The following is a 72,089-nucleotide window of genomic DNA, read 5'->3' as shown; positions in this document are numbered from 1 at the left end:
GTACTGCCTGCAAGTGTCTTAAATGGGTTTGGTTTGCACAGACTATTTTGATCATCTGCTGATTATTTCCCTGGAATTTCATGTGACATTTTTTATGCCAACTAGTCATTAGAACATTCACACAGAGAACTGTTTTTGTCATGGTATCACATTCCACTGACTTTCATCTAGACAAGACATCATGCAGGACAGAAGCCACCAATTGTCTAAAGCCAACACTTCCCTTCTAGAACAACTGGTTGTTAAGGGGCCAAAAGAGCAACACTAAGGCACATAAATCTGCTGATAATGTGGATCATGCTGAGTGATGCCAGCCAACTCATTTATATTCAATGCCATTAATCTCCTGGACATGACAAATCTTACCAGCAGAAGTGAATACATTCCAGATAATACACTTCTGAAGTAATGAATAACCTTCCCTGTGAAGTACTTTAATGGGTCTTCTTGTCAGATTTAAGATTTTATTATTAACATTAGAAAATGGAAGCCCAAAAAGATAAAGTTGCAAATCAATTTCACTGTTCCTTCATAATGAGTCCCTAATTGACCTCAATTTCTAATATAGTTATATATTTCCTTCCTTACTTAATTTTACTGACAGGTATAGGAGAATTTAGAAACTGAGCATAAAGACATTCGTTTCAACACTTTATTTTATGTAGTTTAATGGAACTATTAATCACCTCCATAGTCATATATAGAGTATTTATGACTTTTTACAGTTTAGATGATGATCATTTTATAAAGTTAGTGCTTCATTTATTAAAAATACATAAGAATAAGTATCAATACTAATTCCCATTATGTATGAATCCATCCCAGAAGATTTATATTTTATATTTAATGACCAAGATATGACACTTATTTTGCTTTGTCAAACAAGCTACTTGGTTGGCATATTAGAAAAATGTGAATTAGAAAGACTGTTGACTACTCAAATTGGTAGAACCTGAGTAAATGTCATTTGACATTTAAAAAATAAAGTATTTTCATCAATAACCACATGTTGGTATCATAAACATGAAACATTTTTAGGGCTAGGGAGATAGCTTAGTAGGAAAAGTGCAAGCATGACATACTGACTTCACATCCTAGGAGCATGTCAAAGCAAGCCATAGTGGCACACATCTGTGGTATCAGTCCTTAGGGCTGGAGGCAGAGAAAACCCAGGAGCTTGCTGGAGCCAGCCTAGTCAAAATTTTAGAAGCCAGGTTCAGTGCCTGACTCTAACTCAATGAGTTAGATGAGGAAGTTATTGAAGAAGTGGAAGAAGACCTCCAAACATCAATCTCTTCCACATGCACCAGCACTGGCAAACAGCCAATAGACTTACCTACTGACCAATCAATCCATCAAAATGTAGCAGTTTTAACTGTGTTGGAATAAATTTAGAACACTGAAGATTGAGTACATCATGGCAACCTGAGTCTTGTGTATCTGAAAGGTAGACCATGCTGTACTTACACTAATATATATCTACCTTGTTCACTGTCAACTATAACTTTCTCAAAGAACAAATGCTTTCAGACAATTGGAATATAATATATTGCTTATTTTTTCTAGCATCATTTAGTAGAAATTATAATAGGCATTTTGACTGAGTGAACCTCCACTGCTCAACAAACTCTCAACTCTCCAATGGCCAACCTTAAGTTCTTTGAACTTCCTAAACACCATTTTCTTTCTCTGAAAATGGGAGCTGTATTATGCAAACAGTCATGAATATAACTTTAGAGAATTCATGCAAACCATGTACAGTAGTGCCTACTGCCTGAAGTACATAGAAAATTCACTAATTACTGTTCATGTGAAATTTTAATTAATTATTCTATTGTATATTATATTTCTTTGTGTACATGTATATGTGATGATAGATATATATGTAGTAAGAGGACAACATGTAGAATTGGCTCATTCCTTCTTTATGTGGATTTTGAATGTTAAACTCAGGTCCTCGGGCTTTGTGACAAATAATTTTACTTGCTACCTCACAAGCTCCACAGTATTCTTTTGCATGCAAAAATCAAATGAATCAAGGGAATGCACTGGTTTTTACTATTATTGGTACTTCTAATAGTGTTGTATCATCTTTCTGGTGCTTTCTAGTGTTGCCTATGTGGGACTGATGATAAGTTGTGTATTTCCTGTCTCATAGGATGTTCCAGAGGAAGAAACAATCTGTAAACATCCCTTTCATACCAGGAACCCTAAAGGGGAATTCCTGTAATATGTTTCAAAAAGCTTTCTAGCATCTCAGCACAAAATGATAAAAATCAATTTTGTGCATTTGATGGAGATTTCAGAATCAATCTTTTCCTTGTCATGGAACACTTTCTTAATAATATAAAACTATTTATTCTTGATGAGGAATTTAAAGCACTGGTGACTGAGCATGAAACCAACACACAGAGATGCCTGAGGCTGGGGTTTTGACTAAGTAGATTTAGCAAACCTTGATAGAACGTAAAATCAAATACAGGGGAGAAGTCTGGTGTCTGTTATCTTTCCTGTGGGCCTGAGGCTTGAATTAATACTGACTGTTTTGAATTAAATTTGGCAATGGACTAGAGACATGAAGAGCCTGTTTTATTATTTTATTTTACTTTTATTATTGTTATTGGGAGAAACAGAAGAATTATGAATGTTTGCCTGCAGTTAAGAATCCTGAGAGAGCAAAGACCTGACACTTTAAAAATGACCCAACTGGTTTTGTGAAACTGCTCTCATCTTTCACTGCAGCAAGTATGAAACAGAGTTCCTGGAGGTTGGAAATGCCTTTTTCTTATCTTCTGTACAATGGCAAAGCACTGTGTCACATATGCGGAGAAATGGTTAAAGGGGCCATCTTGGTATACTACTCAAAGGAGGCTGTGCACCAGGGTGGTGGAAGGACTTTTCTACAAATGCCAATTTTATTTATTTTTTTATCTTTCTCGTACATTATAAGAGTTTTCTAGGAATAGAACTGGAAAAGTGAGGTAAAGCCAGAGGAAAGGCTAGTCTTCAAAAATGACAAAACAAATTAAAAGCACATGTATAATCAGTCCCCCAAGAAAACAAATTGCCAACTCTAATATAATATGGTCTACTCAAAAGGGAGCACAAAACCTGATGTGGTGCATTTCCTAAAAAAGAACATTTGACATGTTTCCTGACAATACACTGTGCATATGTGTGTTTGTGTGTATATATATATTTTTTAAGTTAATAATTTTATCTGGATTCAAAATGAAAATGAGATCCCACCAGTGGGCTTACAACTATATGTCTTATTTTTCTCAAAAGAGAAGGATCAAAAGTCTCATCAAGAATTATGTTATTGTAATCATGGTTGAATGTTTATCCTTTTTATTTCACTTTATGTCTTTATTATGTTCAACATTGTATAAGTTCTACATGTAATCTCTAGCAGATATAACTGTTAGTTCAAACTCTGCAGCAAAAGTCTTCTCAAGCCGGAGTTTCATGCTCCTCCTGGTGTCTGTCAACTGAGAAGACTCATTTTCTGCTGTTAGAAACAGGGCCATATCATAGGAAATACCCTGAAAGAACATTCGTTCTATTCACAGTTTAAATACTTCTTGGATTCACAGTTTTATGATAATCATCTAATTGTTTTCCATTTCACTTCTACTTGTGTGCAATTATTTTACACAGAGTTCCTATGAAAACTGATGAAATAACTAAATAATGGTTTAGGACTAAAATATAATAAGCAGTAGAAATATTGGTTTTTATTTTCCCCTTTCTAAAATTTAGTATTACCATTATGCTTGCTTTATAACGAATATTTGCTAGATGACAAAAAGCCTGTAAAAACTTGGCATCATACTATTGGTTAAAATACTAATATGTGAGGACTAGACAACCATATCTGTTTTGCATCAAGTATTCAGGAACTAGAACCAAATTGCTTGAGTATTTTCACTTCCTGGTCTATCTCTTAGATAAGTAAGTTATACAATTTAATGATTAGTTGGTCAAATCATGGTCATATCAACTAGTAGTCTACTTTTATCACAAGAATATACATCCTAGATATACCAGATAGATATGATTCTATAGAAAGATAAGGCAAAATATATAAGTTCTTAAAAAGCCTCAGAGACATATAGAATATAGCATTTAAAATGCTTTTATTATTTTAAAGATTCATTGACAATTAGACAGGTTAACTCCTAGAAACACGAAGCCTACCTCAAAGATGATGATGAGCACTAAAGAACCTCCTTATGGAGATGGAAAAATGTCCTCCTTTCTACCACAGACAGAATTTTGCCTAAAAATGGGAAGCTTGGATGCAGGCAGAATTGACCACCAATTCTGACAAGGCAGGGTAAGCAAGTTCTCAATAGTTCCTGTCTTACAATTATATCTGACAGATATATTGAGCCAGAAGGCTGACAATGATGCTCCAACACTATAGAGAGTTTGGGGTGACTATTGAAGCAACAAACTGTGTCTGTCATCTTCTCATATTGGAAGTTGCTTACCTGCACTTCCTGTATACTGAAGTAATTAATTTTCTTCCTTCTTGGGTCTCTTATGGGGTTGAAGACCAGATAGTTTAGTTTTAAAATTAAGCTTCACTGTTTTAGAGTTAAGGTGCTTTTAGGTCTAGATAGATGTTTTAAGTTGATAATGACAAGATGTGATAGATATTGATTTACATTCAGAATTTTAGACCTACCAAGATAAGAAAAATATTTTCTTCATGGCTACCAAATACAAATAGCCAAAACACTAAGAATGTAACATTTATATAATTCCTGACTGTTTCATGGTTCTTTTTGTTGTAGGCAGTTTACTGTATATATGTGTAATAGTATAAAGGTATATGTAATATATAAAAGAATTAATTAAAAATATTTACAGACCTTTACATAACTACAAAACACCTCTAAAGCTCTATATGTTAAACTCTTCTGTTTGTGAAACAAGTTGCAGACATAGAAGTTCAACATTACAAATGGTCCTGATACTGAGAGTATTAATGATTTAACTGGATTAGGAGTACACTGCCGATAACCAAAGGACTCTAACTTTAAAACCTGCCACACGAGAGGGAAACCATTCCTAGAACAGGGAACCTAGTTTAACTTTTCAGTGCTAGTGAAGTCACAGGTATTGGAAGGGAACCTATAACCACTGCTTTACTAAAAGAATAGCATAATCCCTAAGAACAATATCAGCATTTGTTCTTCTACCCACGGATCAGTTTAGACTTCACTCCTTGGCAAGGAAACTCCTCTTTGCAACAGAAAAAGATAAAAGAAAACCATACCCAGTCAAATGCAGAGCTCTTAGTGCCCAGTCCCAATGGATGCATCTGTAAAACACTCACACACCTACGGTTCATGGAACTTTGCAAAAAAGAGGGCAAAAAAGATTGTAATAGCTTGCTGTGAGATTGTCTGAAGCTATATCCATAAAGTCTCACACCAATATGACTGCTTAAATAGGATCTGACAGGAACAATGCCTCAACCCTACACAGAGAACTATAGGCAACTAAGGAATGCTGGGAACAGAAGATATAGTCTTGCCAGGGAAAAGCTCACTAAAGCAGGTGATAGAATATGAATATATATGAATTCATATATCTATCTGTCTATCTATCTATCCGAATGTGTGTTGGTGTGTGTGTACATGAAATAACATTTAATGAAAAAGAGGCCATGAAAGGGAAGGAATAATATTTATAATTATATTATAGTCTCCAAAACAAAACAAAGATTACTGCCCACTTTGTAGTCAGTGTGAACAGTGCTAGCAATGCTATTACCAAAGTAAGAGAATCATCAAAGCACCTAAGACCCTCCTCACTCGATTTTGAAATTAGCATATTCTCTATTTAAGTATCGGTATCACTAAATGGCATAGCCATGGTAGTGGTTTCTTTCTTCAGATTTTTTGTATATACACTTATATTATTACATGTATATACAATAAACTACCTACAGCAAGAAGAACAATGAAACAATCAGGAATTATATAAATGTTACATTCATAGTATTTTGGCTATTTATATTTGGCAGCCTTGAAGAAAACATCTTTCCTGTCTTGGTGAGTCTAAAATTCTGAATGTAAATCAGTATCTATCATATCTCATCATTATCAACTTAAAACATCTATCTAGACCTAAAAACATCTTAACTCCTAAGCAACTAAGCTTAATGTTAAAACTAAACTATCTGGTCTTCAACCTTATCAGAGACTTGAGAAGGAATACAATTGAAATTGTATTAAATACTCGTTAAAGAACTTAACAGCTGTCCCCTATCAGGAACAGAGTTAGCGTTTCCATACCCCATTACACATCACAGTACCTTCTTCAAGCTCATATTGTAGCCATTTCTGCTTCTCAGAGGTAAACCCCTCAGGGCAAGGGCAGTAGCTTTTAATTGGCTTAGGAAGTGCTGCAAGGTCTTCCCTTTTGGCAAGAGCTCTCTGGAAATTGAAGAGGTGAGTGTAAGTAATTTAGACAAAGCATTTTTAAAAATCCATTCAGAAACTATTTAAGGAAGTCTGAGTTTCTGAGTTTGCAGTGATAGTTGAAGCTGAGACATCCTATGAAGCTGAAGAGAGGAAACCACAATCAATAATGGTAGTCAAGTCCAGAATATCTTAGGCTTCTCTGAGTATTTTCATACTATTTTGTAGGAGTTCAAATGTAAATAGCAGAAGATGAAGGATTTCAGGTAGCATCAGGGCAGAAAGGAACTTTAAAGCTCTTCTGCTGGAGAGATGTTCTAGGGGTTAAGAGCACTGGCTTCTCTCACAGGTGACCTGGGTTCAGTTACCAATACCCACAGGACAATTCACAGCTCTTTGTAACTGAAAGAGGGGGGGGGAGAGAGAGAGAGAGAGAGAGAGAGAGAGAGAGAGAGAACTTGCATCATATAATCTAATTGCAGTAGATTCAATGGTCTTCATGCATAACAGGCATATCAGCATTTCAGTTTCATGCACTCTAATTTATTAATTGTTGACTTAGAGCCTGAGCTGTTGGTGTTCTGTTCAGGAAGGTGTCACCTGTGCCATTGAGTTCAATGCTCTTCCCCACTTTCTCTTCTAATAGATTTAATGTATCTGGTTTTATGCTGAGGTCTTTGATCTACTTGGACTTGAATTTTGTGCAGTGTTATAATACAATCCATTTGCATACTTCTGCACACACATACATTATTTATATAATTAGTATTTGTTTTGATTAATAAGTTTATAGCTCAAAAGCTGATATTTTTTTATTTGTCTTGTATTGTCTTGTTTTGTTTTGCTTTTTGAGACAGGGTTTCTCTACGTAGCCCTGGCTGTCCTCAAACTCATAGTGATCAGCCTGCCTCTGTCTCCTGAATACTAGGAATAAAGGAGTGCACTACCATGCCCGGCCTGCTACTATTTTCTAAAATCCCCATTCATTCTTTGACTATCCAAAGTATTCATTAATTTGAAACTTGCCATTTCCTATTGTTTTCTTTAAATTATCTGGTGTTCACTATAAAAAGTCTGTCAACAAGTCTCTGTTCTAATCTTGAATTTTAAAAATATCTATATTTTGTCACTAATTTTAGTTATATAATTTCTACATCTTGTAGAATAAAATAACTATTTGGTAAGGAAAGGCATTTGGGACATTTTTTTTAACTTTATATTTTAATTGCTAGAAAAATCTAAGGCTGGAAATTTCCATGTACTTACTTTGTGACCTCTTTTTAATAAAAATGATTGCTATCAGACACAAGAGTTTTCATCACTAAAATACATTATACATAAAGAACATTGTCTAGCACCATTATGTAAGCCATGCTTAGCCTGATATTTAGACCATGCTAATGACTTAAAAGGAATTTAATAAACAAACATATAACAACGCGTGGTAGAAGTACAATTCCACACTTGTACTTGATGGGCTTTAATTAGATTCACAGTTATAGAAAAAAAATAAAAACACTAAGTTCTATCATAGTATAAATTGCAGCCTGCCACCTGTATATCACAACACTACCATGCCATTAATGGTAGTGTTACAAGGTACTTTCCCATGAAAACATAGGCAAAGTCATCACTGTCAAATGTACTTGAACTAAGTGCTTGCTGATAGTTCAGTATAGCAGGGATACATCAAGGAATATATATAAAAAAAACAGCATGTGCAAGCTAATTATCTGTATTAATTAGGATAGGAATTGCTGTGATGAAACATACTGACCAAAAGAAACATGGGGAAAATGGGTTTATTTCATTCAAACTTCCACACAACCGTTCGTTATCAAAGTAGTTAAGGTCAGAGCTTCAAGTAGGGCAAACGCCTGGAGTCAGAAGCTGATTAAGTCCATGGAGGAGTGCTGGTAACTGGATTGCTCCTTATGGCTTTCTCAGCCTGCTTTCTTTTATACACTAAGACCACCAGTACGTGGATTGCAACCTCCCAACAATCACTAAATACTAAAATACCTTACAGGCCTGCCTACAGAATTTTTTTTAAAAAGAATTTTTGTTTTATGTTTGTTGATATTTTGCCTGTGTGCGTGTCTGTGTCAGGGTATTAGAAGCCTTGCAACTGGACTTCCAGAAACATGTGAACTAACATGTAGGTGTTGGAATTGAACCTGGGTCATCTGAAGGAAGAGCCAGTTCTCCTAAGTTCTGAGCCCAAAGACTTTATTTATGGGGCTATTTTCTCGACTGCCATGTCCTTCTCTCAGATGACTCTTAACTTGTGTCAAGATGACTTAAAATGAGCAAGCAAGACTGAGCCCTTTCCAACTTGGCAACAAACACGCCTTTCAAACACTCCCTTTATGGAATGGAGCCTCAGTTTCTCTTTATTGACTCCTTCCATCCTGGGGCTTCAACTGCCACCGGGGCTGGACTTTCACCAATGACCTCTCCTGGCTTCTCATAGTACCAAGCCCCAGGTGCTATCCATAACCCTTTCATCCCTTTGAAACTAGCAACTCCTGGGAGACTCTTACAAATGACTAAAATCAGCTGTCAGCATGAATCACAGTTTTACCACCTCTGGAAAACATATTCTGCCTATTGACCCTGGGGAAGGAAAATGTCACTTCAGTGATGCTGGTGTCATTTATTTGTTTGTTTGTTTTTTGGGGGGGTGTTCTAGACAGGGTTTCTGTGTGTAGCTTTGGTTGTCCTGGACTCTCTTTGTAGACCAGGCTTCTTAGAACTCACAGAGATCTGCCTGCTTTTGCCTCCCAGAAATTAAACCATGCTGGATGATAGTATCTTCTTAATCATTGCTAATTTCTCAGCGTCAGTGACCAATATCAAATATCGAAGCAAAACAAAAGTTCCATTTTTCACGGTTCTCATAACTTGCTAATCACAGACGTTCTCCTTAGCACCAGCTAACCAGAACCGCAGATTCTTATTCCAATACAAGCAACGCCACTGAAAAAATCCTTAAGGGATGTTCAAACCTCCCTCTGGAACCTCACAAGCCAGGCCATCCTCTCGTGCATCTGTTTCAGTGCCCTGGTTTTCGAAGCTCCCACAGAACAGCACACAAAACGTTGAACACTTATTGTCTTTTCTACCCCAAAGTTTCAAGACTCTTCCTATGTCCCACTATCCTGCTACCAGTTTCTGCCTTAGAGTTAATATTTCTGTGATGAAACACAATGGTCCAAAGTAACTTGCCGAGTAGAAGGTTTGTTTCACTCACACTTCCATGTAACAGGGTCATCATCAAAAACAGTGAGGACCAGAACTCAGGTAGGGCAGGAGTTGGAGTCAGAAGATGATTCAGAGGCCACAGAGAAGTGGCTTACTGGATTTCTTACCAAAAATGCATGGGGGCCTTCCAATCAAGCACTAATTAAGAAAATGTGCCACAGGGCAAGTTAGAGCTGCTTCTTATGGAGGCATTTTCTCAGTTGATGTTGCTTCTTTCAAATGACTTTACCTTGTGTTAAGTTGACATAAAACTAACAAACACATTAATCATTTACTCAGGACCTACTGAATGTCTGCAAGTACTCAAATTCTGTGCCAGGATACAATAAACAGAACACACTGCATTTCTTATATCCAGAAGATGCTCCACCACACAACAAGGACATATGATCAACCATGTTCATAGCAGCCTTATTCATAATAGCCAGAACATGGAAACAGCCTAAGTGTCTCTCAGTTGAAGATTGGATAAAGAACTTGCGGTACATTTAAACCATGGAATACTACTCAGCTATTAAAAACAAGGAAATCCCAAAATTTGTGGACAAATGGATGGAACTTGAAATGATCATACTGAGTGAGTTAACCCAGAAGCAGAAAGATTCACATGGTATATACTCACTTATAATTGGACACTAGCCCAAAGGCATGTCCCATGAAACTCTTCACTTAACAGGAGATTGGGATAGATGTGAGGACATCCTATTGGGACTCTACATGAGAGAAACATAGGAGAACGGGGAAATAGAAGAGCATCATGACAGGTGGATCTGGGCCCAAGGGAGTCTGCTCAAACTACTGCATTAACCAAGGACAATACAAGCAATAAACATCAAACCCATACTTAGATCTAGCCAACAGATAGGACATTCTCCACAGTTGTGTGGAGAGTAGGGACTGACTCTGACAGGAACTCTGATGCCTCATATTTGACCACTTCCCCTTGGTGGGGAGGCCTGGTGGCACTCAGAGAAAGAATAAGCGGGCTACCAAGATGAGACTTGATGGCCTATGACCATATAGTAGGGGAAGAGGCCCCATTAGTCACAGATCTAGGGGAGCAGAATAGGGTGAAAGCAGGAGGGATGGAGGAATAGGAGGATATAAGTGATGGCATAACAATTGAGATGTAATCTGAATAAATGAATTAAATTAAAATAAAACAGAGTTTACAATAAAAAATAAACTGCATTTCTTATTAAAGTACTTCACCAATTTCTATAAGAAAATAAATATATCGATAAATTAAGGGTTCAAAGTAAATGAAATCAGGAATTTGATCACAGAAATGATTGATGCGCACATTTATGAGAACGAGAACTTTCGGCCAATAAACAAACACAAAAAAGTATTAAACTGACATATGTCATCTCATTCAAAAATTGCAATTAAACATAAAAATGCAAAACTTTGGAAAACATTGTATGCTATATTTGATGTCTAATAACTTATTTCAAACCAAAAATATATGTACATTAAAGAACCTTTGTGTCTTGCTACTATTCTATGGCTGCAAACACACATAATGACCAAGGCACCCCGTACAAAAGAAAACATTTAATTTGGGGCTCTCAGTTCCAGAGGATGGAAGAGTCCATGGGGAAAGGCAAATAGCCTTGGTGATGGACCAGTAACTGAGAGCTGTACATCCTGGTCTGCAGGCAGCACCAGAAAAAGACACAGGTCCAGCACAGGATTTCGAAACCTCAAAGTTCACCCGAGTTGACTTCCTGAAACAAGGCTACACACTTATGCCAACAAGGCCACCATTCCTTATTCTTCAAGACCTTCTCGAACATTTCCACTTCCCAGTAACTAAGAATTCAAATATATAAGCCTATGGAGTCATTCTCACTCAAACCACCACATTCCGTTCTCTGGTGCCCAATGGCTTGTAACCATGTCGTAACGCAAAACGCACTGAATCCAACTTCAAAAGTCCCTGTAGTCTCTAATGCCATCAATATTGTGTAATGGTCCAACGTATAAAACTCTTTTTAAAAATTTATTAATTTATTCATATTACATCTCAATGGTTATCCCATCCCTTGTATCCTCCCATTCTTCCCTCCATCCCGTTTTCCCCTTACTCCCCTCCCCTATGACTGTGACTGAGGGGGACCTCCTCCCCATTTATATGCTCATAGGGTATCAAGTCTCTTCTTGGTAGCCTGCTATCCTTCCTCTGAGTGGGCTGGAGAGATGGCTCAGCCGTTAAAGGCTAGGATCACAACCTTAAATATAAAACTCTTTTTTAAAGACAACCTCTTAAATGTAACCCTCTGTAAAATAAAAAAAAAAAAAAAAGATCACATACTGGGACATACAACAGACATTACCTGTAGGTTTCCACCTTTTAAAACCCACCTTTATTTGAGGTTCTTTAATGCTTACATCTCCCTTCCATCTCACTTATGCTAGATAGGAGTGAAAAGAGGTTAATGAGAAGAGGAAACATAGACCTTTTTTGGAGTCAGTTCCTGGGAGCCATTCCCCTGGCATAGTCTGCAGGATTTCAGCAGACCAGCAATTCAACCAAAGTTGCTGCTGGAACCTGGAACAGCAGCTGGAACCCAGAGTCCCGAAGCGTTCTCTGGCGTAGTTATCTCTAGGAGCATCTTGAAGTGCAGCGATGAACAGCGAAACAATAGCAAGACTGCCCCCCCCCAAAAAAAAAACCCGCCTCCTGTTTTGGCCTCATTTATATATCGCTCCTCTCAGAGTCTGCACTAAGATATGTTTCAGCTGAGAAAAACCAAGCCCCTGCACGAGGTGGTTCGTCTTCCAGTGGATAAATATCACCTGATCTCTCACAAGCCTGTCCCTCATCCCACTCATGTGATCGAAACAAAAACATGTGTGCATCCACTACAATTACCTTTCCAAAAGGGAGGATACAGAGCATAGCGAGGAAATTCTGGAGCAAAGCGAGCGTGAAAAGGCGCAGGGCAAACCCCAAATCTTCAATCTCTGTGTCTGATGGCAAAGACCTTAAATGAGTCTTCCCTTCCAGATTTGCTGACCGCAACAAACCTCAGCCTCGTGAGCTGAGTTCAACACTGGGCTCTGCTCCCTTTGGCAGGTGTCTTACAGCTCTGACATCTCCAACGCTTCAGAGTCTCCAGGGCAATCCAGCCGTTCCCTTCACAGCTTCATGCAACGGCCTTTCCAGGCCTTCATGCAGCTACTCTCCTGCCAAATCCCTGTCCTTGGAGGCTTTCTTTAACAGACAAGGAATACTCCATAACCCTTTCTTTTCTATGGCCTTACTGACTCTAGAGCCAGAATGAGATGACGAAAGCTGCCATGCTCTTCAGCTTTATGGGGGTAGAATCTGGCCCCCTCCTGGAATTACATTTACATAAGCTTTCCTTCTGTGTTTAGGCCTAGGTCACAATAATACCCCAATCCCTGCCACTAACTTCTGCCTTAGTCACCATTCTATTGATGTGAGGAGACACCATGACCAAAAGCAAGTTAGAGAGATAAGGATTTTTTTCTTCCTCTGTGCTTTAACACTGAGGCATGCTCATCACTGAAGGAAATCAAACAGGGAACTAAGCATGTCCGGAACCTGGAGGCAGGAGCTGATTTAAAGACCATTCAGGAGTGCTGATTATTGGCTTAGCCCTGTGGCTTATTTAGCCTGGTTTATTATAGAATTCAGAACCATCATCCCAGAGTGGTACCACCCACAGTGAACTGGGCTCTCTTCTATCAATATTTTAAAAATATTGCCAAAGAGGCTTACCTATAGGCCAGTCGTGTAGAGAGATTCTCTCAACTGAGGATACTAAGTTGACATAAAAGCCAGCCACACAGCCTGCCTTTAAGAATTTAGAGTGTCATGGAGCACAAAACAACAAAATAACAGTTTGTTTTTTTTTTAAAGATACTAATGTACCACTGATATCACAGGAAAACTATTCCGGCAGAGTCCTCATGAAATGTAGGCAAAAAATTACTTTGAAACAGAAGAGTTGAACTCATCTTTGTGAGAAAATGGAATACAATCAGAAGGTAGGCTCTCTAGATAGTGATAAGGAAACAGCCAGGCTCATTGTTAAGGTTGCAGAGATCTTTCATTTTTCAAGTGTGCACAGAACTAGCATATAGAGGAAATGACACGGTAACAACAAAATTGTCAAAATTGATATGGCTTTGTATGTAAATATTATCAATTACTAAGATTGAAGATAAGACAAGAGCAGACTAAGTCTATGCTCTAGTTATGCGCTCCTTATTCTGAAGGTTCCTAGCAGTGTCATTCAATGTATGTAACACTCTGCTTCTTCAAAGCTCAGAAATGGTGTAATGTAAAAGACCATAATTAAATGAAGGTGAAGATTCATGGACATAAACACGTGATTATGGGAAGAGTAGAACAAGGGCTCTCTCTTGTCCTCATTTAGGTTGATAAAGGGTCATTATGGGCTGTATATTACTAATTTTTGAACATCTCGTTGTGTTAAAGGATTAAGAGCCCATTCTGGACTTTATGGAGACTAGACAGAACAGAGGACAAAATGCCTGTCAGAGAAGTCCATAGGTGTGATAACAGGGTGTAAATTTGATTTTTAAAAGACCCAAAATCTGAGAGATAATAATGGAGGAGATATGATAAATACTCTAGGAATAAAGTCGATACTCATATCTCACCTCTTACTAGTTTGTATTTGGCCAATACACTGCGTGCCAAGGAGATCAGGGTCAATGATATTCATAAGCATCTATCACAATTATCACAAATCAGAACCAAATTACAAATAGCGAAAGATCTGGTAAGCTGAGTGAGTCAGAATCTTCATGCAAATACATACAACAAATCAAACGATTGATATTCTTACTTTTAATATACTTTAACTTGTCTTAGAAGAACTGTTGGCTAAATCATAACCCACTTCCAAATTCCTTACTCTGACTTTATTTAACCGGGAGACAGTTTGTTGATTACCTGTTCACTTGGATGTTTTCAGATGGCCAGTGATGAATATAAGAACGTGCCACTCTGGGAAGGACTTACGAGAGTAATGGGCTCTGGAGAACAAGATGAGTTGTTCTCAGCTTAGGTTTTGCCCATTTTAAATCTTAGGTTCCATAACTGTACTGATGCATGGGCTTTTTCTTCAGCCTCTCTGAAATTTCTTAGTTGTTGAGAACATACTGAAAGTGGGGAAAGGCAATGCTGCAAGCTGTTTCATGTGTGAGATGTGGGGCTCGTCTCTCCATGCCATGTTGCATTTAATATATCTTTAGGCCATCTCAAGAGACAGTTAGCAAGAATTTTACACGGTGATATAGCGTCCTTGTCAATAAAGCTTAAACTTTACTGACACACATCCCAATTTAATCTTGTTTCCTCTTACTGGAGAGAATTAGATTTTTTTCCCCTCTTGGCAAGAGCAATATCCCTCAAGATATATTATTTATCCAGGAGAAAAATAGAAAAAAAAAAAAAGAAAAAAATTGGATATGCTTCATTATCTGCTTTTGTATAAAACAATTCATAAAGAGAAATAAAATATAAACTATATATCTATGTAGAATGTAATAAAACAAAAAGCATGGAGTAAAGACCTTGTCTCTATGAGTCTAGTCCATATGAGGATCTTTGCAACCTAACGCTGATTCGATAACACAAAAGATATAATTCAGCTTCTATTGAAGTGTATGAAAGGACAACTTGTAACAATACTCCGCTGGCAAAGAAGACAGACATAGTGCTTTACCAGCATCAGTGGAGCATACTCAGTACCTGCTGCTGGTGATAACTCTTAGTTGTTTTCCTAAATATGAACAAACTGTGTTCCCTGATTTTTCTCCATATTATAAATAAAGATAGGACCGCTGGGGAGTGACAGAGTCAGCCTACTGGCACTTTCACACTGACAAGTCTCATAAAGTATCAAAAAAAGTCTATGGAGTGGAACAATAATTTTTTTTAATATACATTGCTTCTTGAAGGACACAATGAGCTAGAAGAAGCACGGGCCATAGCTGGTTATTGCCACAAACGAATATTTTAAAATGGCAAGACTCCACCCAGCAAGGGATAGAAGCAGATGTTGAGACTGAGCCAAACTTTGGGCAGAGTCTTATGGAAGAGTGGGGGATAGACAAACACAGATGAGACAGGAACTCTACAAGGAGACCAACAGAACCAATAAATCTGGGCCCGGGGTTGGGGTGGAGCTACAGAGACTGATGCACCAACCAAGGACCATGCAAGGAGAGGACCGAGATGCCCTGCGGATCAGTCTCCATATGGGTCCCATTCTATGGGGAGCAGGGAATGTTTCTGATATGGACTCTGTTGCCCACACATTGATCACTTCCCTCTGATGGGGAAGCTTTGCCAGGTCACAGAGGAAGAGGATGCCAGTTTTAGCAAGCTTTCCTTCATTCAGCTGCTTTTTCAAATTCAATGTAAGGGAAGCCTTGATTAATACAGTTCCTGTTTTTTGCTTCATACTTACTACTACTACATTTGTTATTTATCTGCATTTATCTGTTTTCTGTCATGTTTTATCAGAATAAAATGATATTATGGGCTTTGGATCACAGCTATCTGTAAATACTCCCAGAGTCAGATGTGCTAGCAAACTCCAATTTACCCACTTTCTTAGGAGATTGAGGCAAAAGGATTCTGCAACTGAGGGGAACCTGGGCAAAGCCACAAGTTGCTTTTTCAAATAATTAATTAGATGGTTAGCTAGTAAATGAGGTAACTAAAAGATTTAATTAAAAGGAACGAATGAATCAATCAATCAATAGATAAGTAAATCTTATAGGACCACAACAATATTTAATAAAATTATCAAAAACTTATGTTGAATATTACAAGAAAAAAGAAGTTATATCTTCATCATTTGATATTGCGTCTATGGGAAAATGTGTTTGAAGGGAATATAAAGTTTGGCTAAGTTGCATAATTGGACATCTAGTCATGGGTAGAGGAAAGCTTTGTGAAACTATCTTCCAAGCTGTGTGAGAATGCCTGGATAGCATCTCCTATACCCCCACACATCTTTTTATGTATGTCTCTAATAAAAGCTTACACACTTGACACTGCTTTGCCCTTTTCCTATATGTATGAAATACTTGCAATGATTTTTTTCTACACAATAATAATAACTCAAGCTCACAGGGAGGAGCAGTGGACCTGGGAGTGGCTGATGAATTTTAATGTATTGCTTGTTTGAAGATCTGAAGTAACATTTGGTCCTCCACAGTTGCATAAAGGTATAGGCCAGGTGGGTGTATTTTTATGAGCTGCTGCACAGAAGTTATTCTGGTCCATTTCTTCTAAATAACCCAGATCAAATTGTTTCCATTCTCTTCCTTTTCTCAAGTAATTTTTATGACTTTCTAAATCTTTTCACATTGCTGCCACAGGGTTGAGACAGATAATACGTTTTCTTCCCTTTTCTCTTTCCTGATCTAAATGACCAGGCTGCAGGAAACAATAAAACACACTATGAATTCCTAAGCTGGTTTCTATTCACAGGCCACATTAAGCTCTACAAGACTAATCAAATTTCATATCAGCAATCCCAGAAGTCCTGGCTGTGACACAGACAATTACTTAATTTATGGCAGTAAATCACATTTGAATCATAAAATTCAGTTAAATGAGTGCATGGAGCAAACATGTAATTAAGATTAGAGTAACCATGAAGAAGGAGACAATTGTATATAATCGCCACTGTTCTGATTGTGTAGAATAGTTTGAGGCGTTAGAATTCTTGAGATGTTGAAAATTCTTAACACAATTTCATCAGTGAACCTAAGGAAGTTAGTAAAAATTGACACTGATTATAAAACTGTAAATTAGGAAATACGCTTATAACATATTTAGATTAGATTGACAATGTGAAGACAAACATCATGATTGCTTATTAGTAAAGTGTACTTACAGTGTCATATCAACTGATAGAATTTTACAGCATGATGCATCTTTGTTTCTCTTTTGTATTTTCATCCCACCCAGCAGTGATATCAGTCTTAACACAGTGTCAAGCTAAGAAAATAATTAACTAAACTCATTAAACTATCATTCCCAGCAGATCAGCAACCATACTTTAAAGAGAAATGCACTTTAAAGAGAAAGAGAAAGAAGCTGGGCATGAAATACTTCTTTCATGCCCAGAATCCCAGCACCTGTGAGGCTGAGACAGGAGGATTACTGCAAATACAAGACCAGCATGAGCTACATAGTGAGTTCCAACCTAGACTGATCTACAGAGTAAAACTGCCTCAAAAACTCGAAAGCAATAAGTGAATGGTGTTATTTGATGATCACAAATAATCAAATTCTTATTATATATTACTTGTTATAATTATAAATGACACAGATTGTGTAACTTATGTATAAAATTCCACTGTGGACACAACCAGATTTTCTTTACCTATTCATCTTTGATGGACTTCAGAATCATTCCTTATCCTGACACTTGGACAATGAATATAGACAGCTATATAGACAGCTTTGTTATATTCTGAGATATTCTTTTATATAAATACAAGGATATGCAGTAACTATTTCAATCATACAATAATTCTATACTTAGCTTGTTGGGGATTACACATACCAATTCTCACATGGTCTGTATTAATTTACATCCCTAATAGCAATAGACAATGGATCTTATTTCCACACATCTTCATTAGCATCTGTTGTCCATGTTCTTCATGATAGTCATTATTTTAGGATGATATGGACCCTCAGCATAGTTTTTTTTTTACATTTCCCACTGGGGAAATAGATATTCTTATCCATCAAATTGTTTCTACCCCTTTATGAAAAGCAATTAGCACATAACTATGATAATACCAAAACAGAAATGGGCACTCATACCAAACAAATTAATATAAACTTTTAGAAATGATTTTTCAGTCAGTTAAAATAATTTGTTATTTTCATGATAATATATTTTCATTTACTAGACAGAATATTAAAATATATGCATGAAAATAGTATCATCTGGTAATGAGATAATACCATCTGAATTGAAAATATATTTAATATTAAAACAGTGTATTATAAAATCATATTTGTTATTTCTAAGAGTAATCTTTCCATAGCAGTGATTCCTGGCTCTAGTCATTCAGATCAATTTGTAGCTAGCTTATGTAGCTCATTGAATTAATCATCATGTGTAATTTACATTTGACTTGACTTTTTCCTTCTCCAACATTTTCCCTACCTTACTAGTCTAATGTAGATGCCTTTGCTTCGTTCTACATAGGAGTGCTTTATATTTACATTGAATATTAGGTCAGAGGGATTTCTTAGAGCATATCTCTCAGAAACTTTCAGGTTTTGTTTACCCTTACAAATATCACTACAGCTTAGCAGACACATGGGTTCATAAACACAATAGACTCGCTCTCAGTGAATAAATAACCTGAAAGACTTGTTTAATATGTAATGTAGTTCATCACCAGCTGGGACTTAAAAAAATTATTGTACAATTTGAAGTGTGAGACATATTCCAGCCAACCTGATTTTGTGTAGTTTTTAATTCAAAAGTGGTGTTTACTAAAGGAAAATAGTTGACCTTTAAAATCTGGGGTGATGAAGAAACGATCTTTGGACATTATGAACAGGAAGTGATGCCTCGCTATTGTTGATAGAGCTGCGTATGTTTGTGACTTACTTGGGAATATAGATGAAATTAATATCATCGCTAAACACTATGAACTTACATTGGTCTCAGGGTAAGTGTGCTAAAAGGAAGTTATTCAAATGCTAAATGCTTCAGGGTAAAAGAATAAACATAATTCTGTTTTTTAAAATTTAGAGTAGAAAGACGGTCTTTTGAGTGGCTAAGACATATCTCTGAAATGTTGTTAGAAAGTTAATGTTTAAAAAAATAGACATAGCAGTATGTATAAACACAAGATGGTGTGTAGCAGGTAACAAGAATCATGGCCTCATGGCCTTTTACAGCTGTAGCGATCTCTATTTTCATCAAAAATATATATTATATTATATAATATATATAATTGCATTAATAATTATAGGCAATTATGGTCCTGCTGTGGGTGCTGGAACTAAGTTCTGGTTCTCTGGAGGAGCACTACATGCCCTTAACTGTTGCTGTACTCTCTCTCTCTCTCTCGCCACAAAAAGTTAATGATAGAAAGAGAAAGAATCACCATAAATAATGAAAAAAATCTTATATTTGTTACATTTGACAAACCCTAACCTTTGATCTCTGATGAATCTAGTCTTCTGATGGGTTGTCTTTGGGGCCAATGCCGCATCGTACAATGAGGCTTCCTCTTACTCTAGCAGCTATTCTCTTTTATTCTAAAAACTTGAAATGTCCTTTATATTTCTTTTTAAGATAAAATAATGAAAAGATTCTCTTCTCTATATGTGAATTGAATCATGGTGACATATAACTTTCTCGAATGCTTTCATTTATGGGATGATACAGATTTCTTGCAAGTGGGTACCTGGTATTCTGTGTGGAGGAAAAACGTATCCCAGGTAGCTCTCCCCACTGCTCATCTCTGATCTTAGCTTCATTTTTTTGCTAGTTAGAGAAGAGGAGGACCCTGTATGTCCTTTATTTCCTGGACAAAAGAGACAGCACTGTCATCTTCAAAAATGCTTCTAAATCTCCAAGGAAAAAAATGTATGGGCTGTCCTTTCTAACCTATGTGTTATTCCTCGTGTGTTCAAGGCACTTTCCTAAACCAAAACTCAGCCTGCCTGAGGACACTTTGTACAGCATCTCTCTGATTAACAGACACCCAGAAATTCTTCAGGTTTGGCAATAGGTGACTCTCTCTGACATATCATATTTAAACCTAAAGTGGACAAAATCCTTTGTAACAAGAATTCAGTTACTATAAAAATTTTACATAATGTAAGCTGGTATTTTTACACACTTTCATATTTCTATATTATCTACTGATATGCTATTGTAAGCATATCAGTTTTAGATTAGTGAGGCTAAAATAAGACCAATTCGTGTATTAGTTTTATTAAAAACAATAGAGAATAAAGGCAAGGTCGTTCCATTGACTGAAAGAGTGAGGAATGTTCAAGTATAAATGGCTCATCTATACCATACTCCTGCTTCCTAAGGGTCAGGGGATATTTTGGATGTGAGAGGATGTCTACAAGAAAAGAATTTTCCAGGCAGCAAGTGAGTTACACATATGAATTCAGAGAGACTATGACACTTGTGCAGGTTCAAGTTAGAAAAAAATTCTGCTTGATATCAGGTATGGAGATTCCTCTGGATAAAATAAAATTAAAAAAAAATAATTAAAAAATAATGTAAAAAAATTCTGAATGACATACGGAGGTAGGCACAAAGTCGTACACATAAGCAAGGCGGCAGTGGTCATTTATAGCTGGTGGGAGTGGAAGAGACAGTTTCCTAAAAGGTGGTGCCCATATTAAGCCTATTATGCTTCAGCAGAAGACCGAATACCCAAAAACATGTAGGCGATACAAACTGTGCACTTAGTGATGAAAGGAATACAAAGGCGCATGGTTAGTGTAATGGTAGAGTTTATTTTCCTGACAACATGACACAGGCTTGGGTCATCTCAGAAGAGGGACCCCCCCTATAGAGAAATTGTCTTACTCTATCAGAGTGGCCTGGAGACAAGTCTGTGTGGCATTTTGTTGACTGGTGATAAGTGAAGGTTCAGCCAACGGATAGCACCATCACTTCTAGTCAGATGGTCTGGATTGCAAAAGAAAGAGTGCTAAGCAAGCCAGTAAGTAGCATTCCTCTCAAGATCTTACTCCAATCCCTGCCACCTGGTTCATGTCCTGGTTGCTTCTCTGACTTCCCATCATGTTGGAAACCATTTGCTAAAATAAATTCTTTCCTCTCCAAGTTGCTGAAGGTCTTTAAGGTGTTTTGAATAGGAATGACCCTCATAAACTCACGTGTTTAAATGCTTGGCCACCAAGGAGTGGCACTGCTAAGAAAATCTCTGAACTGTAAGTCACCCCCAGCTAAATGTTTTCGTCGGTAAGAGCTGCTGTGGTCTTGATGTCTCATCATAGTAATAAAGCTCTGACTAAGACAGTGTTTTATCATATCAACAGAAAGCAAGTCAATGCTCTCCATCTCCAGAGGAACTTGACAACCACCCAGGGACAAAGAACTAGAAACAAGTAACGAAAGCTGAGAGCAAGATAGGCTTCTACAAAGAACAGTCCTCCAATTGGCTATTGAATACGAAGAGCTCAGTCCTGAAATCACATGAATACATGTAACAGTGTATGGATATGTACTAAGCTGATGGTATTTATGTATTCATGTATTATATAATATGTAAATGATGTTTATTTTGTACTGTTGCTAGTTGCAAGAAATGGAGGGGGCTCCTTGGTTTCAAAATGGTCCAAAATCTGAAGTTCACTACTTATTCATTGTGACTTCACCTTGATTCATTCTTCAGTTTGAACAAGGTAAGAGCCTTGCAGGTAGGACATAATAGTTATTACTGTTATGTGAAGCACGTCTGTTTACTTTGGTATCACCTTCTCTCATTGCTATTTTTGGACTGTTAGCCTCCTCACTCTTCTAGAATACTATGTGACTTGGATGTGAAAGAAAAACATTCATATGATATGGGTATTTCTTAAATTTAATCTTTACTAACACAGATAATTTATAAGAGGTTTAGGATAACATGTATTGTGTAAGCAATTAATGTATTTCGTACCTATTCCATATGTTTGGAAGTATATATTCAAAATTCTATTAAAAAACAAAACAAAACAAAACAAAAACAACAGTTAAAACAACAGTTTCTAAATCCCCCAAGATAGATGCTTACAAAATATTTAAGCATCTTGGTTTTGTTCCATATTTTAGACATAGTAGAACAAAGAAAATGCATTTGGAATGTTCCTGAATATTTCTTATGACTATGATCAATCTTCTTTTATATAGTATGTAGTTAATGAATAAATCCCTATATTAAAATCACTAATGACAAACTTGAACTTAGCAAACATGCAAATCCCTGATACAATAGCAGATTTTATAAAAGTATGAAAATGCATTCATTTTTAAACTTATCAAAAAGTACAGAATTGCAGGACATGGTGGTACATGCTTACAAACAGAACACTTTGAGGCTGAGACAGCAGGATTTCTATGAGCTCAAAAACAATCTGTATTATTTAAAGATTGCCAGGGCAGCTAGGACTATAGTATAGGGCCATATCATAAAACAGATAAAAACAAAAATTATAGAAATGTAGTCAATTGACACCCATAAGTTAGCTTATATTAGACAGAGACTTCCTCCCATGTAAACAGTATGAATTCATGAACTTTATGTCCCATATTGAGCTGTCTCAAGTATATTTGCAAATAATTACCATTAAGAAAGGAACAACAATAATAACAGAACCCCAAACTTCCCTCCTTTAACATAAAATCAACAGAAGCAAAGTAAAAAAATCAACTATTTAGCAAAAGAAAGTCATTACGACAAGACCTTATTCTTCATGCTGGCAGCATCCTACCCTAAGAGTTTATCTAATTTCAGTGACATTAATCAGCCCTATATTGACTAATATATGTGACTTCAGATTCTTCAACATGGTGATATTTATCCACTAGGTAGTCCTTGTGGTTTTGTATTCTGATTTAATTTTCCTTGTACTCTTGCTGTGGATTTTGAAGTGCACTAGTGTCCGAAGTGAGGAGAGGAGACAGAGACCCTGGGGAGTTCAATTGATCAGCACTTATTTTTGTACTCTCATTCCAGGCCACAGTGTTGGTTGTTGATTTTGGAAGGCTTTTCAGCCCACAGTGACACTCTGTGGTTGTTAAGCAGACAACAGCAGAAATGCAGGAAGTGAAACCTAAGCTGTTCACCAGGCATTGCAATATTGGGCACCTGATTTGACTCAATCAATATGTAATTGTCTTTTCTAGAAAACTGTTCTCAGTTTATAATGAGTGTAACTTTTTGAACACTGTCTCATCATCACAGTTGCTTCCATTGGGTTTTGATCACAGAGGGAAATTGCCCTGATGATTAGGAATTCTTGAGAGATAAATAGTTTTTTTCAAGAGTTCCACCCTTTGTACATTCAGAAAACAAACTGTACATAGACTCATTCACACATTTCTGTTTTCAATTTTTGTTGTCAAGCTTGGCAGCGGTAAATCACGCATGGCTGCTGAATATGTGAGAAGTGAAGGACAAGACCGAGAAAATAAATATAATCCAATGTAGTTTTATTTCTATAAATTTAAATGTGAATACTAGTAATTGAATAAGTTATTAGAAACTTTTAAGTGTGCTTGTATGAAGTAACTACGCAAGTCTGCTTTAGCTTTTCATGTAGGACATCCCTTTATAACCCTGGCTGGCCTACAGCTATGGATCTTCCTACCTGCTTCCTCAGGACTCAGACTATGGATATGAGCCTGCAGGTCTAGCATGAATCTACTTTTCAACTACAAGTTTTATTAGATTTTTTAAAGGTATTCTACATATAATGAAAAATTGGCATGTAAACCATAGTAGATTTCTAAGTGGATTTCAATACTTGATACAAAATAATTTAAACTATCTCTATAATATTTTTTTAACATTCTTTAGTATTGACATGATGTTTGGAAAATAACGAAGTCCAGTGCATTTGTATTACATATAACCTTTTATATGTGCTAGTATGACTACTAAAACCAACCTATGTCAGTGAGATTATATTTTTATCTGAATGTAATATATATAACATGGGTACAAAGATATGCACATACAAAAATGCAGTTTCCTGTGGAGGCCAGAGGTTGATATAGAATGTCTTCCAAATCATTCTCCATCTTAAGTGCTGAGGCAGGGTCTGTCACTGAATCCACAGTTCACCAACTACATCTCTACTCATTAGGATTACTTTAGGTTACATATTATATCAGCCATTATCCCTAATACACTGAACAACTGAGCGAAACATTACACAATTGTGTTCCTTTATATTTCCTGAGATTAAAAATGGAAATGGAAGAATAATAAGTATACATATACTAGACTTGGCTTCGTGTTTTAATTCTTTGACCCACGGATATCTTCAATATACTGCCAATTTGTTACAAAACCAATTTAATAAATACTTACTAAGTCTCACTTTCTAAATAAACATTGAGGAATAGAAAAAGCTTTTTGGCTTTGGATTCTCTTAAACTAGTAATACACAGAGGCAAGCAGGCACATGGAGGTAAATTTGGATGGCTTCTGTGAAGGCAATAGGCCAGTTTAACAGGACAGATTAGGATGCCTTACTGGGACACTATTAGGTTAACCAAGGGATTATTCCCTAAGGCTATGTCATTCATCACGAGGATGGCAAATGAGTACAAACTAGGCAAAAGACCACAGAGACAGAGTTCAGTTCAGGAAGAATAAAAAAGAGGTCACCTAACTCTACGTGGAAAGATATTAATTTGTTTAGAAATCAGAAAATGATTTTGCAATTGGATGGAAATGAGGCTGATCAAGCTCATAGAATCTGAATATCTGAAGGAGAGGGTCATGGATTTAGATTTTTTTTAGAATTTCAGAAGAAGGTCATGGATTTAAATTTTATTTAGAGATGGGTAAATATTTTATGCATTTAAGAATTTTTTCAGTTTTATAACTAGATTCTGCATAGATTAACAATCAAGAGAACCAGAAAGAGCATGCAGTGGCTGTCCATAAAAGAAGATGCTGTTTTGGAAAAGAAACCTGTAGATGGAAAATATACTTCAAACCTTTCATGTGTGCATGCTTGTGTAAGAGCATGCATGTACACAATGCCACTCTCTACTTGGGAGTGTGAATGTGGCGAGCCCTTTATGATTTATCCTATGCAAACAGAGCATAATTTATACCTTGTATACAATAAATGATAAGTACTTAAGCCTTGAAGTTTATAGTTATTTTCATAGCACACAAGCAGCAGGATGAAGAATCACTGCCACTTGAGGCCATTCAAGATTACGTAACAAGTTCTTTATGAGCCAGGGATACAGAGCAAGATTCTCTCTCAAATGCATGCATGCATACATACATACATACATACATACATACATACATACATACACAGAAAAAGAATGCAAGAATACAATAAATAATCTCTTTGCTCTAAAATCCTACTTCTCTTTACTACACAGAATAAATTCCAAATTCAAAGTCACATTTGAAATACAAAACTTATGACTCAGTGTTGTAGTTTTATTCAAAATTCCCATTCCAGTTTTATTACTCATCAAGATTACTTAATGACTCTCATTCAGCCCGGTTTTACTCTTAGATATAGAGCAGATGAGGTAATGATCATCAGCAAATCCTTTAACTGGAGCAGAAGTCACAGACGCTTTGATGTGGCACTTTAGCTTAGTCAAGGTGTATGCTACAAACCTCCGACTTCAGCTCAAGCTATGTGGACCAGAGAGAGCACCTAAGCTGAACTAAGGCAGTGTCTCCTGGTTTCCTGACCACATGGAGGCACTGACCACATGAAGGCAAAAGGACTCCCTATGACCCCTGCAACGTACTCCCTCTTTTGTATCGTCGTGGAAGTTTGGGTCATGTATGCCCTTCTGGAATGAATAAATATCATGACATGACAGCTCGACAGGTAAGAGTCCTCAGTGCTCTTGCCAAGGACCAGAATTCTGTTCTCACCATCAGTGTCGAATGGCCCACAATTGCTTCTAACTCCAACTCCTGGCAGCTCTGATGTTTTCACCTCCCGGCGGGGGGGGGGGGGCGGCGAGGGGTGCCCATTCTCCCACATACATATGCCCCTGCCTCACACATGAACACTACTTAAAAACTCAAATAAAACTATAAAATCAATATTAACAATTGACTGCATAAACTGCCATCCAGAATCCATTATTAAATTAATGGCTAGTCTCTGTTTTATCTTATTGAGGAAGAAGAATTTGAAAGAAGAGCCAAACAAATTTGAACAAATATAGTACTTCCAAGATAGAACTAGAAGTTCTATGAGCCACATCCTTATATTTATTATGACCTTGTTAAAGTTTTATTTTTTAATTATACATATATATGAGATAGTATATCATTTCAATATCAATATTAAATGAATATTTACATTTTTCAATCAAAATATGCTTTTGAAAATTAATTGGACAATATACATAATATATATGTATAAACAGTAAAAGGCAAATGGGTGAATAAGGAATATTCAGTCAGGATTGAAAGTTAAATGGCTCTGTAATTTTTCTGTAATGCTCTCTGTCAAGCCAATGTTATTGCTAAAGAACATAATATTTCTTGAAATACATTTTGAAGTATAAAAGCTATGCTTTTAATAATTATATATTTAGTAAGTTTTATCTTTATATGTATGTATGGATGTGTAATTATAGAATTTAGGTGCACCTCATGCAGGCATGAGCCAATGGAGGCCAAAAGAAGTCATCAGATCCCCAGGAACTAGAGCTTCAGATGATTGTTGGTCATCATGTTATTTCCTGGAAGTTGATCTTGTTCCTCTATGAAAGTAGTAGTAATGTTGTTAAACATCAAGCCCCTTCCCTCAAAGAGTTATGATAAAATATACTAATAATTCAAATATATAGGTTCATGAAACATTAAAATATATTAATTAATAATAGTGTAGTGTGATCCCAGTAATCAATTTTATTACACACTCCCAAGGCCAAGGATAATACCTTAGTAACTCTCCCATGCTACCTGCAGTGGTTTGAAAGACAATGGCAACCATTGGCTTCCTGGAGTGACACTGATAAGATGTGTGGCCTTGCTGGAGTAGGTGTGGCTTTGTTGGAAGATGTGTATTTCATTCATTCCCTGTTGCCTAGGCTAGGATGCAGATATCTCAGCCCCTCCTCCAGCACATTGTGTGCCGGCCTTCTGCCATGTTTCCTGCCATGGTGACAACAGACTAAATCTCTGAAATGTTTGCCAGCCCCAATTACATGTTTTCATGTATAAGAGTTGATGTGGTCATGGTGTTTCTTTCTTCACAGCAATAGGAAACCTAACTAAGAAACAATGCAACCATACTTCTCCTGAACTGCATGCCCACTCATTATGAACTAACTTGCTTTACATTGTAATCAACATTTTCTGTATGCTAGATTCTAAGCTAGAGTAGATAAGGATATGAGTCCTACTAGCTGAATGACATGGGACAAGTAACATCTATTATTATGATATCAATATTCTCACATTATAAACATGCTAATGATTCATTTCTTGAAGCACTTCTGTGCCAACCATATGCATTAAAAAGTACACATTTATCAAAGTTCTATAAATTTCATTACCTAGAACTCTTACCGAGAATGAACCTTTGAACAGACAGAAGAATGATCTTGCTGTCTTCCTAACCTTTATCCTAGATTTCTATTTCTATTTTCTTTTATCTCCTGGGATGATGAAGGTATATTGCTGGGCTGAGTATTAAAATGAAAGAGCTTTATATGAAACAGCTGAGGTATTTCAGTGTCAAAATATACTGAGGGCAGCAAGAAAACCAAAACCAAAACAAAACCAAAGGAACACAGATAGAGCTTCCTAGCCTAGTATCTCCACCCTTACTCCAATTTTTACTCTTTCACTCTCTTCATCCTTCCCTTTCTCATTCCATTATTCATCTGCATTTTTCTCTCATTTATTTGAATAATTATACTCCTGTCCAAAACACCACCACATCAGATGTGTTCTATTTCTTGAAGCCAGAATGCTATTTTTTCACAGCTTAAAACACTTCAGGCAGTTTCCTATTGCAAAATAGCTGTGAAGACCCTCTTAAGTGACCCACGGGCCTCAGACCTTTGCATTCTGTGGCGTCATTGCACGGAGCTGCTTGCTTTCACCTCGCCCTTCCAGCTGCATGGCCTTCTGCTTCTGCTCTCAGGACCTTCACAAGGGTTAACCCTCTGTGAAGATGACCCATGTTCTCTTGGTTTATTCTCATGCATTTATCAATCTCAATATCAGTTTCCAAAAAGCTCCATTAGGATAATTATTTCCTTTAATGTACCAATTATGCTGTCTTATTTTCATTCTAATATTACACAACACTTTTAAATATTTAAATCAAAATAATATAAAATATATACAGGAACAAAGCTTGCACAGGAAATGTTGGTCTGTCCTCTCTCTCTCTCTCTCTCTTTCCCTCTCTCTCTCTCTCTCTGTCTGTCTCTACTTCCACTTCTAGAGATCTGACTCCTTCTAAAGGTCTTTGTAGGCAACTGCATTCATATGCACATACCAACACATAATAGACAGGTATACACACCAATATAAAGGAAGCCAATACTACCTCTCTTTTTGTGATTTTCAATGCAGTTAACAATGATTTTGATTAAGCATTTGTTCTGTGATTTGGATTTCCTGGATCCATGAAGAGCATAATACATACAAATCATTAAATGTGTACTCGTATCTTCATAGGTTTTACCCTTTGAAAACATCAACTCATAAAAAATAACTGAAAAAATAGGCCAAAAGTAGCTCAATGCTCTATCCCTTCAACTACTACATCTATTTTTACTCAGTACACAATAGAGCTGAAAAAGTGAGGTGCTCAGCCCCTGCTATCACTGACTGCCATTCAGTGACTAAGGTGAAGTAAAGTTTGCAATGAACATTTTATTTTGCAAAAGCACCTGAGAACTGAGAGAAAACCTATTTTCTTGGGCCAGGGTTGATGTTTTGTACATTTTCTACAAGAAGTAACAGTAAAACTACGACCTAAAAGTTAAAGGTAATCTAGTTAATAAAGAGAGGTGAAGGGTGGGACATCTTCCAGGTAGAGCCCACAGATCCTGAAAAAACATAACTGGAGAAGAGAGGAAAGTGACTAAATTTGGTAGGGATGAGAGAGTGCCCTCTGCCTGGAGCAATAGTGAGTCAGAGCTGTTAGCTCTCTGAAAACTGACTTAGAAGGCAGAGGTCAACAAACCTGTTCTTACACACACTTACATTTATAGTCTAATATCACATTGCCTTCGAGAATATTTTATTTATTCTTTTCAAATTAAGTTATAAAACCTATACGAAAACTGCAAGTCAGGTATTCTGAACACTCACATCCGAAACTCTAACACAAAAAGCCTGGGGTACACTCTAAACATTCTCAAAGGATTGTGTGAAATAATTTAAAATGAGAGGTAGAATGGGATAATATTGACAGAACAGGACTTATTGAATACAGGGGAATCCAGGCAGGCTGTGACCAAGGAAGCCTCAGCCTGGTCAAGATTTAATATGCACAATCAGCTGTCTTGCTAAATAAGTATATCCTCTAATTTGGGGATAATAGAAATCTTATAATATAATAGTGGAGTATCATCCATATAGTTTGCTTTATAAATAAGCTTAATGTTTCAGAATGCTATATTTGCCTTAAAAAATGGTGACAGAAGACATGAAGCTATCACCAGTTAGGAAACATACAAGAGGCATCAGGACCAGTACCTCTAATGATTCGTGTGTGTGTGCTGTTCCTTCATGAAAGAAATATTTTCTAGATCTTTGCTGTGTGCATGGTGGGGAATAGGAGGTCCAGAGTTTCCAGATCGAGAAAGGAGGACATACTGTAAGTGAGTGAGCACAGAGCTACACAGGCTTGAGGTAATAATACTGAAAGGGACCAAGAAAGGGACTAAGAAAGGGACTAAGAAAGATAGAGAACCTACCAGAAAAAGATGGAATGCTGTCTGGAATAAGATATTTGACTGAAGACCTAATATAGAAGAGAGAAACCAATTAGGAAAAAGCATCTTCTGGCAAATAAAACATTAGAAATTAAAGACTCTGACAGGAGTGGGTCTGGGCTTGTGTGTTGGGAACATAGCATAGAGGTCCTTGTGCAGATATCCAGAGAAACCAGGAATTTTGATGGCCCGCACCATATCAAGCTCATACAACCAGGACCAGAGGTGGTTAATAGACAAAATGACCTCTATGGTATCTGTTTGACAAAGACCAAGCCAGACCTATAGGTCCTTAAGCTAGTACAGGTGGCCTGCCTCTAGAACTCATCTTCTCTGAAGAAATGGTGTGTACTCTGAGTTGAGGTTTGGTGTGTTTTGTACTTTCTGTGGACCAGGATCCTCCAGATCTTGGTGTATGAGTCCTTCAAGGAACATAGGCTTATGTCACTTTCCAAAGGATGGCTAAGACATTGACCATAGTTTGCATGTGTCAGCTGGCAGTTTCCATCCTGTTTAAAGATGTTATGGTTATACCACGCGATACAAATTGAAGGATATTTAAGTTGTCTCTCCTACTAAAGTGCTGATTACTATGGCCTTACAGCTCTCAAAAGATATGACAAATTATCACTCATTAAAAAAGTGAAGGGGCTGACAATAGATATTGTTATGTAATCATAAAGATAGAAGAAGAAGAAATTGAAGCTCAGACTGAAATTATTTTCAAAGGGCATATGATATAAGAAAGAGAGGATGAGAAAATCATGATTTTCAAAGACAGCACATTGAAAAAATTAAGCATTTTCTATTAGCTTGTCTCTTTGAACTGCATTAAAATAAGAGAGACTGCAGTTTCAGAAGCTTGAAAAGAATTAAATCAAATAAATTCTATGCCCAGAAAACTTGTTCTTTTTTTTTCTTTTTTTCTGCACCACTGACATTGAATCAAATAAGTAATTTGAGATTAGGCATTGAAATATTTAGATTCTAATTTGTTTTTCAGTCATAATTTCTCCTTTAAGGAAATGTCTTCAGTCTTTGCTGCCACCTGTTACTGACTCTTTTTATCCTAAGCTATGATTAGATAGAATGTAATTACTGCACCAATTCTTTAAAGTCCAACGGAGGGGTTTGCTTTTTATCCCTCAGGAGAATCAATGCTGGTGGCTTGGTTGGAGAGGTAAGCTCTAGGATTAAGCTACATGGATTGGATACAATTTTGGATATTTATAACTTATAGAGACTGTTACTGTAGCCAAAGCCATTACAATTGCATTTTTTAAAAATAATCCGTGTATGTGTGCATAGAGACATGTGTACACATGTGCAGGTGCAGGTGCATATGTGTGATACTAAGGGAGACTTTTGAGTATTAACCTTAGGAATTCCTGCATTCCCTATAAAACTGGATATCCCTTTAGGGATAGATACTCTGTTTGGTTTGTCTACCTACTTAGTGAGCTCTAGGGGCTCCTCTAGTATCTGAGCCCCTGGGAACTGTGAGCACACAGCTGGCACCGTTATGGGGGAGTGGGAGGAGTGAAACTGAGGTTGTCATAGTTGTGAGGTGAGCACTTTACTGAATTAGGAATCTCCATAGCCCAGGGCTACAACTTCTTATTGGCTTAAAAAAAACCGATAGTGAAAAGAATGAGTAATTTAAAGCAATATTGCATGAACAAAAGTTGGAGCCTATACTTTAAATATAATACTTTATTATTTTCGGAACTTTCACACATGCACATACTATATCTTGACCATATTCTTTCTCTAACTCCTACCTCTGCCACACCCAAATTCCCTGTCTTCTTGAAGTTTTTTAATCTATCGTTTACTGATTTCAATTTTTTTTTGCTCCCCTTATACTCATGGCAAAGGTGCCATCCACTGACCTACCTGGGCCACCTACATAAGGGAAGTTCATTTTCACTCCCCAAGAGACATGAACATGTAAATACCTTCTCAAATGGGAATAAAGGTTCATGAGCCCCTCCCCTGTCAAGGATGGAAGACTGATCTGTGCAGTTCTTCTGCAGACAACCACAACACAACTGCTGTGAGATTAGGAGTGTAGAAATCTGTGATGTATAGAAAATAACTTCTTTTGTTCAATCTCCGCCATTGGATTTTTTAAAATCTTTCCTACGTGTATTCTAAGCTTCTGAGATGCAGATGTATGACATCAATGTCTCACTGTGACTGAGTACCCCACAGTCACTCTCTCTCTTTACCCTGACCACTTTTGAGCTTGGCATTAACCACTATTCCCTTGCACAAAGAAAGTTCTCTTATGATGTCTGGAAGCTACATTAATCTTTGTGGATATACTTACAATTTTATAGGGCAATATTAGATATTACGTGCATTTAACAAAATGGTAATAGTAGCATCGCTCCTGAGGTCTGTAAGATCCTTAATCACAGATTCCTTGCTAGATTTACAGTACCTACATATGTTTACTTTTATGGGTTTGTCCTTAAATGAAATCATTGCTTTTTTGTTTTCTTTTACTTTCACAGCATTCATGCCACTATTGCACACATTATTATATTTTCCCATCTAAGTCACTATAGTAGGTCACAGGGTTCCCACCTGATTAAGAGTCTTCATGTCTTCCTCCACACAAGCAGCCTACATAGCACCTTCTGGGGATATGAAAGCTAATTAGTAAGAAGGAAATTTCCTGGTCATTACCACTGCCTTTCTCTATATTCTGTGACCAAACTATATGACATCTTCAGCAATAGGACCTATCTTAACTAAGATTTCTATTGCTATGATAAAAAATTCCAGGGCCAAAGGCAACTTGGGAAGGAAAGGGTTTACTTCATTTTACTTTTGATAGTCCATCATTCAGGGAACTTGGGGCAGTAACTCAAGGCAGAAGTCTGGAGGCAATAACTAAAGCACAAAGTACGCAGGAATGCCTCTTTAAAAATTTTTTAAATTAATTTATTCATATTACAACTCAGTTGTTATCCCATCACTTATATCCTCACATTCCTCCCTCCCTCCCGCTTTCACCCTATTCCCTGCCATGCCTCCAAACAGAGCACCGAAATTGCTAACAGCACATGGAAGGAATTCCAGAGGAGCTTCTCAGAGGGGCTAGCAAAAAAGAGGAAGTCATCTATGGAGCCTGTTGCCCGGGACACTTGTCAAGAACATAACTGCAGAAAGTCCAGTGATCAAGCCAGTGATCAGCTTGGATGTGTACTCCAATGACCTGACTCTCATCAAATCTTCCTTTATGAGGAACTCAAATGCTCTGAATGAAAGTCTCTCTCTCTCTCTCTCTCTCTCTCTCTCTCTCTCTCTCTCTCTCTCTCTCCTTTTATTATTTTAATTTTTATAATTTATTCAAATTACATTCTGATTGTTATCCCTTCACTTCTATATCCTCAACGCCCTTTTTGCCCTATTCCCCTCTTTCTTCCAATTTAATTCCTTTAAGGTAACTCACCTGGGCTGAGGAAACAGGTGGTGAGTCAAGAAAGACAGGTTAAAAACCACCTTTGGAGCTGCTCTTAAGGCTATGCCAACCTGATCTTGGTGCCTGTGTTCTCACCGCCCATGCTCTAGATGTTTTCTGACCATCCATGAGAGCACACATCCCTTGAAAGTGTCTAGAGGACAGAGGTCAGCTTTGAACTTCATAACTGCAACTTGTTTTCCACTTAGGCTCTATTTCCCAATGGGAATTGGGATGAAAAATAGAATTTTAAATCATTTACAGCTGCACTTCTGTGGATAACTTCCATATAAAGAAGCATACAGATTATACAGTATTTTTGTACATATATTGAAAATTTTTTCCCTAAGTCAGGCTCTTTTTTCTTATGCCATTAATTTCCCACAAACAGGGAAAAAGTTAGTGTAGATTATTCCTCTTTATTCTCAGCATAGTTGATTATATTTACTCTACTTTCTAGAATATATGTAGATGTGTTAACACTTCTTTATGCAGAAGAAAACAAGAAATATTCTTTTAAAATGATTCTAAGATACCCTTCCATCTTGTGTGAAATATCACAATTCACAGATATTTATGTGACCTATATAAAGTGCAACAATATTTCTGAATAACCTGTTCACAACCTCCTACATACATGAAATCATAGCTTATTTATGTCTGATAGAATGTAAATTCCTTGTGACTAGCCATGTTTCATAGCTTAATGGGGAAATATATATGTAACCCTAAATACATATTATATATATGTATATATATGATAAAAATATTACAATCAGGGTTGGTGGAGTCTAAATATGTAGTGGGTTACATGTTTGCTTGTATGTGTGAGAGGAGAGAGAGACAGAGACAGAGAGACAGAGACAGAGATCATTATTGCTTTCGGCTCTACATTCACTGTCTTGTTTGTCGTTAAATTTTATTTTGTTCCTCTTATCTACAACATTATCCTGATTTTATGAAATGTTATACTCTCTTAAATAAACTATGGTTAATTTTTACCTCAATGCCACTGGACATATCTTTTAAGAAGATATGTCAACATTTGCGTATTTAACAAAAGAAAAATGTTAACGACTTTTATATTTACCCATTTAGTCTGTATCATGTGCACATGCCACACAATGGATGTGGAGGTCAGAACAGCAAGCAGGAGCAAGTTCTCTCCTAACATGAGATTCCTAAGGATTGAACTCAGGTATTCAGGCCTGGTGGCAAGTGCAGCTACCCACTCAATTACCTCACTGACCTTAGACAAATCAAATTTATCATCTCAGCACTTGGCAATGGTATTTGTGTGTGGGGGAGATGGTTCTTCTGTTTTGGTTTTGGCTTTAGTTTTTCGTTTTGGGGTTTTCAAGACAGGGTTTCTCTGTGTAGCCTCGGCTGTGCTATAGACCAAGCTGACATCAAACTCAAGGAGATCCATCTGTCTCTGCCTCCCCGAGTGCTGGGATTATAGGCATGCACTACCGAGCACTGCTTGGTATTACTTTTCTAATGAAATAAAATAATGTCTTCTAAGCCTCCTTATCCAGGAAAGTTTGACACTATCTGTCTCTCTCTCTCTGTCTCTCTTTGTCTCTCTCTGTCTCTCTCTGTCTCTGTCTCTCTCTCTCTGTCTCTCTCTCTCTCTCTCTCTCTCTCTCTCTCTGTTATTGTACCTAGTGTTGTGTTGAAATTATTTAAAACAGTTTTAATCAGGTTGTGTATTTATTTTAAAATCTGTATATGAATAATTCAGTGTACATTGAAGCTTACTGACTCTGTATATTAGGCACCTGTCCATGTTTTTTGGAGTTTATATATGTCTATCCTATAGTAAATACTTCCTATTACTTTATGAAGACAATAAATAATTATCATCTATAAAGAAGAATACTGATGAGAACATCTTTCTAATATAAACAAGAATACGTTGGGGCCGCAGAGGTCCTTGTGCCCAACAGAGCACTAAAGAACAAGGAATGGTATACACACAGGGGTATCTCCTCAATGAAGATGATAAAATATCTATTTGACTGCCCAGAAGCTTGAGAGTGTATATTTTTACAGACCTGGTGACTTTTTAGCTCTCTGTGGCAGTAGACTTCACCTTGTCTTGCTCTAGAGGCAGACCTCACCCAAATTTTCCGGAATTATTTTCTCAGATTCTTCTCTTTCTAGACTATTATTTCTAGATCCCAGAGTTCACAGAATCTATCCTTACTGGAGATGTTACATGTATTTTATGTACGGCTGACCTTTATGCTATCTTGGTCAGAGACCACATTAAATTCTAGGCCACTGGCTCTCAACCTATGGGTAAAAACCCCTTTGGCCAACCCCTATCTGTAAAAATATTTACATTCCAGTTCATAACAGTCGCAATATTACAGTTATGAAGTGGCAACAACGATAATTTTATGGTTGGAGATCACCAGAACATGAAGAACTGTATAACAGAGTCTTATCATTAGGAAGAGTATGAACCACTGCTTTAGAATTTTCAGCTATAGAACCCACCCTCCTAGCCACATGTAGTGGAAGTTTTGGTTTCTTTCACAATTCAGTTATGTTACGTAAATACGGTTTTTGTTTTAGTCCCAAGTATAGGATATGGACTGCCTTAGTTTATCCACACCTGATAATTTGCCTTGTACAGCTCAGAGAGGGCCATGCTCTTTGCCAGCTAGAGAGTTTAATTTTGAGGACTCTGAAGGGATAAAAATACAAGGTCCTAGAGAGTGAAGGTAAGGGTTTAAGGAGATGGACGGAGGAGGAAGAAGAATGCTGGTTTTTCCTGCTGCATTTGCCATTTGATGTTGCTGGGCTGCTCTATATCCTGATACCTGAGATTGGTTCTTTCCCAAGGAACACGACAACCCTAACCAGCCAGAAAAGAAGTCTAAAGAGGTCTCTGTCCCCTTTCCCTTCTAACCTTCTTTCTCTCCTACCTGGGGCTTGAGGGTTGGAAGGAAGGTTGAGGTCTTAGGAACCCGAAATAAAAAAAGTTTTAAAACTAGCTCTACAGCGTAATGTACTTTGTACAGGAGGTTCTAAGTAGTCACATATTACTCTTTATCATGCAGGTGGATTTGGAATAATTGTTGGTTGGAAACCCGGAACAGAAATGATTGTTCCTGGAAACATTGTCTCCAAATTGTATTGAGTTCTAAATATGCTAATAATGAGCTGTCTGGCATTAGGTCCCCACTGTCAGATCCAGGTTGATGAAGTCAATCTGAACTGAGTTTTCATTCTCATCTCTTCTTGGATCACTGCCTGCATTGACGAGGTCCCCCTCCAACATAATGAGAAATGACTAGAATGCAAGATATCCCCTTCACATCTTACCCAAATGCTTTGTAAGTGACAGTATCAGCGTCGTCGCACATTTCTTACACTGGTGCATTGATGCTCTGACAAGGAAGTCTTGTAGTTAAAAACTCGGACATCCATAGCCATGGTTATCTGATTCCAATTTATCCAGTTCAATGTTTAACTTATTTCAACCTATATTACTCTCTTAATGGAATAGATACATGTTAACTGGGAGATAATACAAGAAACACCTTGATTTTGGCATGTCAAGGGATACATTTCCATTGCTGAGGAGATTTGGATTTTAATCCACAAAGCTTATGAGGTTTACTTCTTTGAAAGTCTCTGAAACGCCACTGCTGTCTAGTCACCTGAAAATGAGGAATAAACACCTTGATAAGGTCCCATTTGATGAGGGCCTGAAACTTTGGCTTGTGAATCCAGGACACCTGTCTTTTATTGAGTAGCTGAGTAAACTAGATATGTACTATACATATCTGTGTTGGAAACAACCAGGTCCAACATAGCTCTTTTAGATTTTATGCCTGCCCTCCAGTGTTTAGTTTTTACCCTTGTACTTAAGCACGACAGTTTTTGTATCTTAATAAGTCGCCTCTATGCATTTGAAAGAATGAAATCTTGTGGCTATTTCTACCAAATCTCATTGAACCATTGATGATACTCATTTTTCTGGAATGATATAAAAGTAATCATTTCAAAATATAACTCATTTTTAAAAATTTTTTATTAATTTATTCTTGTTACGTCTCAATGGTTATCCTATCCCTTGTATCCTCCCATTCTTCCCTCCCTCCCATTTTCCCGTTATTCCCCTCCCCTATGACTGTTCCTGAGGGGGATTTCCTCCATCAATCAAATTTTATTCTAAAAAAAAATCCCTTGATGTTTCAGCTTCTTGGGATTATACTGGTTTTTCTAAACAATATGTAGCAAGGGCCCCTCTCTGCTCTACACACATTAGAGTTGTCTTTATCCCTTGAGATGTGCTTAGATTTACTCCATTCTGTTCTTGATATTTGTTAAGCTCCTTTTAACTAAAGACTTTGTATGTAATATCTCATTCCCTTGGCTGTCACTCTCCAGTCACAGCTTTTATTCTTGGCCTGAAATATTTGTTAAACTTTCAACCTCCACATGCCTCTACTCAGTAGGATCTATCATATTTATAAGATGACAAATTTGTGTTCAATTGATTAAGTAATTAAGTTTCTCGTATTCCACTAAAGTGTCAGCTCTAAAAAGGCAGTGATTGAATTTTTTTTCAGAGGCTACAATTAAGCAACATTCACCTCAGGATCAATGGATACTTTTAAAAAAATGCAAACATGGAAATAAAATCAATAGTGTAACTAGAATAAAAATAAACACAAAAACAATAATTATACCCTTTTATCATTAAAATAATGACTTACTCAGCTAGGGAAAGCATCTTAGATTTCCACACCCTATACTTTATTAGGGCATGAATGTTTTGAGCCTCTGCTCAGATACCACAATAATAATACAAAAGGAATAGCATCAAAATCACAAAAATATATTTTACAACCCCAGGTCGATATAATATTCAGAAGACAGAGAGGAAAAATGTGAGAACCAGCAAAAGGGCAATGTACAGCTTAATGGGGACAAAGTGTCATTGTCCTCAGGCATATATCACCTGAGAAATTGTATGTGTTCTAATAAACAGTCTCTTACCCAACCGACTCTCCTATAAGCAGTCCAAAATAAACTCATTGGTAGGTTTCTATAACCTTCTATTTCCCCATTCTCCCTTGCTTCTCTCACCTAGAGTCCCCATAGGAACTCTTCCCCTCTGACCCACTTTGCTGGTAAGTGAAAACTCTCATGGACATGCCCCTTGGTCTAGTTTCCAGATATAACTGAGTATATACCATTAGATTCTTTCTGCTTCTGGGTAACTCACTCATTATGATCATTTCTAGTTCAATCCATTTGTCCCCAAATTTCAGGATTTCCTTGTTTTTAATAGCTGAGTAGTATTCCATAGTGTAAATGTACCACAGTTTCTTTCTCCATTCTTCTACTGAGAGCACTTAGGCTGTTTCCATGGGTACCAAGAAGAGACTTGATACCCTATGAGCATATACAGTGAGAGGAGGTCCCCCTCAGACACAGTCATAGGGGAGGGGAGTAAGGGGAAAATGGAAGGGAGGGAGGAATGGGAGGATGCAAGGGAAGGAATAACAATTTAGATGTAATATGAATAAATTAGTAAAATATAATTTTTTAAAAGTTTAAAAATAATAAAAGTTAAAAAGAGTAATATAAAAAATAAACTCAATGAGTCATGAGTACAGGAGGGGGTCTTTTTGCTTAGAGGAATGTGTTGGAGGGAGAGGAAGGAGGATAAGGAGTAAAACCACAGCAAAACATTACACACAGGTATGAAACTGCTGAGGAAATAAAAATAAAAACTTTAAATGGATTAAAAAGACAACAGTGATGAGTATAGTGTGAGATCCTCAAAGGGGTAAGGTTAGAAATCACTTAGTGGGAGACATACGGTTTGAAGAAAACAACTCAATTGTTACTAATATATAGGTCCCAATCATAACGTGACAGTTGAGTTATTTTCTTCAAACTGTGTCTCCCTACTAAATGGTTTCATTGAATGGTTCCTAACCTTGCTGATTTGAGAATCTCACCTTATCATAGAGCCCTTTCTCAACATTTTATCTATAATAATATTCAACATTTTTGAGATTATAATATGATTACAATATTTCTACTTTTTATTCCTTGCCTCAAAGCATCCCATCCTGACATCCTTCAAATTTACGGCTTCATTTTTCACGAATTGTTATTGCATGCATATATGTATACATGGAACACACACACACACACAAGAACACACCATTTGTTACTGGATTCTTATTACAAAATTGTATTTATTTAGAAAATGTATATTATGTGTATCTATACACCTATGGAAACATGAGTGATGGTAAAAAAAAAAAGTTGTTTGAGTGTTTTCTATCTCCTACTTAACTAACTTCTTATGCAGGGAAAGAACACATTCTGTTGCTAGGCATTGACTTTGGAATTAGGATAGAACACAGTATTACTGGAGAGATACTGCAAGGCTGAAAACCAGTACATATTTTTGTAACTTATTAAAATTTTGTAACATATTAAAAATGTGTTATATTTACCCAAGTTGAAATTATTATTAACTTCATTTATGATCATTGAAAATAAAGAATATCTTATTTTGTTTTTCTATTAATTATTTTTTCTTACTGATTTACAATGCTCTCTGAATATATAAAATTACAGGTTGGTAAAATTAGCTACTTGGTATTTAATAAATTAACCAAAAAGTAATATTTAATAAAAACTTTATTATTTCAAACAGCTAAATTAATAATTATTCTAGTTAAATAATTATTATTTAGTATAAATGGTGGAATAAATTTGGGTTATAAGATATACTATTTGATATAAAATCATTTTTCAATAAGTTTTATGTCCTATAACATAAACAACTACTGACTGCTGAGAAATTTTCTTTAGTGTTTGAGACAGAAACATAGTAGTGATCAAATATAAATAATGCCAAATTTGTGGCATAACAATAAACATCACATTTCAGACGCATGAAAAGTGTGCACTTAAAAGTACTTGATGCCATTTTTTTCAATTACATTATAGAAAATATATAAAGGAGCTGTCCTGAAATAAATTATAAATAAGCATTATAAATATCAGCAGTAATCTGAAATATCTGGGTTGTACTGTAGCTTCTAAGTTATGTCTTCAAAGGGGTCTTACTATTCAGTATGTATGTGCAAGTGTGTATATGTGTGGGTATGAGAGACTGTGTGTGTGTGTAAGTGAGTGTGTGAGACAGAGTGTGTGGTTGTGTGAGTGTTTATGTGTGTGAGTGTGTGTATGAGAGAGTGTTAATATGTGTGTGAGTATGTGAGAGAGAAATTGTGGGTGTGTGAGTGTGTATATGTGTGTGAGTGTGTATGACAGAGAGTATTAGTATGTGTTTGAGTATGTGAGACAGAAATTGTGGGTGTGTGTGAGTATGTTAATGCGTGTGTGTGTGTGTGTACATATGAAAGTATGTGTGAGTGTGTATGTGTGTGTGAGTGTATGTGTGCATGTGAATCACCAAGACGATATGATGAAGAAAATGAGAAAGGAATAGGACTATTAACAACCACACTATCTATTATAGCTGCTGTTTCAATTGTTTAGTATTGCAGTAATAATAGAATGTCTGACTTAGCAAATGCTGTCCTCTGCAGACACGGGGAAGCAAGTTGAATTTGCTTTTATGGTGAGACAGGACCGTGAGGCCAATCAGCTAGAATTTACAATTATATTTTTTGTACTCTGTCTCTGCTTATTATGGGGCCTAAACATCATTAATTTCTACCTATGTTTGTGTTTCTCATTTTATAAAAACAGGGTTTGTATGAATCACCTCATAACATTGCAAAGAGCTATGAAAAGTACTTTTAAAAATTGTGAAATGTAATATAAATGTATCTATATTATATATACCACATACATACATATAAATACATCATAAAGGGGAGAATAAATTAGCACAGTTTCTGCAGATATTTTTCTATTGTGCTGATATAGGTTTGTTTGCTTGTTTATAACAACTTCCCACAAAATATGGCCATCTCTTAAGAAGAAATTACAATAGAGGAAAAAGCCTCTAAAAGCTTTGCCTAGAAGCAAGTCTACAGTACATTTTCTTGCTGAGTGATGTGGAAGGGTCCATCTCATTGTGGGTGGTGCCACTCCTGAGGAGATGGTTTTGGAAGATGCACCAACATTACAGAGAGTTTTGGGTGACTATTCAGATAGCAAACTGTCTCTGCCTTCTTCTCATTTGGAAAACTATTAACATGCCTTCCTAGCATACTCAGGTTATCAAGTTTCTTCCTTCTCAGTTCTCTAAAGGAGTTGAAGACCAGGTAGCTAAGTTTTATAATAAAGCTTAGTTGTTTAGGGGTTAAGATATTTTTAGGTCTATATAGATGTTTTAAGTTGACAACGACAATATGTGATAGAGATTGATTTACATGCAGAATTTTAGACACGCCAAGATAGGGAAGATATTTTTTTCAAGGCTGTCAAATACAAATAGCCAAAACAGTAAGAATGTAACATTTATATAATTCCTGATGGGGTCATGGTTCTTCTTGCTATAGGTAGTCTATTGTGTATATGTGTAATAATATAAATGTACATGTAAAATTTTAAAATGTTTTAAAATAAATAAATATATAAATAAATAAAATTGAAAAAAAACAAAAAACAAAACAGACAAACAAACAAAAGCAGGCTGAGCAAAATGCTAGATGTAAACCAGTAAGCAGGACTCTGCCACGGTTTCTGCTTCAGTTCCAACTTCCAAGTTCCCCCTTGTATTCCTGCTCTGACTTTCTTTCATGCTGGAATACAAATATAAGTTGAGATAAACCATTTTTTTCCTGAAATTGTGTTTAGTCCTAATTCATCTTAATCATAGAAATAGAAGCCTAACTAAGATACCTACTAGGTCATTTCAGATTGAAAACAAACAAACAACAACAATAACAACAACAGCAACAACAACAACAACAACAACAAAAACCCAAGATGTACAGAAGGAAATGGGATTCAGTCTCATAGAAAAGATGAGTCCTATAGTTCTTATTGCTGTTGGAAATTTCTACTAATAAATTACTTCAGATTTATGAGTTTCACAAAGATCCTGTGGAAAATGACAATAAGATTTTCCTCAGCAACTATTATTGCAGATCCAGTAAAGGTGGAGCTCCTAGCCTAGTGGAAACAAACCAACAACTATTTTAAGAAGTTCCTTTCTTGCTACGGTCACGATTTTGTACTGTTTGGGCATTGCATAAACCTTATTGGATTAATGGCTAACAAAACAGAACAGAAAATTAAAATGATAAATATACAAAGAAGAAAAAGAAACGTAAGCTGAAGAGCATGACGTGTGTCTTTCCCGTTTGTTTAAAGATAAATTGGGCTTGAAATTAATGTGTTTTCATGACATTTCTTACCCCTTCAATGAGGACATTAAACAAAAAGCAGATGAAATATGGAATGCACATTGGCATTGCTCTGGGGGAATTTGTGGGCTAGTCTTGCCTTTTGTGGAGAAGCTGAGGGAGATAATTGGCAACACATTTCATATTTTTCAGAAGATGGGAACAAACTGGTTTGTACCTCCCTTCAGAAGCAAAAGGTCAAGCAAATCAATGGAAATGTGTCCTGCCCTGTGTGTGATGGGGCGATTCACCACCTCAACATCCTTAGTTCTGGACAATAGAGAGGTGATTTTGTTTCCCAAACCACATTGAAACAAGTGTGCCTTCAAAAACAACTGTAATAAAATCTTATGTTTCAGGACATAAAAGGTTTATAAGGGGAATCCTAGAGGAAAACATGGTTTCCTGATACATTTCTTTGGAATTACTCCTAAGATATTCCTCCTCAGTGTGGCTCATGACCCCATTCTCAGCAAAGTTACATTTATAGTCACTGTCATCTTCACACCCATAGTGGCCAGAACTGCAACACATTCCTGCACTTTTTTATTGCTCCTCCTCCATCAAATCCTTAGCATTTTAATGCAGGCACCTAGCTCATGTTTATCTCTTCTCCGAGGCCAGCAAACAGTAAAGCACGGGTTCTTGGGTTCGCTCATTGAAAGACTGCACTCGGTCCTCCGGATTACTTCAATGTGCATACTCAAGGTAATGATAGTAAGTGGCAGTTGAGGGCTCAATTCATCAGATGTTTGTACCCTTCCCTCTATAAGGCTAAAGGAACATTGGGAAAAAAGGGCACTGAATAAGGAAAACAATTGCAAAATGTCATCCTCTATGCATGCCATCATGAATCCACTGGAGCTGAGGTTACTTGCTCTGGGCCTGCAGAAGACCGGGATGGGAGATGGCTCATCAGGCCTTACTTCCTGCTGGATAATTGTTGGCTCTTTATCAATTCTGGGAGAGGGTTATGTTGTACAAGTTTTGGTTTCTTTAGAAACTCATTTACGTTATATAAACATGTTTATTGTTTTAGTCCTAGGTGTGGGATATGGGGGCTACTCCTGTTTGTCCACAGCTGATAACAGCCTCAGGAAAGGGCGCCTGATCTTTGACAATAGAAAACTGCCTCCTGCAGACAGAGAGAAAGGAGGGTTTTGAGAAGAGCATGTGGAGGAGATGGTCAGCGGAGGAAGAGAAGGCTGCTGCTGTGTTTGCTGTCCTGGCTGAATATCCTGACAAGGGAGATGGCACTGCCCCAAAGAACCAGATGACTTTAAGCAGCAGGATGTAGTCAAGGAGACTTCTCCCCCTTCTCCCCACTAACCTTCTTTCACTACCACCTCATAGAGAAACCACCTGGTGTTGGGTGTTAGAAGGGATTGATGTATAGAAGAGAGAGAGAGATACAGAAGAAACCCAAAACAAAAATAGATTTAAAGATATCCCTTCAGGGTTAATTATTGCCTTTAGGCTTAGGCCACAAAACACCACAAATCAAATAAACAAGGATGTGAGAAATAGACCTTTAGGTAAGAACATCTAGAGAAATTTGGAGGGTGAAAATAAGTATATAATGTGTAGAGTAAAATACTTGAAGAAAATTAATTAGTAAAAATCTTAAATTATAATAGGTAAGACAAGGTGCCTTTTAAAGCTGTCTAGTTTGCACTTGTATCATAGCTTTTGTGAAAAATGAACAGTAAATTATAGTGTAACCAGATATATGACAGGAAATTATGGTGTTTTTTAATGTGCCAGGGGAGATTCGTAAGTCAGAAATTAAACTCAACATGTGTTTGAATAATAATATGATGGAATGTACATAAAAACACACCTCAGTTCCTTCCGTGGGACTTTTTTTTTGTTGTTCCTAACATTGTATTACTCCTTTTCAAACCTGCAACTGTTGCCACCTATATCTTATAATAGAAATTGAAGGAGTAATAAGATGTTAAAACGATCTGGATTCTTGGATTGACTCCATAGAAACCTCTGAAAATAGCAAAGTCTGTTCCCATGGAAGAAGCAATGCCCACATCCAGAGATGAGGGCCAAGTGTGGATAACACCTGGTTTACAGTCTAGTGCCCCAATGACCTATTCATTGTAAAATGCTGGTTTAGTTTTGAGAGGCTTCTAACTTTTGAGAAGAAGCTATGAACTGGCTACTCATACTTTGCCCAATGGTACAAATACTCTTTTTTTTTAATTTTAATTAACTTATTTATTTATTTTACATGCTGATTACAGACTGTCCTTTCCCATTTCTGCCTACCCTCATACACCCCTGCTTTCACTCTCCCTTCTACTTCTCCTTAGAGGAGGAAGGTGGAGGTCCCTCATGGGAACCAACCCACCTTGTAGTATTAAATCAACACAGAACTAGGCTCATCCTCTCCCATGGACACCATACAAGGCAGCCTGGTTGAGGGACTGGGATCCAAAGGAAGGCATCAGAGTCAGAGAGGGCCCCTGCTTCAGGTGATGAGAGACTACGCCGTGCATCTGCTACATATGGGCAGGGGCCTAGGACCAGTCCACGGATGCTCTTTGTTTGGTGTTTCAGTCTCTGTGAGCCCTCATGCGCCCAGAGTTAGTTGACTCAGAAGCCAAAACCATACAATGGAAAAAGAAAGCATTTTCAACAAATAGTGCTGGTCTAAGTGGAAGTCCTCAAGCAGAAGAATGCAAAAAGGGACACATTTATCACCCTGCACAAAACTCCACTCCAGATGGATAAAGGGCCTCACAATAAAAACAGATACATTAAATCTAATAGAAAAGAACTTGGGGGATAGCCTTAAACTCACTGACACAGGAGACAATTTCCTGAACAGAACACCAACAGTCTAGGCACTAAGGTCAACATTTAAGAAATGAAACCTCCACTAAAAGGCAAGTTTAGTTGGTGAGGGGATCAGATATTTTTTAGACCAAGATAGCTGATTTAAGTTAATAGAGATGAGATGTTATAGATATTTATTTTCATTCAGAAAGTTGGACCAAACAAAGTACGAAGGATGGTTGCCTCAGGCACGACACGGAGCAGGGTGGGGTGGCAATCATGGGAAAGACTGGCTCTCAGTTACCAGGTGTTTTCCATTTACCAATGGTGCATTTTGCTTTCCAAATGTTTCATCCTCCATGCACAAAGTCTCTAGTTGTACAGGCAACTCTACATACCTTTCCAGAATGATAGAATTTACTGGGCCTTCCGGTTTTTGTATCTTATCAGTCTTCCAATCTTAAAAAAAAAAAAAAAGAAAAAGCAATACAGCAAAAAGACAAAGAAAACAACAAAAAAATTCCCTCTGGGTATGAAGCAGGAAAGAGTTTTGCAACAGCAGCTGCACTTTTGCTGACACCCTAAAACATCATCTCTATATCTTCAACACCTGGGTCTTCCTCCACAACATTAGAAGTTACCCATTATGCCCAAAGCATGCTAAACCCCATCTCTAGGCTTTGAACTTTTTCAAACCTATTCTATTTGATGTTCTTTAATGCTGATACCTCCCTTCCAACCCACCTTCCATAGAGAGAAAAGAGGATAATGGGAACAGGAGAAGTAGACCTTTTTCGACTCAGTTCCTGGGAGTGAATCCCCTGGTGTAGTCGGCCGGATTTCAGCAGACCAGCAAGTCAATGAAAGTTGCTGCTGGAACCTGGAATAGCAGCTGGAACCCGGAGCCCGGGAATGCTCTCTGGAGCAGTTCTCTCTTGGAGGTCCAAAGTAGAGCAATAAGGAGTTAAACGGTACAAACAAACAAACAAATTTAACCCCCCCGCCCTGCTGCTTTGGGCTCTTATATATATCTCCTCTCAGAGTCTGTACTAAGATTTGGTTCAGCTGGCAAAAACCAAGCCCTCATACAAGGTAATTCATTTTCTAGTGAATAAACACCACCTGTTCTCTCACAAGTCTCTTCCCCATCCCATATTTGGGATCAAAACAAAAACATATGTACATCCACTACAAAAATTTATACAACCGTTGTGGAAATCAATCTGGCTGTTTGTAAAGTTCTCTTATCCTCAATCTTTCCATCTCTAAGCAGAGTTTATAAATCCTTTCCCACAAGAGGATAATAATTAAATTGGACTAAACTCTATGAGTCCACACATATTTAACTTAGATGTAGTCCTTACTCCAAATACTGTAAGCTGCCTGTAGCAAAGCCACAGTAAATATATCTGGATTTAGAAAAGATTGGTTTATATCAAGAATGCTTACTCATTCATGCATACAATAGCTCAGACAGAATCTATTGTTGGCTTCTGCTGAGTTCTGGTTGAGGAAGACACTGCTTCAATTGAAGAAGGGTTGCTGACAATCTCATTCAGAGAGCTGCTTGCTTTGCTCAATCTATTCCTTTGACTCACTCTTAAATTAACTTACATTTAGATGTCAACTCCACATTCTTGCTTTATTCGAAATGTCATGAAAACAATCTGTCTACTGTAAGAGATATTTCTCCTTCCCCATGTTAATGTGTTATTTCTCAATTCAGATTTTCATGATCTTATAATGCATTTTATGGATGGTTAGCCCTATCCTATTCAAGAATATTATAGTAATCTATCCTTCATCTTTTCCATTTCTTTGACAAAGACACAGAATCACTTCTTCACCTTGTGCTGAATTACCTAGTCTATCCAATACCACAATTATGACCATGCTCACTCCTCCCAGACTCTGTGTTGTATTTCTTAAGTTGACAAGATTGTGTCATCTCAATGCTATAGTCTTGCTCATTCAAAACTGTTTTGGGATTGTAGTTTTTTTTTAAAGGCTAAAGTAAGCCGGGCTTGGTGGCACACATATTTAATCCCAGCACTTGGGAAGCAGAGGTAGGGAGATCACTGTGAATTAGAGGCCAGCCTGGTCTACAAAGCAAGTCCAGGACAGCCAAGGCTACACAGAGAAACTCTGTTTCAAAAGTGGTTTTCATGTCTACAAATATCAAAAAGCGAAATAAAACTTTAATGGCATTACCATGACTGAGTGACAGTATCTGTTCACTGTTTCTTCAACAATAATAGAAAACTAAGTTATGACAAACCTATTGTCTATCTAGACAAAGCTACATATCTCAGATTTCACATTGAAGTGAAATTACTAGAAGATAGATTAACCTAAATGTTTTTGTTACAGCTTATGGAAGGCACCCTCAAGATCTCCCCCTGTGTTTTTTACTTCTGTTTTAAATCTTTTCTTAATTGTGGTATTTAAAGTGATGACTGTAGAGTCAGCTATCATTTACACCGTGAGTTAAGTCCATGTGTGAACACTGAGGTGCCGGGCTGTGTGGCTGTTCCTAAGACAATATGAAAAGACGGAAGCTCACGTTTTAATTTGTCTCTAGGTGACAGTGCTGTTTTAGGGGATAGTGGAAGCTGTAGGCCTTAGCTCCTAGATGGAAGTAGATCACTCAGAGTGGTTCCTGGGAGTGTGCTTTTCCTGGTCGTCCCATTCCTTGTTTTTTCCAACACACTTTGATACGTGTAGCTGTTCTCTAATACACCCATGGAGTGAATCTACTTTCAACTTAGTCTCCTGAAACCATTGTCACAGTGAAAGTTCCTCCTCTGATTTATTTGTCAGATGTAAGGTTGCATATGCCTGCCCATACAGTAAAATGTTTGTATTTTGCACTAGATTAGTCTAGAGATGGGCAACATAAGCATAAGGAAAGTTCTGCAAAATGAATACATCTTGAGGGATTTAGAAAGATATGAGTGAGAAAATGTTTTAGAGAAATAAGTAACAGCATTGGTTCTGGGGGCTGTAGGTGTTAAATTCTTGGAATCTAGAAAATAATAATTGAAAACCCTTTATTATTCCTAGCCAAAACTTTTTCTCTTATTAATTATGTTTAATAAACTCCTACTAATCAATCAGGAGGAACAGAGAGCCTTCAATCTAGATAGGGAAGCACATACAGAGTTACTCATATATTCCAAAAAGAAATATTATGGGAACAACACAGTAGTAATAAAAAGAATCACTGCATACTTCATTTCTACTTAAGATTAATGTTAAAAGATTAAAACACTTATAATTGGTTTCGGGAAAGCTCTAAATACAAGATATCATTATTGGGAAAGGAAAAATGTGAAAAGACACTTATAGAAGTGTTTAATAATATGAAACATCAGAAAACAATCTCAGGTAGTCAGACAAAAGGTAGATGATTTATTTTTCATATTACAGCAAAATATGAGGACTGGACATATATGCTGGCCCACAATTCTTACCCAACCTTGATCTGGATGCCATTGTAAAAGCCTTGGTAGTCCAGAGAAGTATAGGGCTTTTTATATGGCAAGAAGTAAGTGATATGTCTGTGCATTTCATCATGTATGTCTCTCTCCTGATAGATATACCAATTAATACCCAATATTCCATAATGGGGCTCCATTATAATAACTCTAGCCCAGATCAACCCCCAACGTTCAGATCTATAAGCAGTTTCTACTCTCTTGATACTGCACCCTGTGAAATAAATTTCAGCTGGTAAACTACTGGAAAACACAGCCAAGTGACATACTCTAATCATGCATTCAAAACAGAGGTAGCATTTAATAAGATAGTCTAATAAAAGCAATAAATGGATAACACAATCAGAACAGATGATAGTATTCTTGTTTGGTTTGCCTTTTCCTTCAATATTGCTTTTGGTATAGAAATGAAGCTTTTCTTTCTATGATCAACAAGATATTGGTATGAGAATTCTATGAGTAAAACATACACAGTTGTAACTTCAAAATTCAAGCCAAAAATAGTAGTAGTAATAATAATAAGCTGAAATTGTTTTCAGCCTCCCTATTTCTCATTTGGTAGACCTCAGAAGTATGCTCTTTTGGATGTCAATACAGTTGATGAATAGGTCATATATACTAGTCTCTAAGCACATATCTGCTAATGTATTACTTCAGCTATTAAATATGGAAATGTACATCATAATTAAGCCTATCATTCCAAATTGATAGTTTTTAAAGAGGACATTTATAAATAATGCTGTATATAATAGACTTGCAATAACTGATTCCACCTTTCTTCGGATTTCTTGTCACTTCCTATGCTTACTAACATATTTTTATTTAAAATCAACCACAGTCTACTTTCCAGCACAAAGCTAATATGAAACTTTACATTGTTTTTCCTTTGTGCTTCTACGTAACCATGTGAGTGGTTTAAAGATAGGCATCATGCCAGGCTATGTTCTGCAGACAATTAGCCAAGCAAGCCTCTGGTTCGGCTGGTAACTAGTCATTTGGATAATTATTCATTGGTACTGCTTTTAATAACTTGTTTCTTGCTATAAGGGGAATCCGTCTAATAAATTTAAATGGTTCACTTTATGAGAAGACCAATATATAAACAAAACCAGGCTGGTTTAAAATGGCAATTAATGTATTACTGACTTTCTGTAAGGATCTGGTTTGTGGTCTTAAAGACACAGTCTAAATTGTGCTTAAAATCACAACATTTCATTTGTTCCTTACTTGTGCTGTGGAGAATGCCATAAGTTCAAAAGCATTGGAAGTCATAGTTGAAGTTTCATGCGGACAAAAATGATCGAGCCCCACTTTGAAGCCCTGATTAAGCTTTTAAATTAATAGTACACTTGCACAGAATTGTGATATAATGTAGGTGTCGATACAAACATTTACATCTGATAATAAAATATTGGCCCAAAGTAATGTATCATGTCTTTCCAATGAAGAACACTTTGTGTTTCAAAACTTCACTTAAAATTAGTTTTGTGCTATCAACTTCTACTGAGATTTCTTCACTATGACCCACTTCAAAGCATAAGACTTTTTGCTCATCTCTGCTCTTTTCCAAATAGAGTTTTTATATGACCCTTTTTACATTGTATTAATTTTTTGCCTATCTTGGTTTACGTATGTAATAACCATTACTAGACCATGAACTCTATAAGAGAAAAGGTAACTTAAAACTCATACCTTTATTCAATAATCAGCAATGACTTTGAAAGACAAAATATCTGTATTTTCTGTAAATTTTATATTCTCCTATATTTTAATAAACAAGTAATATCTTGATGTCTGTTTCTATACAGAATATTGATCTAAAATAGCTTTGTCAGATTAAATACAGGTAAAATAGGACATTTTATTTCGAAAAGCTTACTACAGACATGTTCGTAATATCACATTGAAACATAAATGAAACCCATTTTTTTCTCCTTTATTAATTTATTCTTGTTACATCTCAATGGTTATCCCATCCCTTGTATCCTCCCATTCTTCCCTCCCTCCCATTTCCCCCTTATTCCCCTCCCCTATGACTGTTCCTGAGGGGGATTACCTCCCCCTGTATATGCTCATAGGGTATCAAGTCTCTTCTTGGTAACCTGCTGTCCTTCCTCTGAGTGCCACCAGGTCTCCCCCTCCAGGGGACATGGTCAAAGGTGAGGCATCAGAGTATGTGAGAAAGTCATATCCCACTCTCCACTCTACTGTGGAGAGTGTTCTGTCCATTGGCTAGATCTGGGTAGGGGTTTAAGGTTTACCGCCTGTATTGTCCTTGGCTGGTGCCTTAGTTTGAGCAGGACCCCTGAGCCCAAATCTGCCTATCATAATGTTCTACTTGTAGGCTTCCAGGACCCTCTGGATCCTTCTCCTTTGCCATTCTCCCATGCTTCTCTCATCTAAATATAAGTTAAGTGAGAAAATAATTCAGAAAAGCTTTACCAGGATACTCAACTCAGTTCCTTCATGCAGAGGGTACTGTGTCCCAGACAGGAAGTTCTACGTGTCTCTGCAAAAGAAATGAATTCTAACAGGACTTCTACCTCAGGCAGAACAACTGACACAGTGTGCCATATTGGAAGGTAGAGTTTAGATTTTTAATCTGAATTCCCTTTCAAATTTAAATAAATAGTTAAAAGTTAAGATACAAATCAAGTTCTCTCCTTCATGGAATTAAACTGTAAGGATCTTTCTCTTCTGCCATCATCTTTCTAATGGTCATTATGATGTTGTTATTACAAATTACCATAACTGAAATGTATTTTAATTGTTAAATTAATGTATAACAAACTTTAAAATGTTTTTACAGTTACTGCTACACTTTGGCAGTCTCTTTATCTTTAACTGGGACACTAGTGAGGAATGGGCAGCATTTTAATATATGTAGATGGAGTTAGGTCATTTTAAGGGTTCTTATTAAAGTATATTTGATTCCTGTATCCTTTAATTCTTTCACTATCACTGACTGATGGCAATAGGGCCAAGAGTCCATAATATAAAATTCACACTCTGATTCAAAACTGATTTTAAACTTCAAATCTTCATTTTAAACTGATATCACAAATTTTTACACATATTGTAAAGATTACTATCATTAACATGACTGACACTTATTTGTTGTATAAATTATTTTTTTTCTAACTTTGTGGTTGCTGCTGACTTTCTTTGCATTGCATTTTCTTATTGTAAACAAATGAAATGATCATAATGAGTGAGTTAACCCAGAAGCAGAAAGACTCAAATGGTGTATACTCACTTATATCTGCATACTAGCCCAAGGGACATGTCCCATGAAAGCCTTCACTTACCAGGAAACTGGGACAGAGGGGAGGACATCCTAATGGGACTCTAGATGAGAGAAGCATGGGAGAATATCAAAGTAGAAGGATCCAGAGGGTCCTAGAAACCTACAAGTAGAACATTATGAAAGGCAGATTTGGGCCCAGGGGTCCCGCTCAAACTAAGGCACCAGCCAAGGACAAAACAGGCAGTAAACCTTAAACCCCTACCCAGATCTAGCCAATGGTCAGAACATTCTCCACAGTTAAGTGGAGAGTGAGGTATGACTTTCACACGAACTCTGGTGCCTCCCTGGAGGGGGAGACCTGGTGGCACTCAGAGGAAGGATAGTAGGTTACCAAGAAGAGACTTGATACCCTATGAGCATATACAGGGGGAGGTAATCCCCCTCAGGAACAGTCATAGGGGAGGGGAATAAGGGGGAAATGGGAGGGAGGGAAGAATGGGAGGATACAACGGATGAGATAACCATTGAGATGTAACAAGAATAAATTAATAAAAAATTTAAAAAGAAACAAATGAAATGTTGATGGTTATTAAGATTATTCAAATAACCCTAGAGGATGACAGTTTTGCACCTTAGCCCCTTTCTTTTTATGGGCATTCAACAATAAAATGAGAATATATAATTATGAGTGCTTAGAAAAGCAGGCACATGGAATCATTTAAATACTTGTTGTGTTTCTTTTTATACCCAAAGGTGTAAAAATATACAGTGTGGGCTTCGGGTTTTATTTAAAAGATGTAAGCCTGAAGGTTTTCAATCTAAATCAAAATGAGAAGTGCTTCCTAAGACCTACCCCTTTAAAGACTATTACACACATTTCACCACTTAATTTAAAATAATTTTATAAGTAGCAATCATCTATAAAATATATGCAACTGTGTAATTTAAAAATATATTGCCGCAGTTTAGTTCACTAACATGCCATTACTAAATCATTAAACTAAATTATTTTAATAAATGAGTTTGATAAGAAGAGAATTATATAATTACAGTCCGCCAACATTAAATGATTTTGCATCTGGATTCTGCGCAGAAACTTAAGATAAGTCATATGATTGTACGTAGTTGATTTGCTTATTAACCATGCTTTTCAATATATGTTTGAAAATTTCTTCCCAGAAAATTTCTTCTAATACATTAGACTTTATAAATATCAATAAGATATAGTTGCTAGGAATCATGATTTGATTTAACAGAGATTGCCAAAATACTCATGGTGAGAAATCTGTTTGCTCAAAGCCATTAAAGTAGCTCCCCTTCTCCAATTAATAAAGAGAAAAAGGAGAATAGATTTTGGTGTTAGAATCAAGAGAGGCTTTTTCATGGAGTATTTAACTTGTGCAAAACATTTTGTCAATAAACACAAGGATAATTTTATAATCCATCTGATTTTCAAAACTATTGAATTATGGTTTTGAGAAATATTAATAACATTTGTAGACATTTTAATTCTTTTGACTAAAAAATGTTTTCTACAAGAAAATTGATAGGAATAATTATTTTAAATAAGCACATATCTTAATGAAAGCATTATAAAAATTTATTTAACTTTTTACAAAGTTTGAAAAATATCTCGTCTCTGGATTTTATGTAAAGACAACATTGTCAGAAGTACTGGGATGATGTTTCTGTTTTTGTTTTTTTGTTTGATTGTTTTGTTTTGTTTTGTTTTTTGTTTTTTGTTTGTTTGTTTTTTGTTCTTGAATATAAAAATTAGTAAGTGGCATCTTTAGGGTCCTATTAGTTTCACAGTGCCTACATCCGTAGGCACATAGGAATTTATTTCCAACGCATTTATTTCCAATGACCATTAGAAGAGATGATGTTTCTGCCAAACTTTAGGATGTGAAATGCACAATAATACAGTAAGTATGCATTCCTATTCTAGCTTTATAAGTGCTTAAAAGTAGCACTAAGTAATTATTTTCTTTTTACACTATATGTAGTATTTGAAACTTAAATAGAAATGCTCATGTCATAAAATTATAGACAGTTGATTTATTTATGATGTATGCTATCCACTATATAAGAATATTTAAAAGTTGCTATCATTACTTTATTTTAGTTAAAATTTCATTGTTGTGATAAAAATAATGACAGAAACATCATAAGGAAAAAGCAATCATTTTATGTAATGGTGGTGTAAGGTTTCTGGTCACCAGGGAACAAGTAGCATAGTGGATCAGCTCATGGTGGAGTGAATATGGAGCAGCATATCTCTTTAGATAACACCTAGTGAGTGAGGTAGGAATTGGTGACAGAAAGCAATTTGCTCATTCAGGTCTACTCTCACCTAAGGATACCCCTTACAATTCCCAAATTATACTACCAATGTGGAGCAAATACGAAAACGTGAACCTGTGATGAGCATTGCAAATTCCTACTGTCTGCGTGTGTCCCTTACTCCCATCAGAATGACTAAGCTCAAAAACTGAAGTGACAGCACATGCTGGCAAGGATATGGAGCAAGGGGAACACGTCTCCATTGCTGATTTAAGTGCAAACTTGTACAACCACTTTGGAAATCAATGAAAAAAAAATGGGAATAGTTGTACCTCAAGACCCAGCCATACCACCCCTGGGCATATACCTGAAAGATGCTCCGCCATACAACAAGAACATGTGTTCAACCTTGTTCATAGAAAGTTTAATTTTAAGAGCCAGAATCTGAAAACAACCTAGATGTCTCTCATCTGAAGAATGGATAAAGAAATTGTGGTATATTTACACAATGGGATACTACTCAGCTATTTAAAACAAGGAAATCTTGAAATTTGCAGGCCTATGAGCGGAACCAGAAAAGATCCTCTTTAGTGAGGTAACCTAGACCCAGAAAGACACACATGGTATATACTCACTTATAAGCAGATATTAGCCAAATAATACAGGATAACCACAGTACAATTCACAGACCTGAAGAAACTAAATAACAAAGAGCACCGCAGGAAGAATGCTTAATTCTCACCCAGAAGGCTTAATAGTATAGATACTGGAACCAGTTGAAGAGGCAACAGGAATGGACCCTAACATAGAGGTCCCCTGAAAGACTTCACCCAGTAGGAGATCCAAGCAGATGTTGAGACACACAGGCAAACTTCTTGGCGGAGCATTGCAAGTCTTACGGAAGAGTTCGGGATTACAAGGACATGGAGGGGTCAAGAGCTCCACTAGGAGACCAGTGGAGACAATAAGTCTGCGTGGAGGAGTGGGTGCTGCAGAGACTGATGCACCAACCAATGAGCATGCATGGTGAGGACCTAGACCCTCTCTCAGATGTAGTAGATAGGCAGCACAGTCTCCTTGAGAGTCCCACAATACGGGGAGTAGGGGCTACTTCTGGCATGGACTCTGGCACCCACGTGATGATCACTTCCCCCTGGTGGGCAGCCTTGCCATGCCACAGAGGAAGAGGACGCAGGAAGTCCAGATGAAGCTTGATAGGGCTAAGGTAAGAAGTTAGGGGGCTTCGCTTTCTGAGGAGTAGGTGTGGGAGGAGAAAGTATGAGGGAGGGAGGGTGAGATCAGGAGGCAACGAGGAAAGGCACTACAATCTTGATGTAAAGTGAGAAAATTAAGAATAAAAAAATCATAAACCTCAAAAATAATTTCCCACAATAAGTATATTTAGTAATCTCCTAGGAATTACCACCTACTCAGCCTTTAATAATTAATTACCTTTCACACTCGAAATGATTAATCACATTGCAAGATGTCGCATATGTGATCCAGTCTTTAGAAATGAAATAACTGACAAGTAAATAAATGAAAGTGAATAATTAGTGTGAAAACATATATTTTTGCTTTGTTTCAAGGCACAGTTTCTCTGTGTAGCTTTGGCTGTCCTGGACTAGCTTTGTAAACCAGGCTGGACTCTAACTCACAGAGATCTGCTTGCCTCTGACTCCCAGTATGTTGAGATTACAGTCCTGCGCTACTGCCCCCAGTTATGAAGACACATTTTACACTATACTATATGGCTTAGTTTACAATGTTTTAGCTGATTCTATAAAATTTATAAAATTGGTATTAGTATATTCACTTGCATCGTGAAGAATTGAGGATCTTGATAACTAAGTAGTCCATCACTGGCCTGTGGCAATGCTGATGTGAAAGATGGGCGTGTAGGTATTTTGATAGGGATTGCATTGAATCTGTAGATTGCTTTTGGTAGGATGGCCATTTTTATTATGTTAATTCTCCCTATCCATGAGCAAGGTAGATCCTTCCATCTTCTCATGTCATCTTCAATCTCTTTCTTTAGGGATTTGAAATTTTTTTCAAACAGGTCCTTCACTTGTTTAGTAAGAGTAACTCCTAAGTACTTTATATCACTTGTGGCTAATGAGAAGGGTGTAGTTTTCCTAATTTCTTCCTCTGCAAGCTTGTCATTTGTGTATAGGAAGGCTACAGACTTTTTTGAGTTAATTTTGTATCCAGCCAATTTGCTGAAGGTGTTTATCAGCTGTAGGAGTTCTCTGGTGGAATTTTGAGGGTCACTTATGTAGACTATCATATCATCTGCAAATAGGGATAATTTGACTTCCTCCTTTCCCATTTGAATACCCTTGATCTCCTTATGTTGTCTTATTGCTCTGGCTAGAACTTCGAGTACTATATTGAAGAGATATGGAGAGAGTGGGCAGCCTTGCCTCGTTCCTGATTTTAGAGGAATTTCCTTGAGTATCTCACCATTTACTTTGATTTTGGCTATTGGCTTCCTATATATAGCCTTTATTATGTTGAGGAAAGTGCCTTGTATTCCCGATCTCTCTAAAACTTTAAACATGAATGGGTGTTGGATTTTATCAAATGCTTTCTCTGCATCCAAAGAGATGATCATGTGGTTTTTTGTTTTCAGTTTGTTTATGTGGTGGATTACATTGATGGATTTCCGTATATTAAACCATCCCTGCATGCCTGGAATGAAGCCTACTTGGTCATGATGAATGATATCTCTGATGTGCTCTTGTATTCGTTTTGCAAGTATTTTATTTAGTATTTTTGCATCGATGTTCATCAGAGAAATTGGTCTGAAATTCTCTTTCTTTGTTGAGTCTTTGTGAGGTTTAGGTATCAATGAGACTATGGCCTCATAGAATGAGTTTGGTAATGTTCCATCCCTTTCTATCTTTTGGAGTAGTTTGAAGAGTATCGGTATTAACTCGCCCTTGAAGGTCTGGTAGAATTCAGCACTGAAGCCATCTGGCCCTGGGCTTTTTTTGGTTGGGAGACTATCAATGATTACTTCAATTTCTGTAGGGGAAATGGGACTATTTAGCTTGTTTATCTGTTCTTCATTCAACTTTGGCAAGTGAAATTGATCAAGAAAATCGTCCATTTCCCTTAGATTTTCAAATTTTGTGGCATATATGCCTTCAAAGTAGGATCTTATGATTCTTTGTATTTCTTCAGTGTCTGTTGTTATGTCTCCCTTTTCATTCCTGATTTTGTTGATTTCAATACTGTCTCTCTGCCTTTTAGTTAGTTTGGCTAAAGGTCTGTCTATCTTGTTGACTTTCTCAAAGAACCAGCTCTTGGTTTTGTTGATTCTTTGGACTGTTTTTTTAGTTTCTAATTTGTTAATTTCACCCCTGAGTTTGATTATTTCCAGGCGTCTACTCCTTTTGGGTGTTTCTGCTTCTTTTTTTTCTAGGGCTTCCAGTTGTGTCATTAAGGTGTTTATGTGCGATGCTTCCAATTTCTTTTTAAAGGCACTTAGTGCTATGAATTTTCCTCTTAGCACTGCTTTCAGTGTATCCCACAGATTTGGGTATGTTGTTCCTTCATTTTCATTGAATTTCAGAAACTCCTTGATTTCTTTCTTTATTTCTTCCCTGACCCAGGTGTCATTTAGCAGAGAGTTGTTTAGTTTCCACATACGTGTAGGCTTTTTGTTATTTCTGTTGTTGTTGAATTGCAACCTAAGCCCATGATGATCTGATAGGATACAAGGTATGATTTCAATCCTCTTGTATCTGTTGAGGCTTTCTTTGTGAACTACGATGTGATCAATTTTGGAGAAGGTTCCATGGGGTGCAGAGAAGAAGGTGTATTCTTTCTTGTTTGGGTGCAAGGTTCTATAGATATCTGTTAGGTCCATTTGACCCATGGCATTGGTTAGTGATGTTATTTCTTGGCTTAGTTTCTGTTTTGATGACTTGTCCTTCAGTGAGAGTGGGGTGTTGAAATCTCCCACTATTATTGTGTGGGGCTTGATGTGTGGTGTAAGCCTTTTTAACAGATCTTTTACAAATGTGGGTGCCCTTGTATTGGGAGCATAGATGTTCAGAATTGTGATGTCATCTTGGTTTACTTTACCTTTGATGAGTAAGAAGTGTCCATTCTCATCCCTTTTGATTAATCTTGGTTGAAAATCTATTTTGTTCGATATTAAAATGGCTACGCCTGCTTGCTTCTTGTGTCCATTTGCTTGGAATATTTTTTTCCAACCTTTTATCCTGAGGTGATGCCTATCATTATGGGTGAGATGTGTTTCTTGGATGCATAAGAATGTTGGATCCTGTTTATGCACCCATTCAGTTAGTCTGAATGCAACTCTGCACTATTCCTCCCTAGTAGAATATAGGAAATGCGGGGCAATACCTGCACGTGAAAGTGACACATGTTTGCTTCCCAATGCTCCCATACAAAAGATTCTATGTTCTGTGCCCATTTGACCTTCATAAACTCTCTGTGAATTAGCTATCTTTATTTTCATTGCATCAGAAGAAACACACACTCAGAGGAAAATACACAGAGATCAAAGCCATGTGTTCACCATAAGCATCACATTTCACAAGGCACAGTGTTTATCAGTGAGCACAAATCAGCAAACACGAGCTCAGCCAGTGTGCGACACATGGAAGCCTGAGCCCCAAATCTTCTTCTATCTATTTTGGGGCATTGAATAATATCCCACCTACATAAGAGAAGTGTTCAAAATGTGACCGTGAGTGCTTCCTAAACTCTTATTACTAAAGGAAGAAATTGTTCCTGAGTTTCTAGTGTGTGAACTAAGACAGAGATAGGACAGACAAATTAAATAAACATTTACTCTAATTCATATGATATATTATCACCATTGATTATGGGTACTGCCTCGCCAACATAGCTGATGATAATCCTATAATTTCTGTGAGGGCTATGTGAACAGTGAGGTATTCTCACCTACAGTTTGCAACTGTATCCTAACACTAGCTAGGTGTTTTTATAATTTATTATACTCATCATTGTTAAGAAATCTAAGCCAAACAGCATAGAAATATTCACTTGGAATCACAGATGTTCAAAATGGAGTTGTGGACACTCGACATGTGCTCTTGAGCTAACAGTGTGTGACTTAGGATCACAGGTGAGGAAACAGACAGGGACGGTGCGTGCTTTTCAAATGCAGGCACTGGGTGCTATCAGAGCCAGGGCCAAAATTTGTCTTTTACTGTTATATTTACCCACACCTGACACCTAACTTCATGGTGCCCCAACCTTTGCATATATTAAGTTGCAATTTTATGATCATATTGTTGATATCTGTAGCAGTTGGGAGAAATGGCTAGGATATTTTGTATTATTTTGATTATATTGATGTGAGAACTAAATTTAAGAGATGGGCAGCTTGGTCTTCATGTGGATCCCCTAGTAAATGGAGAAGGGCTGTGTCTGACAAGGACTGTTTTGCATGATTTTCAATCAATTCATCCTGCCATGGCTCCCTTGCGAAGCCACCATTGTAGAGCATATGCTCAGTCCTGATGTGATTTGACTTGCTGGGATGGGTACGTCATGATGGAGGCCCCCCTTTTCTGAGGCAGTAGGGGTGGGGAGATATGGCGAAAAGGGAGGTAAGATGGGACAAGGAGGAAGGAGGCTATCGTTGGGATAACATGAATAAATCTATATTTTTAAAAAGGAGAATTCCATCTCATTGAAATTGTCAATAAAGTGTGTGCTTGTGTTTGGGTTATAATTCTCACGTAGTTTTGTTCCTGAAGTTCATCTTTGTAGTCCAGGTTCCATTCTTGGGTGACAGTTTTAATCCATCTGTGAGTTTTTAGGAAGTGACTTTAAATATTGTAGGTCATTGTTACAGAGAGCAAGAGTTGGGAAGAAATCGAATCTAAATTTTACTTCTTAGAAAACTCAGTTAATTTCTTTGACTCTTATTACTTCTGAAAAATAGATAGTGATACAGTATACAATGTAGTATCAAGGACTGTGAAAAGTTTGACCATTGACTCTGCTGCATAAACGCTTGCCTTTTTTTTAGGCAGAATTCTTTCTGTGTAGAAATGATTGCCCAGTCGCTAGTTTGCCATGTTTGAAGCCATCTCCATAAGGAGATTCTTTGATGCTTATCATCTTCTTTGAGGCAGGCTGGGTGTTGCCAGGAATCAACCTGTATCATTGTCAATGAATCTTTAAAGTAATAAAAACATTTTTAAATTCCGTATTCTGCATGTCCCTAGTGGTTTTGAAGACCTCATCTTTCTTTAGAGTCATATCTATCTGATGTGCCTAAGATGTATATTCTTGTGATAAAAGTAGACTAGCAATTGACATGACCATGATTTAATCTACTAAAATTTAATTTGTATAAATTATTTCTCCTAAACAGCTTGCTATAGCTCTTTCAAAGCATTGGAGGTAACCCTTGTATTATAATTGAGTTATATGGGTATAATAACTCATATTGGAGTAGAAATATATATATGTGTTAGGGATTAAGATGTTTTTAGATCAAGATAGATGTTTTAAGTTAATAGAAATGAGATGTGATAGATACTAATCTACATTCAGAAATTCAGACCCAACAAGATAAGAAAGATGTTTACTTCAAGTTTGCCAAATACAAATAGTCAAATCACTATGAATGTGACATTTATATGATTCCTGATTGTCACGTGTCCTTCGTGCTGTATGTAGTTTATTTTACTCATATGTAATAATATAAATATATATGTTAAAAAAGAAACATAATAAAATATTTTAAAGTACCATGTATCTTTTTTTCTCATTAAAATTTTATTATTACACTGACTTAGTTATATATTTATGTTTAATAACTAAAATATGTACGTGTCATATAGTATTGTTAGCCATTGGTTATAATTACTTTTGACCGAGTCAGTAATAAAATATCACAACAATATTTTTTTTTGTTTTTGTTTTTTTTGAGACAATGTTTCTCTGTGTTGCATTGACTGTCCTGGATTCGCTTTATAGACCAGGCTGGCCTCGAACTCACAGTGATCCACCTGCCTCTGCCGCAACTTTTAATGATTGACAAATTCAGTGTTTTCAAATATGTTTCAATAATGTTGTAAATTCTGATAATCATTCTTACATTGACAGAAGAAATGATAGACAGTATCATTCTACTGGCATGTGCTTTGCACAAGGAAAAAAAATCAAGAAAAGAACAATCTGTCCTGTGTAATGGGCATTGCATTTTTCTAGGATGGTATCATTGTAAAGATACCTAGATCTACCATTCTTAGTAGAATGAAATAAAGAGCACTTATGCATTCAACTAATAAAAGTTGGAAGATCTATTGTTTACCAACCATTGTGCTCATTCATACATTGAGTTCTAAGAGTGAAATAAGCAAGAGGGGAGATATTTACCAAACTGTGATATGAGTGGTCGCTAGTACTGCATTGTTATTGAGGAAAGAGTTGAGTGATTCTACAGGAAGGAAGGGCAGGAAAGGGCTCACAAAATAGGAGACATTTGAGCTGAAAATATTGATTTTAGATAGCAGATAAGAGGAACAAGCATACTGTAGGAAAAGAAAAGGCATGAGCCAACTCAAGAAAAGTTAAAACACACTGTTAACTGGGTTTACCTTAGGTCCCAGTATAATAAGGTCCCGCTCATCTGCATTTGCTCCTGGAGCATATTTTAATTTTCTGAGGCTATATTTACTTAGTGGTTTTGATGTCCTGAATTGAAACTTAATATCCGTCTATCTAATATAGTAGCATCCTGACCCCACTTCTATAGCTGGTAGAGTTGTACTAATTTACCTGCATTGCAATCTCATATCTTTGCCTATGAAATTACTTCAAGTATTTACTAAGAATGTTGCTTTTGTATTATATATTCAATTCCATCTATAGTGTGTCTATGTACATGAAATACTCATTAAAGAACGAGAATCCATGAATTTGTGAGGAAGCAGGAGGTCATAGGAAGAGCTAGAGTGAGAGGAAGGGGGTGGACAATGTAATTATAACTCAATAAAAACTCATATATGGTTAAAAAAATAATGTAGGTACAACTTAACTCTTCTTTCCCTACACATTAGAGCTAAACATTTTAATCTCAATTTTAAAACTTTGCACTTTAAAAATCACAAGAAACACATCCTTACCAAAGATATGTCACATATCAGACAGAAATGTTTTTCTCTCAGTATTTAAGAAGTGCTTGTTTAAAACCAGCTATAGGCTTAAGCCTGTAGATGCAAGAAAACATCTCACCTGGCTGCTGTGTTCCCAAAACAATTCATAAGAACACAGAATGCCTCACCCTTAATATCCTTTGACCAGTGTTTCTGGTTTCTCCTCGCAGCCCTACCTGACAAAACCACTACTTCAGTTTCAAAGTTATTATTATCTTCAGGGTTTACGGTTACCATAGTGATGACACTTTTTTTCCTCATCTGTATCACTTTACATTTCCACAAAACTGAACTGAATTATTTGTTTTAAAGTAGGAGCTATAAACTTGCTTTCCATCAACACTACAGCAGTAATCCTGTCCTTAAAATTTACTATCAGTGATAAACAGGAAAACACTGTGTCTATAAGCCCTCCTGTATCTTTCTCACAGTAATATGCCTTTCTTTATATCATGCTGAAATCTATGTTCTTTGATAAAATAACAGGAGGAATATAAAACCAGGACGGTTAAGAATCCTGCTTCTGCAGCAATGCTGCAGGCTCCTTCTGATTAGTATGTGACCCCACAGGAACACTAGTCTTCAAGTCGTTGGTTAAATATTTATCTGGCAACCGCTATCAGACTTAGTGTAGGAAATCAGAGGAAAACTAATACAGTTTCCATTCTCTACTGCCCCATCTTCTGTTAGAAGACGTCCAAATAAATTTGTATTCCTATAGCCATTTGAAAAGGAGTCTGTGACCCTGGTAGTACATGACTGTTGGATAAGACTGCCTCTGTTGTAGATGCAGGAGTCAGCTCGTCACATATATTATTATATAAAGCTGAACATTTGTGATTAATTATTAATAAAAACTATCTTGTGATAAATAATGCAGGAAGTCGTAGCTTTGAAGCAATGTGCTACACACACAATACACACACACACACACATACTATTTATGTCACTTTGAAAAGTGAATTGGAGCCTAAAGAAATATTCATCTGTTGAATTAAGTGGTAAGATACTGGTAATGCTCTTGATTATAATAATTTGAAAAATAAGCCAAATACTTGTGAGCCCTTAGCTCTGCAAGGCAAAAGAATAGAGGTGAAACATTAGCGTGTATTAGTTACCCCACCGTTACAGTCCAGCGTCTCAACCAGACAATGGTGCCATTCACACTGAGTGGGGCTTCTCACTCACTTTGGGTAATCAAAATGATCCCATGTATGAAGACCTGGCTCAGCAGTTAAGAACACTGGCTGCTTTTCCAGAAGACCTCATTCAATTCCCAGTGCACACATAGTTACTCTAAACTGTTATAACTCCAGTCTCAGGGTATTGTGTAAACATGTTACATATATATATATATATATATATATATATATATATATATATATACACACATACATGTAGGTGAAACAGCCATACATATAAATAATATTGTTCAGCCTTGAAAACCTTTAAATGAATAACATTATACACATTGCACAGTATGTACTGAGGAATATAGTTTGTATTTAAGAATATATATGTATGTAGATACTGGTATACATGTAACAACCATTACTAAGAAAGCAGGAATTGAATTTGGAAGAGCGACAGGAGAGGTATATGGGAGGATTTTCAGGGAGGATAAATGGTGAAATTATAATATAATGTCAAAGATAAAATTTAAAAATAAGAAAAAAAGAAAACCTATTCTTCTGTGAAGTTGGCAATTAACACTAATAATTTCAAGGATAAACACCTAAGTGGCAATAATTGAACTGGGAATAAAATAACCTTTGGAAAAATTGTCTGACCCTTCTCTTTCCAATTCATGTGACTCTCCATTTCTTTCAGAAAAGGCAGCTCTTTATTAAGATGTGGAGACCATCTGAACACTTCTGTATCTGTCTTGTCTAAATTCAAATTTTTCCTGTACTATTTTCCCTGTTTTTTTTTAAAAAAAATTCTTTGTAGAATGTAGATAAAAAGTAATGAATCAGTGATACTTCACATTTTTTTCATAATATTCAGCAGTCAGGAATTAGACCTTTTCCCAGGAAACAAAATTTCATATAGACTTTCCAGTCCTATGGCTCTTAAAGTTTTCTATACCTTCTGTCCAGAGCTTTCCTGAGCTAGTGGTGCAGGAGTTATGTTGTGATATATCCATACCTGCCCAGCATCATACTTCCACAGCATGATGTCCAAACAAGACTTGAGCAATAAGCACAACAAAAAGAAATGTTTACCTAGAGAGGGGAAATCCCATGGGCCTCACCCCCACAGAGAGACAAAGAACCTCAGACAAATAAAGACCATTGAGAAAGGAAAATTTAGTCTTCACTATGGATGAGCACAAGCAACACTAAACAGAGTATTACATTTATGAATTCGTATACTTAAGTAACAACAATTAAGAAAAAGAGGCCATGAATTTCAGATGAAGCAAGTCAGAGTACATGGAAGGAACTGGGTGGAGTAAAGTGAATGGGCATAAAGTTATTGTATTTTGTGCTAAAATTACATATGCATATACATGCATATGATCATAGAGTATATGTACACATATATACCTATATTTTGCCATCGTGTACATGTATATGTGTTTTGTGTGTGTGTGTGTGTGTTTTGTGTGTGTATGTGTTGTATGTTCTAAAATTGTTTTGGATTTCTTTTTTCTTTAGAATTCAACTCTAAAGAAGCAAGGATTTTTAACTAATTGCAGAAAATTACTCATAGCTGTTATGAGCATTGTTGTTAAAGGGTATTTATAAAGCCTTTTACCTGTTTATGATTAAAACTTTCATGGAATCTTATGACTTTTTATATTATATCAAAATTATTATCATATCAAGTTTATTTTTCCTGTAATTCTATCTTTTTACTAGAGAATTGACACAAATATTTGAATTCCAAAATCATTTAAGTCAAGAATTGAAAGTGTCAGTGTTGGACGCCTGTGATATAATACATAGAAACACAGGCATGATGTTATACATGTACTACTGATGTTGGTTTTAACGTTATAATTTACTATTATGGAAATTTCATGATCCTGTTATTCTAATATATATATTATATATATATAATATTTCTGTTCGCTTTCTTTAGATGTTTTTTGGTCAGAATTTAGCATTGTTTTGCTTGCAGAGGTAGCTCCAGCCAGTATCAAGTCTTGGTGTATGTTGACATACATTTAATCTATCATACATCTACTTATTTTACTCTTCATTGTTTTCTTATCTTATATATAAATTGTTAAACATATATATAAACGTTTATATATATAAACATATATACACATTTAACAATTAAGAGTCATACAATTAAGAGAAAAGCTAAGGTTCATGGAAGATATTTGTGAGAAACTGGTTAGTTTGAATATGATAATTAACACATATATGCTAAATAATTTATTAGAACTATCAGTTAAGGAAGAAAAGAGGTATGGTGAACATCCAAAACATTTTGTTTTGGTAAAAACAAAAATGAAAACAAAAACAAAAACTTCCACCACCCAACTCTTTCTCTAGACTTTTTGGGTCTTGTTCTCAGCATTCTACCTCTCCCTTGCAAATTTGAACTTGTCTTAATTAAAACCATTCCTTCCTAAACAGTCATCTTTTGTAGAAATATTTCAGGTTACATTGGATTTCAAACTATGGTGCTGTCCCCTGGGTGGACAGGATTCACCTCTTCTTGGCTGTCTGCATATTTCCAGCTATGGTAAAAATCACACTGTCTATTTTTCCAGAACTCAAAGCATTCAGGCAAGCCTTTTAGCATAGTAACGTGTCAGCTTTGACGGAGATGGTATTTTAAAATATAGAATAAAATTCTTTACCTTGTCTTTCTCAGAGGCCACTCTATTATGTCCCCCACAGACATATTTTTTTGTATCCTTTTGATGTAACAAAAGCAGAGAGAGCCAAGAAGGTGGGAGAGAGAACAGTTATCCCTGCTGGTTAACGTGGACCTATCCAAACCTTGGATATTTCATTCTGGACTTAATAAAAAGCAAACCAAAAAAGATAGTAGGAAAATCACTCCCAGTGAAGAGAACAAGCAGTTGGCTTATGAGATAAGGTCAGGCATAAAACCATCTATTGGGCCACTGCTAGTGATTAAAACAGAAATTCATAGTTAATGTTACTGAGTTAAGCAAAGCTTCCACATGTGTCTAGATGGTCTCTCCTGACTAGATGATCTCTCCTGACTGACCTATTCTTTAGTGAGTGATTGCTGCCACGAGGACATCCAGGTATTGACGGAAGGGAATTTAGAGGCTCAAAAATGTTAGTATGAAATAAAAAAAGAAATCTTCTGAGAGTCTTCACTCAGTGGGGGATTGGAACAGATGCTGGGACTTGCTATTGGGACTTCCGGTGGGAGTGGTATGGGAGAATGGAGAGACAGAAGGACCCAGAGGATAATGCGACCCTACACGAAGACCATCAAGGCTGGCAGTTCTGGACCCAAGGATGCCTGCACAACCAAGGCCCATGCATGCAGTAAACCTAGACTCCCCATTCAGATCTAGCCAATGGGCAGCACATTTTCCACAGCTGTATGGAAAGTAGTGACTGACTCTGACATGAACTCTGGCACCCCCTATTTGACAACTTCCCCTTGGTGGGGAGGCCTGTTGACAGTCAGAGGAAGGGGAAGCAGGCTACCCAGATGAGACCTGATAGGTTGTGATCATATGGTGGGGGAGGAGGTCCCCTTCTGTCACAGCCCTAGGGAAGGGGAATAGGGTGAAAGAAGGAGGGAGGGGGAAATAGGAAGATGCTAGTGAGGGGATAACAATCAAGATCTAATCTGAATAAATTATTTAAATAAAAAATAAAAAATAAATAAAAAGAAACTGCTAATTGGAGGAAGGTGTATGCATACTTAGACAAACTGTGATGAAAATATATACAATACTAGAGACAGTGTACTACCCAGAGGAAGGCTCAAGTAGTCTGAGGATGCTGAGTAAGTCACGTCATCACATTTAGCAAAAACCAATACAGGGTGTCCAATTTAATTTGATTCTGGCTGGAGAGGTGGATAATGGTTAAGAACAATTGGTGCTCTTTCAGAGGGCTTGGGTCTCAAAACCCACAGGGTGGTTGGCTCACGATTGTCTATAAGTCCAGATCCAGGGGGAATCCTACACCCTCTTCTGTTGTCTAGATGTATTGCATACATGTGGGACACACACACACACACACACACACACACACACACACACACAAATAAATTTGTATAAAAAAAATAGTTAAATTTTATTTTCTTAGAATAACAATCTTTAGTACACCTATGACTCCAAGTTTTGGTGAAATGTATTTAGTTCTAAAATGTGTTTGCAAGTTTAAATTCAAATTTTACTTGGTGAAAATTCTGTATCCAACATTTGTAGTTAACGAAAAACCTACTGATTAGTAGCTAGCTTTGTACAACAATCCCTCCCAAACATTTCTCAGAAAGTAGCTACTATGCCATGAAAGTTTAAAAATTCAGTTCTGTACAAAAGTAATTTTTTAGGCAAATCATTGTAAGTGAGAAATGTCAACTAATGCATTGGGGATTTGAAAATATCAATATTAAAAGAAAAATCTTGAATCCTGGTCATTTACTTTTCTTATATATAAATATTGATGTTGCCAAACCTATTATTTTTGCCTTAACCCCTATAATTTTCAATCTCACTCATTACATTAATTTATAGCAACTGAAAATGCTGTATGCATTTGTTTGTATGGCCTGTCACACTGGTATGTTAGACACTGTGATCAATATCTGCCTTATCAATCATTTTTATGGGTCACACCAAGTTAGGCCAGCACACACTGTTGATAGTCATCACATGGATATTTAAAGGAAGGAGTTACCACACATTTCAACTCGATTTTGATTTGCAACAAAAGATTTTCTTTGACTGAAGCCAATTTTAAAAAGATAAAATAAAGCCTTATTGTGAGTGGTAGTCACTTGACATACAAAGTGCCTGGAAATATAAAATAAAAATAGGAGGTAAGAGGCTTAAAACAATGAGCCTATGCGTGTTAACATTTTATAGTGCTCTATTCTCAGCAGGTTCACTCTTATTTACTTCCACTTAAATTAAAAGGCATATCAAGCTAATGGAGCCTGATATGAGCTACAATTTATATTGTCAGCATCTTTATTCACAATCCCTTTATAGACTCAGGCAGCCTTCAGAGACCTATTTGGATTAGCAGAAACCACCTTCCTGTTCATTGTTTACCTGTGGTTCTTTATCAAGCTGTGTAAGTATCTTCTAATTTCTTATACCTTCCAGACTTTTATTGTTCATATTATATAACTGTCTTCATAAGCACAAAGTTATACAACTTCCTAAAATACATGTATCATCATACTATACTATTCTTGTTTCCTGTCTTAATTAATTAACTTGTTAAGTTGGAAAGATAGCTGTGCAATATGACCAATTTTATTTATAACTTGAAACCATTCTGCTCCCCACTGACTTTTTAATACACTTGGTCCTTTATGAATTCTTGTTTAAATCACTTTTCTACTGGTACAACAGAAAGAGTGACATTTGAGAAAAGGTTTAAAACTTCTAAACTTGATACTGAATAAAGTGACTCAAATATATTTTTATGTTTTTATCTATATGCGTATGTATTAAATATCATGGTATATCACAATATATTACATTATAAGGAACAAAAATTCTGTTAACGTAAGCAGGATTCAATTATCATATTTATCAACAACAACATCATCGCCATCATCATCATCCTAGTTCCTTAATGAATATTGTATCCTTTTTCACTTTTTTAGAAAACCAGTGTTTAAAGCTAGACTACAGGTTAAAATATATTTAAAAGATAATAGAGATCCAGGGTCTTTTTCGATAAACAAATGAAAGCCATCAAATGGGATGAGAATAACAAGAAACACCTACTTTGAAAATATTTTCCGGAAAAAATAACTGTAGTTAACTAAATTCTTTACATTGAAAGTGGTATAACTAACTTGATAAAGAAATGATATCTGTGAATGTGGCTGTGGTGATGTAAAGAATATATTCCCGTTTTATGTTAAATTCCAATGATATGTACAAAATTATCTCTGAAAAAATAAAAGCAAGTGGTAGCCTAACATCAGGAGTTAGGGAGATAATTGTCATCTTTGAGGTAACCTATTGATGATCAGATAAATTAAAGATGATATACCATGCCTATGGTAATATAACAATTTTTCTTAAATGGTATCTTTCCATTATTGTTTTGGTGCAAGAAATCAAGGTCACTACGTAAACTAACATTCAAAATTATCTCAAAAGGTTTAAAATATTTAAAAAATAACAATCCTTAGCAAAAAAGGTGATTTGAATGTAACCATTTTTAAAAGTACACTACAAATAATAATGAGTAGTAGGACAGTCTCAAAGATGAGTTCAAAAGTGTGGCATATAAAATTTAACTGTGCTGTAACTTATAGATTTCTAAATTGGAAAACAACCTCCTCAGCCTCAATAGCTCAGGGAATTGACTTATGTGCTGGTTAGTTGCTTTATCAACTTACTACAAGTTGTAGTCATGAGCAGAGAGACCTTAATTGAGGACTGCCTCCATCAGATTCCATGGCAGCAAGTCTTTCAGGGGCATGTGACAAGTTTATTGTGGATGTAAGAGAGTCCATCTCAGTATAGACTGGGCCACCTCTGTTCAGGGGATCTTAGGTGATATGAGAAGGCAAGATACCTGGCTGTGGTGGTGCACACATGTAATCCCAGCACTTCAGAGGCAGGCAGATCTTCATGAGTTGGAGGCCAGCCTGGTCTACAAATCGAGTCTAGGGAGCAAGACTGCCTCTGTGATCTCTGCTTTGGTTCCCGCCTCTGATTCTGCTTGGGTTCCTGCTGCAGCCTCCCTGAAGAATGGACTGTGATAAGGAAGTATACAAAGAATCAACTTTTTCCCGCCAAAATACAACTATTTTGGTTGTAGTATTTTTATCACAGCAATAAGAAACAAACTAGTGAATATGGTTGCTGACAAGAGATACAGAAAAATCATTTTTGCTTAATTCTAGATGATGATAGATTGTGAGCTGTGTTTCAGTGGAGCCTCAGATTGTCTCCAAAAAGGAGTATTTCTCATTTATTAATTGTTGACATTAGAGCCTGAGCTGTTGGTGTTTTGCTCAGGAAGTTGTCTCCTGTGCCAATGAGCTCAAGGCTCTTCCCCAATATTTCTTCTAACAGATTTAGTATGTCAGGTTTTATGTTGAGATCTTTAATCCACTTGGACTGCAGCGTGATATATATTGATCTCTTTGCATTTTTCTACATGTAGACATCCAGTTAGTCCAGCACCATTTGTTGAAGATGCCATATTTTTTCCATTGTACGGATTTGGCTTCTTTGTCAAAAATCCAGTGTCCATAGGTGTGTGTGTGTGTGTGTGTGTGTGTGTGTGTGTGTGTGTGTGTGTGTGTGTGTGTGTTTATTTCTAGGTCTTTGATTTGAAACCATCATCTTCTCATTTGGGAAGCTGCTAACCTACACTCCCTGTATATGCAAGTAATTAATTTATTTCTTCTCAAGTCTCTGATGAGGTTGAAGACCAGATAGTTTAGTTTTACAATTAAGCTTAGTTGTTTGGGAGTTAAGATGTGTTTATGTCTAGATAGAGGTTTTAAGTTGATAATAATGAGGGTTGATAGATAGTGATTTACATTAAACTTTTTAGACTCACCAAGATAGGAAAGGTTTTTTTCAAGGTTGCCAAATACAAATAGCTAAAACACTATGATGTAACATGTATATAATTCCTGATTGTTTTGTGGTTCTTCTTGCTCTAGGTAGTTTATTGTATGTA

The sequence above is a fragment of the Acomys minous genome, assembly GCF_964271855.1.
Source record: "Acomys minous genome assembly, chromosome: 2".
Taxonomy (NCBI): Eukaryota; Metazoa; Chordata; class Mammalia; order Rodentia; family Muridae; genus Acomys; species Acomys minous.
The sequence above is the reverse complement of the archived record's forward strand: the minus strand, read 5'-3'. Positions refer to the sequence as shown.